The 72089-nt window shown below is 37.2% G+C and overlaps 1 protein-coding gene across 1 annotated transcript; it reads right to left on the reverse strand.

Annotated features, from left to right (window-relative positions):
• Positions 1–33511: 33511 nt before the first annotated feature.
• On the reverse strand, positions 33512–43391 carry SOX11 (SRY-box transcription factor 11). The gene has a single exon (XM_007476174.2). It carries the CDS (start codon positions 42978–42980, stop codon positions 41619–41621), a length of 1362 nt encoding a protein of 453 aa, XP_007476236.1. The 5' UTR covers positions 42981–43391; the 3' UTR covers positions 33512–41618.
• Between the last annotated feature and the right edge of the window lie 28698 nt (positions 43392–72089).

Here is a 72089-nt window from a genome sequence, read left to right on the forward strand (position 1 = left end):
CTCTATGAGATCAGAGAAGGGTATGGTCCCTTCTACCTGAGTAGTCAAGACAAACTTCACTGAATATTTGAGCAAAGTTTTAAAGAAATTATTATGAGGAAATCATCGTAGTAAAGAAGTGACTTGTGCCAGGGAAGTGAGGGCCATTCTACTCAGAATGAGGTAAGTGCCTATTAAGAAAACAAGTATGAAATAAGGTTTAAAAGGTACAGAAGCTCCAGGTCATGCAGACTAAGTCCAGTGATTTTTTTATATAGGACCTTAAATCCCAGGCTATGGAATCTGGATATTATTAAGATGATGAGGTATCCCTGGATGCTTTTGAGAGAGGAGGAGCGTGATCATTTGTTTCAGTGGGAAACATGGATTTGGAATCAGAAGATTGGGGCTCATATATTGTCTGTTTGTGACCTTGGACAGGGCCTAGGATTCTTCATCTATAAAACAACTGGACCAAGTGACCTCTAATATGCTTATCAACAACTATGATTCAAATATATATATATATATATATATATATATATATATATATATATATATATATATATATATATAATGTGACTGCTCTGGCATTCTTGTGAAAGGTCCTGGCTCTGACTTTTACCTTAGACAAGATCCTTTACCAACCTGAGCCTTAGTTTATCTATCTGTAAATTTAGGAAGTTGAACTAAATGGTCTTTGAGATCCCTTCCAACTTTAGGTCTCTGATCCTGTGAATGATAGCAGGGGAAGGATAAATGATCAGTTAGGAAGAAAAGAAGTTTTGCTGGAATGTAGCTTGGGTACCATAGGGCACAATGAGAGGGGTTTTAAGTACTATTACTTTATTTATTCAATATATCTGTGAATTCACTGGCAACATATCTCCTGAAACAATGCAGAGCTCAGTCCCTTTGTGGATCAGTAGATAGTCTTAATGAGTTGTCACAAAAAAAGTAAAAACTAAATGCCATTACCTGGTGGCAAGAATCTAAAAAACAAAACAAAAAAAAAACACCCTTACCTTCAATCAATCTGTGTATTGGTTCCAAGGCATAAGAGTGGTAAAAGCTAGGCAATGGGGGTCAAGTGACTTGCCCAGAGTCACACAGATAGGAAGTGGCTGAGGCCAGATTTGAACCTAGGACCTCCTGTCTCTAGGCCTGGTTCTCAATCCACTGAGCTACCCAGCTGCCCCCCTAGTGACCAGAGTCTTGTGGAAAGCCTCTCCCATCTCTGCTAGCTTTATTTTTGGTAAAAAAAAAAAACAAAACAAAACATGGTGCATCATGAGGCCCAGATTTTAAGCTTTCTCAGCCTGTAGTTGTACCATACAGAACCTGTGTTCCATTGGCATAAACTTATATTATCCATCACTAGTTCTGTTCCATAATTTAGTAGAGATAATTCTCATTAATTAGAATTATTATCAATGATTATTCACTGATTATTGAATATTCATTATTTATAATGATTATAATTTCCTCTACTACTAACAGTGCAAGTAATACCATTTCTCTGATAATGGTTGTAGTTTTCACCCTCAGAAATTTACTATGAAACTAATATTCACTTCTCAGGGAATTTCTATATTTAACAAATGGTGATAACAGTTCCTTTTTTCACTTTGTGACTAGAGAAATCAGTTAGAAAATCTAGATTTGAAGTCTGGATCCAATACTAAATGGGGGATGTAGGTAGTAAATTGAATAGACCTCTGGGTCTGGAATCAAGAACATTCATCTTCCTGAGTTCAAATCTAGTCTCAGATACTAGATATGTGATCCTGAGCAAGTTACTTAAGCCTATTTGCCTCAGTTTCCCCATCTGTAAAATGAGTTGGAGAAGGAAATGGAAAACTCTCCAGTGTCTGCCAACAAAACCCTAAATGGGGTCACACTCAACTATGACTGAAATGACTGAACAACAACTACCAATACTTAATAATTATATTAACTTGGTGAAATCACATCATTTTTTCTGAGCTTCAGTCTTCTCATCTGTGAAATGGAGATCATGAAACCTATTCTTACCTACTTTGGAAAGCTATCATTTTGAAATATTAGCCATAATTAAGTTAATATACCTATTTTGGAGCTAACTTGAAAGAAGGAGCCCAGCTGCATTCATCTACCACAGAAACTACTTTATACTATAGGTTTGCTGGTGCTAACAACAACAGAAAGTTGACAGGATATGAATTTTCTTTGCTCACTTTTCAATATGTTTTCACCTAATATCTTGGGGGAGAGGGAGAGGCAAACATCCAGAAGAAGAATTATAAACATGAAAACTATATTCATATGATGTCATAAATCCCACGGCAAAATATCTGTCAACACTGATTGAGGTTCTAAGACAAGTTAATACATCATAAGGGATATGATTCCAGCTGTTCTTGCTACCAGTTCCTTATATTGTTGAATGATTTATTTATGGTGAAAATCCAATCTCTCCTGTAGATGATGTCAGCTTTCTGTGTATGTTCCTTTCCTGGGGAGAAGGCAGTAATGCCTGCCTTGCATTCAGCCCCCTTTGCCACACTTCAATCTATCCTTTCATCTCTACCCTGTATACAAATTGTTCTTTCAAACATTTCAGTTGTCACTCTGGATAGACATCATCTTTGAAAAAATGCACATGAGATGAGGCAGGAATAGGAGTTATCTGACACTGGTTTTAAGTTGCCCTTCAGTCAGTCTATCCTTTGCCATTTCATGGATACGACAAGCTAAACCGTGTGATAGCCCTCAGAGCTAGACTCTGCTCAGCAAATTTCCAGGGCATTTCCAAAATCTTGAAACAATTTGCTGGAAGATGTTGGTTTGTCAGCAGCTGATTGGTGAGATAGCATCTAATCATAACTAGAAGACACTTGCATAATGCATTTGAGATGAAAGTCAGGAAGACAAAACCCCTCAATTGTATCCAAGACCAAGCATAAAAAAAGTGGAAACGACTTGCACATAGCAGAACATTTCAATTTCTATAGTTTTTAGTTTCTTGTCTATACATGCATCCTTTTGCCATTCCTATGATGAACTTAAATTAGCATCCCCAGGAAAAAATGATAGCTATGAAAGGCATATGGATGCTTAGTCTGAGGTCTTCTGATAATCTTTTTTTCTTTTCTTTCCCATCCATAGTGCTTACATTGACCCATTTAGGCATGCTAAACTTTAATACTTTCATTGAGTGCTAGAGTCAGGGAATACTTTTGCCCAAGTAAAAGGGAAATACTTTGAGGGTGTTATATAAGGTTTAGCATAAAAAAACCCATGAATGATTAGCTGGGAGATGACTGCTATATGTACAACCACTAAAACTGGGCTTTGCACTTTGTGGTTGTTGCTTGTGTCTGACTCTTCATAATCTCATGAATCACAGCATGCCAATATTGTCCATGAGAATTTTTTGGCAAATGATACTGGAATGGTTTGCTATTTCTTTGTCCAGTGGACTAAGGCAAACAGAGCTTAAGACTGACTTGTCTAAGGTCACACAGCTAACAAGTGCCTGAGGCTAAATTTGAGCTCAGCTCTTCCTAACTTCAAGCTGTGAGTCTTAAAAATTCTCAGACCCTACTTCATAAGATTTGGTTAAGACCATTCCCCATTTAAACAATGAAGGTACTTGATCAGGACTGTGAGAACTCTACTACACCCATACTTAAGCATACTTTAGGGGAAGATAAAAGTTGTAAACTCTTTACTGAACAATGAAAAGTACTTAACCCATACTTAAAGTAAAACTACAAAACCTTAAGCTAAGTCTATTTTTAGATCTAATACAAAAAGGTGCTAAGTACCTATGAAGGTAAATTTAATCACTAAAAGTTCAAGCAATTTGCAAACTTGCAAGGGGAAAAGAGGTGTGAACTTACTCAAAAAGTTTAGTCTACTCAGGTGTGAATTAAGAATGGTCTGTCCTTTGGAAACTGTCTACTGTAATTGGTAGATGTGAGAACTTAGGGGAGGTGACATATGAGAAAATTCTCTTTAAAAGGAGATAAAAAAAGGCCTCTGGGAGATTCAGCTTGCCAAAGCTGAATTAGAGAGAGGCAACTTGCCAGAGCTGCCTTGAAGGGCTTGGTGGCTGAACTTAGTTCAGCTTGCTGAAGCTGAACTGGTGGGTCTCTGAACACTAGAGTCTTGCTTGGACAAATCTTGTGGTGAGTTGATAAAAGACTGACTGATCTCTCTCTTAAGGCTTAAGCCTTATGGCTGGCCTAAACTGGTCTAGCCCTTTTCCTACTATTCCCTCTTACTCTTACTCTCTCCCTTTCTTTAATTCCTTATTTGTATTAATTAAAATCTCCACAAAAACCCAGCTGACTTGGGTATATTTCATATATGGGAATTTTTCCCATGGCGACCACCTTATTTTTGATTTAACTCAAGACACTGTCTTGAAACCATATTTTCGTGGTCACAATTTAAGGCAAACATTCTTTTATTTGTAACAAAGCCCAACAATATCCCCCACTTTGCACATAGTAAGAGCTTAATCCATATTCACGGAAGAGAAGGCAATGACTTGTATACTAGAGTTAGTGCAGTTGATTATTAACTTTGAAAATTTGGATATCTCTATGGGTGAATATAACTGGGTAATTTTTCCTCAAGTATATTTACTTAGACCTTTCTTTCCCTCCCTTACTCAAGCAATTGCTTCTTCCTGTTTTCTCCTTCTCAGAAGATGATTTGGAAAGAATAATCATCTATGTTCCTATAGTGCATCACAGTTATAATGTTCATTTATAAATATGTTATCTCACTTGGTCCTCACAACAAAATGCAATAGAAATGTGTGACTACTGCCATTTTCCTTCTTGACATTTCTGAAATATTTGACTACACTCCTCTGTGTGTTATTGTTGTTGTTGTTGTTGTTTCGTCAAAGTTCTGTATTGATTCTCCTTCTACTTGACCATCATTTCTCAGTCTCAGGGTCTTCTGCTGTATTATCATCCATATCATGCTCATGTGGGTGTACCCCTAAGTTCTGTCCCAAGTCATCTTCTCTTTTTCTCTGTCTTTGTGACCTTATCATTAATGTAGATTAAATTATAATATATATATTGTAGACTCTCCTATCTATAAATCTATCCCTAAATTAGGCTTCCTGATCTCTAATACCCTATCACCAATTGCTTATTAGACATTTGGAACTGCATGTCCCACTGCCATATGAAGGTCATTATTTCTAAAATAGCACTCATTAACTTCCCAGTTCTCTTCTGAATTTAACTATTCATGACAAAAACATTATCATCTTTCTTACAACCTATATTCACAATTATACTGCTAGCCTCACTTCTCATATTGACTCATTAATGATATCCAAACAGTTTTCAAATTTTGTCATTTCTACCCATACAACATCTTCTGCTTCCATTCTCTCTTCTCCATTCATATGGTTACCCCCTAATTCAGGGCCTCACCTCTTCTTCCCTGGACTATTACAAAAGCTTTCTAATTGGTCTCCTTTTCATACTCCACTCAACTACGGAAATGATTTTCCTAAAGTGTAGGTCTGACCATGTCATTGACTTACTTAGTAAATTCCAGTGACTCCCTATTACCTCTAAGACCAAATATAAACTCATTTGGGCAACCAGAATCCCTCACAGTTTGGTCCCAACCTACCATCTGTGCCTTTTTATTTATTTTCCCCCATGTATACACGTTCAGTCAAAGTCATTTCCTTCCAGTGCTTACACCGAACACTCCAATTCCTATCTCAGTGCCCTCATTCTGGCTGTCCCTGAGGTCTGAAATGCTTGTTCTCCTCCTCCCTACCTTGTAGAACCCAAGTTACTTCAAGACTGGGACTGTTCCACTTTTGCCTTTGTACCCACACTTAGACAAGTGCCTGGTACATAACAGGCATTTGATAAATGTTAACTGATTGATTGGTGGTTGATGGGGTGTATGGGGTGTTCAGAGAGTATTAACATGTCTAGTGTGAGGACTTGCTGAACCCTTTTCAGGACTGCTTATCCTCCTTTGGTGTCTATTTTTTATTCAGCTCTCACCTATGGCTCAAAGAAACTGTAGCATGGACACTAGCTACACCTTGGTAAAACTGTCCCAGCAGACAGGCTAAACCAAGTAGAAAGTAATCACTAGATGTCAAACCCATCAATAAGAGGAAAGTCTACCCTGAGCAGATGAAGACTTTCCCTCGTGGAAGAGGTGGATAAGAACAATTTGTTCTAACAGCTATGAAGACAGTTGACGCAGGTATTATGGAGTTTGATCAGACATCCAGGAAGCCAAGTACTTCCCTGGCCATAGCCAGACATTCTAAATTTGTCTTTTCAATGGATATAAATGACTGGACAAAAGAATGAGGATGAAGACTTTGTGCAATTCTCTCAATTAAATACAAGTAATGCACAAGTCAAGATGTTACCCATATTGGGATGTCAGTGGTCCTCTTAGAAAAAGGACTTAAAAACCATAACAACTAATTGAATAAAGAACTGTTTAAACAAATAATCTGAGATTCTTAGAGGTGTATATATAATATATACCTATTATGTATGTTTCCTTTTACATTAGAATAGAAAATCCTTGAGACAGGGGATTTTTCCCTTTTTTTTTCTTTGTATCCCCAACTCTTACTATGCTGCCTAACCCTCAGTTGTTTATCAATAAATGTTTATTGATTCAAAGATTAAGTGATTTTCTCAAGTTCACAGGGCTGATAAGTGCCAAAGATAGCATTCAAATCCAATGCTATTTATGTTATATTAAAAAAAAAAACCTCTCACGTGATCTGAAGTGGAGTGGTCCTACTGTTACTTTAAAATATTATTCCACTATTATCCAAAAGCATAATCTGTCTTTCAGCTTCTGCAGCTTATGAAAGAATGGTTGAATTGGAATTTTTATAAAGGCACAAGAGGAAGATCCAATCTTGTGTATTTAAAAGCAATACATTTAGGATTTTGAGCTGGGAGGGACTTTATAGATCATTTTATAGATAAGGAAACTGAGTTTCAGAGACAAAAGGTGAGATGCCCACTGTTATTCAAGTAATTGGTAATAGAACTGATTCTTCTTATGATCTCACATTTCAATAATACTTAAAGGCTTACAAAGTGCTTTCCTCAAAGCAATCTTAGGAGGTAGATAGTAAATATTCCTATTTCCGTTTTATAGTGGAGGAAACAGGCTCATCAGAGAGATTGTTTTACCTGGAGTCAAAACACTAGCTTTAAGTGTCAGATTTTTAATTCAGATCTCAAAGGTTGTGTTAGTTTGGGGTTTAGTTGCAAATGTTGTTCATGCCCTATGGAATCAGACCTTCTCAGATGGTGACCCTTTATCATAATGGGCTTAAAGGTCAACTGGAGGAGGTAAAAAAAAAATTTGTGGAAAGAAATCAAGCATGGGCTAACCATTGAATACTCATTGCAAAAGAAAAAGAATCATTAAATTTATGCATTTATCCTATTGAAGTAAAAAAAAAAACCTCCCCTAAAGTTACTAAAGAGACCCAAACATTATCTCATCACATTTTCAATATTATCCTTTAATGTGAAAACCAGTGAAGTTATGAATATCCTGATGAAGGTATACTACATTATAATTCATGCTTTGACCTTGATTTTTACACTGGAATGTGTTTGAGAAAATTGTAAATACACACTATACATGAAAATTGCTTGTTTAGGCTTTAAATAATTGTATAACTTTCTGTTTGGGAAGCCTGGATCCATTATAGAACTCAGCTAATAGGTCAAGAAAAGTAATAGCCAATAAATATTTTATTAGTATTCTTAAAATCTAACTAATGGGGAAGACAACTCAACATAAACTAGTAAAAGTCTGAGAGCATTTTCAGATAATTTCTCTCTGGATACTGTCTCTTCCTTCAAAAATAACTTTTTCAGTAATAATTAGAAGTTACTTAGTCACCATGAATATTTTGAATTTACTCCTCTGAAAGGTCATTTTGGTTTTTGCTTTGTATCAGCTTGATGACCTAAATTATTTATATAATCTATACTAACTTCCCCAAAAACAGTCATTCATGGCTATGTTCCTATTAATATTTCTCCAACTTACAAATGAAATGAATGATTTTTACAAATTTTGTTTGAAAACTATTAACATGAAAGACATCAGATATAATAAAATTTACTAGAGAGTATCCTTCATCTGAAACATTATTAAAGAGCTGTAGAAACTTTTAAAAAAGACTATACTAATAAAAAATTCATAATCTGACACCACATATAATGGTTTTACTTGCACTCCTTTGGAAATTTTACCTCTAGTATGGGAAATAATTATAGAGTATGTAGATAAATTATGGGGGAAAGTGTAGATAACATGAGGCTTTTAAATTTTATCATCTTCTTTGTTATTGTTCAGTCATGTCTGATTCTTCATGACCCCATCTGGTGTTTTCTTGGCATACAATGGAGTGGTTTGCAATTTCCTTCTCCAGCTTATTTCACAGATGTGGAAATTAAGGTAAAAATAGAATTAAGTGACTTGTCCAGGGTCACTCAGCTAGTAAGTGCTTGGGGTTGGATCTGAACTTAGAGAAAGGAGTCTTCCTGATTCTAGACCCAATTCTCTATACCCTTTGCCACCTAGCTGCCCATTTTGTTTCTTTACCAATGTGCTTTGAACCAATTGTGATAATCAAGTGTGTGACTCAGAGAGAATAGGGCAAGCAGCCATCATGATTGCATTTCCCAGTTGGGAAGAAGAGGTTATATTCCTGTTTATATTCTCAAAACTTTATCACTGTATACGGTCTTAAAGATAGATCAAGCATAAACTCCTCATTTTATTAATCAGTCCCACCAAGAAAAATGAAGGGAAATTAATGAAAAGGTCTTAAACTCTTGTGGCTCATAGAAATGGAATTTTAATCTGGAGTGGCCTCACAGAAAGAGTGTCAGGTTTAGAGTTGAAGGACCTGGATTATTCCAGTTCTGCTACTAACTATCTATATGTTGCTGAGCAAATCATTTCATTTAGGAGTTGGGGTGTGGCAATGATAGGTGAGTGCTCAGATACCTTATTTGAAAAATCACGAGGTTGGATTAAATAATCTCTTAGGTTCCTTAGAACTCAAGCTCTGATTTTATGACATTTTAATTCTAAGTCCAATGCTCTTTTTAGGACACCACACTTAAGCTTGAGAATTTTGAAAAGCTTTTTGTCTAATGAAATAAGAGATTGTAAAACAATGCAATTACAGTAATAACATCAGATAAAGATAAGTTCTTTTTCTATTTTCTTACATAGTGTGTTTCAAAGCACAGATCATTGTCCTTCACGTGGGTATCCATTTCTGTCTCTGTGCCTTTGCCCAGACTGTCCCACATATCTAGAATGCTCTCTTTCCTCATCCTCTCCTCTTAGAAAATCCAATGTCATTCAAAGCTCAGACTGAGCACTAACTACCTTATTCATTGGGCATTTTCTGAAGCCCAAGTTATTATTGCCTTTCCATGAAAATGCCTTGCAATTACTTTGCATATGTTTGCATTGTGTATACTTTTAGGCATACATGTTGTCTCTCTGGATAAAGTAAGTTATATGAAGACCAGGACACTAATTTTTGTCTTTGAACCCACAGCACCTAAACAGCATTGAACAAAGAGTAAGAATTTAAATGTTTGTAGTTTGAAAGTATGGCATAGCATCGATTAAGACATTTTTGTTTTAGTTTTTCTAATAAAAGAGGGAAAAGGAGGGCAATTTGGAACTATGCCCAAAGGGCGACAAAAGAATATCTACCCTTTGATCTAGCCATAGCACTGCTGGGTCTGGCATTTGGAGTAAGAGGGCTTTGTCTTAAATCTCAACTCTATTGCTTAGTGTCTTAGTGATGTTGGACAAGTCACATTCATCCCTGTGGACCTCAGGAAGTTGGACTCAGTGGCCTCTGAGAGCTCTTCCGGCTCTGAATTTATGTTTCCATCTGAAAAGTAATCTTCTACTTCAAAGAATCATATAGAAATTTAGATCTGGAAGAGTCTTTAGGCATAACTTAATACAAGCCCAAACATTTTGTGACTGAAGATATTGAGATCCAAAAAGATTAAAAAAAACTTATCTAAGATTATGTAGGTGGCAAGTAGCCAAATCAGGATGGAGAAAAATACTCTTTCATTCATTTCCTTAACATAATAAAGGTCCCTCTCAGGCTATGAAAGGATTATTTTACAGCTAAATTTGTTTAAAAAGAAAAATGCTAGAGATGGAAATTTATTTGGGCAGTATAAAAGATCTCTCACATTCAATATTGAAGCTTCTGAGCTACTTCAAGGTGCTCTAAAGATGCTACAGTAGTAGATATCTGAGTATCAGATCCCTTGGTGCTAATCCAGGATGAATCTTCTACATTTTGAAGAATGCTTCAGCATCTCAAAGATGGAAGAGACCCATTGATCATTTAGTCCAACTACCACCTGACAGTATCCCTTCTATAACATCCCTGACAAATTATCATCTAGCTTCTGTTCTAAGATGAAATTCATTCTACCATTCAAATTTTATTTTTCTCCAAGCTGAACTCAACTTTGGACTTTCCCTACTGTGCCTCTTTACTATGAAAATCTCTTAGACTGTGAACTTCTTAAGAGCAGCTTTTGTTTCTTCCAATCCATGATATTGTTTCTTATGCTCCCTTTGTTCTTCGTCTTCTCTTGCAGAACATCTCTATCTTCTATTTCTATCTTTTATTTATATTAAAATATATTAAAGATATTACAATATATAAAGCACTTACTGGATTAAACAGAACTTCCCTTTTCTTCCCTTTTTGTTACCAATCAGTTTTGTCTTTCTTTGTATTCTCAGTACCTGGCCCATTTTTGTTGCTTTACAATTGTTTCAGTGGTGTCTGATTCTTTGTGACCCCATTTGGGGTTTTCTGGACAATGATCCTGAAGTGCTTTGCCATTTCCTTCTCCAGTTCATTTTACAGGTGAGGAAACTGAGTCACACACAATTAAGTGACCCAAAGTCACTCAGCTAGGAAGTGTCTGATGTCAGATTTGAACTCAGGAAGATGAGTTGTCATGCCTCCAGACCTGACATTCTTATCAATACACTGTGCCACCTAGCTGCCAGTTTGGCAGAGAATAGTTCCTTAATAAATGTTTATTGACTGACTGACCCATATTTTTAAATTTGTTTATTTAAGTACTTTTCCATGTTTCCATGATTCATGTTTTTCCCTCTCCCTTTTCTCCCCTCCCAGAGCTGACAAGCAATTCCACTGAGTTATACATTATTATTACTCAATATCTATTTCCATATTATTTGTTTTTAAAATAATCTTTTAAAAACCAAAACCCCACATCCTATACCCATATAAACAAGTGAAAAATCAAATGTTTTCCTTCTGCATTTCTACTCCCACCATTCTTTCTCTTGATGTGGATAGGATTCTTTATCATAAGTCCTTTGTGATTTTCCTGGATCATTGCATTGCTATCAGTAGCAAAGCTGATTACATATGATCATCCCACAATGTTTTTAACTGATCCATATTTAATCTGAAGCAATAATCTGACTTTGGATAGGTTTCATAACCTCTTTGGGCTTTCTTTATTTATAAAATGAAGTGACTATATGAGATATGATTTAAATCTATGATCCCCTGATCTCATTTTCACTTTGCTTTGGTTTAAGGAGATGGGTAGGAGGCTTTCTTTCATTGAAATTTCTCCTTGGTTTTTCATTCCTCTTTTTTGTCTGAAAGTATTTTATTGCTGGTCTTCACAGTCAAATTTACTGTAAATAATTTTGTGTACAAGATTATCTTCTAACTTAAAATTCAGATCTGATCTTTTCCTTCTTGTCTCTTTTATGTATCTTTATTGATACTCCACTTCTGAGAAGTCTTCCATCAAAAATGTTATATCCAGAAAGTGATGATTTCCCCAGTTTATATGGTGGCTAGGTCTTTCCTTTGGTTTCTTCCAGTCCTTGGTGTTATCTATTATGCTCCTTTGGTATTCTTCCTTGTTTTCTCTTGTAGAACATCTCTATTTTCCATTTTGTTTATATGTTAAAATATATAATACATTGCCTGGATGAAATAGAAACTCCTTTTCTCTCCCTTTCCATTACCAACCATTTTGAAGGCTTTATATCATGCTCTGCCAGTTTTAATACCAGTTAATTTAAATCAGTAGGTCTCAAAAAGCTTTACAAATGTTAATTAATTAGGCATTAGAACACTCTTATAAAGCAAGGATTATTATCCCAGTTTTACAGGTGGGTTTTAAAAAAAATTCAGAATGACTAAGTGTTATTGTTGTTAGGTTTTTTAATTTGAAAACTACAGTTAGGCTTTTGTTTTGTTTTGTTTTTTTATTGACTGTCTATGCCTTACTACATAGTTCAGTGACATGACAATGTCAGTATTATCCTTCCATTTTTCAGATGGGGAAATGTACCCAACAGCGCTGAGATTTATTTTTTCAGCCCTTCAAAACACATATAATTTCATTAGTAGAAACACTCCTTCGAATGAAACAGGACTTCCGGTTAAGATGGCGGCTTAGAGAAAGCTGAAGTTCAGATCTCCGGAAAACCCTTCCCGACCGATCTCAAACTAGAAGCTCCTAAGGCGCCGAAATTCAAAACGATCAACAGCACAGACCCTGGGAACCCTCCTCCTGGACCTGGACCCGGTTCAAAAGGTACGGCTCCCCTTAAAAGCCAGAACCCGAGATCCCTCGGACCTCAGGGGTAGGAGCGCAGAGTCCAAGGCTCCCGGAAGCAGCAGCCGCGCCGGGCTCAGAGAGCAGGGTCTGAGGAACAACAACCCTCAGGGTCTTCTACCCAAGTCCCAGTCTGGGTGAAAGTTACTGCCTGGGGCTTCCGCTGCAGAGAGCCGGTAGGTCCGGGTGAAAGTTACTGCCTGGGGCCTCCGCTGCAAAGAGCTGGTCGGTCCGGGTGAAAGTTACTGCCTGGGGCCTCCGCTGCAGAGAGCTGGTCAAAACAACAGCAACCCTCAGGGCAGGCAAGACAGCCTCACGGGCTGGATCCTGCTATCCAAGTCTCAGTGAAAGTCTGTGCTCTCCGAGCTTGGGGAAGCGGCAGCCCATCCCCCCGCAGGCCGACGAAACAGCCTCACGGCCAGGGATTCTGAAGGCAACTTCCGGAAATCGAGCCAGGGGAAGAGTGTGGCCTCGTGGTCCGACCCTTCCATTCCAGTTCCAGTGAGGCATATTCAGTTTAACCCAGGGAACGCTCATAGAACCAACATCTGCCCAGGACTAAAGCCACTGATCACCAGACAAAGACAAGAAAAGCCAATCCTCCACGTTCAGAGATGACAAATTCCACAGAAGCACAGAAGCCCCAAAATACCAAGAAAAATAAGAAGAAAGGGGCGACTCTGGACACATTCTATGGAGCCAAAATACAAAATACAGAGCAGATAGAAGAAGATATACAAGAAAATTCTCCAAAATCTTCCAAAGGAAATAGAAACTCTCCACAAACCCATGAAGAATTTGAATCAGAAAGGACCAAAAAGATGGAAGCCCTCTGGGAGGAAAAGTGGGAAATGATGCAAAAGAAATTCACGCATCTACAAAACCAGTTTGACCAAACTGTAAAAGAAAACCAGGCTTTAAAGCAAGAACTAATAAAGCAAAGCCAAAACACCAAGAAATTAGAAGAGAACATAAAATATCTCACCGACAAGGTGATAGATCTGGAAAACAGGGGGAGAAGAGAAAATTTAAGAATAATTGGACTCCCAGAAAAGCCAGAAATAAACACCAAACTGGACATGGTGATACAAGATATAATCAAAGAAAATTGCCCAGAGATTCTAGAACAAGGGGGCAATACATCCACTGACAGAGCTCACAGAACACCTTCTACACTAAACCCCCAAAAGACAACTCCCAGGAATGTAATTGCCAAATTCCAAAGCTATCAAACAAAAGAAAAAATCCTACAGGAAGCCAGAAAAAGACAATTTAGATATAAAGGAATGCCAATCAGGGTCACCCAAGACCTTGCAAGTTCTACTCTGAATGATCGTAAGGCATGGAACATGATCTTCAGAAAGGCAAGAGAGCTGGGTCTCCAACCAAGAATCAGCTACCCAGCAAAACTGACTATATACTTCCAAGGGAGAGTATGGGCATTCAACAAAATAGAAGACTTCCAACTTTTTGCAAAGAAAAGACCAGAGCTCTGTGGAAAGTTTGATACCGAAAATCAAAGAGCAAGGAATACCTGAAAAGGTAAATATTAAGGAAAGGGGAAAAATGTTATCTTCTTTTACTCAAACTCTCTTCTATAAGGACTACATTTATATCAACCTATGTATACTAATATGTGGGGAAAATGTAATGTATAAATAGGGGGTAAAGAAAGACCAAATAGAATAATGGTTCTCACACAAAGATTCACAGGGGAAGGGGAGGGGAAGAAAACTCCTATAAGAAGGAGAGGAAGAGAGGGGGGGGGGGTTACTTAAACCTCAATCTCAGGGAAATCAACTCTGAGAGGGAAAAACATCCAGATCCATTGGGATCTTGAATTCTATCTTACCCAACAAGGGTAAGGAGAAGGGAAAACCAAGGGGGGGAGGGGGAGAGGGAGAACAAAAAGGGAGGGAAAGAGAGGGGGGAGGGGGAGGGAACAAAAAGGGAGGGACTAAAAAGGGAAACATCAAGGGAGGGGACAAGGGGGACTGATTCAAAGTAAATCACTGGACTAAAAGGTAGAGCCGAAGAAGAAAAGGTTAGAATTAGGGAAGGCAATCAAAATGCCAGGGAGTCCACAAATGACAATCATAACTTTGAACGTGAATGGGATGAACTCACCCATAAAACGTAGACGAATAGCTGAATGGATTAGAATCCAAAACCCTACCATATGTTGTCTTCAAGAAACACACATGAGGCGGGTTGACACCCACAAGGTCAGAATTAAAGGATGGAGTAAGACCTTCTGGGCCTCAACTGATAGAAAGAAGGCAGGAGTGGTAATCATGATATCTGATAAAGCCAATGCAAAAATAGACCTGATCAAAAGGGATAGGGAAGGTAATTATATTTTGTTAAAAGGGACTCTAGACAATGAGGAAATATCATTAATCAACATGTATGCACCAAATAATATAGCACCCAAATTTCTAATGGAGAAACTAGGAGAATTGAAGGAAGAAATAGACAATAAAACCATACTAGTGGGAGACTTAAACCAACCATTATCAAATTTAGATAAATCAAATCAAAAAATAAATAAGAAAGAGGTAAAAGAAGTGAATGAAATCTTAGAAAAATTAGAATTAATAGACATATGGAGAAAAATAAATAGGGATAAAAAGGAATACACCTTCTTCTCAGCACCACATGGCACATTCACAAAAATTGACCATACATTAGGTCACAGAAACATAGCACACAAATGCAAAAAAGCAGAAATAATGAATGCAGCCTTCTCAGATCACAAGGCAATAAAAATAATGATTAGTAATGGTACATGGAAAACCAAATCTAAAACCAATTGGAAATTAAACAATATGATACTCCAAAACCGTTTAGCTAAAGAAGAAATCATAGAAACAATTAATAATTTCATCAAGGAAAATGACAATGGCGAAACATCCTTTCAAACCTTTTGGGATGCAGCCAAAGCGGTAATCAGAGGCAAATTCATATCCCTGAAAGCTCATATTAACAAACAAGGGAGAGCAGAGATCAATCAATTGGAAATGCAATTGAAAAAACTCGAAAGCGATCAAATTAAAAACCCCCAGCAGAAAACCAAATTAGAAATCCTAAAAATTAAGGGAGAAATTAATAAAATCGAAAGTGATAGAACTATTGATTTAATAAATAAGACAAGAAGCTGGTACTTTGAAAAAACAAACAAAATAGACAAAGTACTGGTCAATCTAATTAAAAAAAGGAAGGAAGAAAAGCAAATTCACAGCATTAAAGATGAAAAGGGGGACAGCACCTCCAATGAGGAGGAAATTAAGGCAATCATTAGAAATTACTTTGCCCAATTATATGGCAATAAATACACCAATTTAGGAGAAATGGATGAATATATACAAAAATACAAACTGCCTAGACTAACAGAAGAGGAAATAGAATTCTTAAATAATCCCATATCAGAAATTGAAATCCATCAAGCCATCAAAGAACTTCCTAAGAAAAAATCCCCAGGGCCTGATGGATTCACCTGTGAATTCTATCAAACATTCAGAGAACAATTAACCCCAATACTATACAAACTATTTGACATAATAAGCAAAGAGGGAGTTCTACCAAACTCCTTTTACGACACAAACATGGTACTGATTCCAAAACCAGGCAGGTTAAAAACAGAGAAAGAAAACTATAGACCAATCTCCCTAATGAATATAGATGAATATAGAAATTTTAAATAGGATACTAGCAAAAAGACTCCAGCAAGTGATCAGAAGGATCATTCACCATGATCAAGTAGGATTCATACCAGGGATGCAGGGCTGGTTCAATATTAGGAAAACCATCCACATAATTGACCACATCAACAAGCAAACTAGCAAGAACCACATGATTATCTCAATAGATGCAGAAAAAGCCTTTGATAAAATACAACACCCATTCCTATTAAAAACACTAGAAAGCATAGGAATAGAAGGGTCATTCCTAAAAATAATAAACAGTATATATCTAAAACCAACAGCTAATATCATCTGCAATGGGGATAAACTAGATGCATTCCCAATAAGATCAGGAGTGAAACAAGGATGCCCATTATCACCTCTACTATTTGACATTGTACTAGAAACACTAGCAGTAGCAATTAGAGAAGATAAAGAAATTGAAGGCATCAGAATAGGCAAGGAGGAGACCAAGTTATCACTCTTTGCGGATGACATGATGGTCTACTTAAAGAATCCTAGAGATTCAACCAAAAAGCTAATTGAAATAATCAACAACTTTAGCAAAGTTGCAGGATACAAAATAAACCCACATAAATCATCAGCTTTTCTATATATCTCCAACACAGCTCAGCAGCAAGAACTAGAAAGAGAAATCCCATTCAAAATCACCTTAGACAAAATAAAATACCTAGGAATCTATCTCCGGAGACAAACACAGGAACTATATGAACACAACTACAAAACACTCGCCACACAACTAAAACTAGACTTGAACAATTGGAAAAACATTAACTGCTCATGGATAGGACGAGCCAATATAATAAAAATGACCATCCTACCCAAACTTATTTATCTATTTAGTGCCATACCCATTGAACTACCAAAATACTTCTTCACTGATTTAGAAAAAACCATAACAAAGTTCATTTGGAAGAACAAAAGATCAAGGATATCCAGGGAAATAATGAAAAAAAACACATATGATGGGGGCCTTGCAGTCCCAGACCTCAAACTATATTACAAAGCAGCAGTCATCAAAACAATTTGGTACTGGCTAAGAAACAGAAAGGAAGATCAGTGGAATAGACTGGGGGAAAACGACCTCAGCAAGACAGTATACGATAAACCCAAAGATCCCAGCTTTTGGGACAAAAATCCACTATTCGATAAAAACTGCTGGGAAAATTGGAAGACAGTGTGGGAGAGACTAGGAATAGATCAACACCTCACACCCTACACCAAGATAAATTCAAAATGGGTGAGTGACTTAAACATAAAGAAGGAAACCATAAGTAAATTGGGTAAACACAGAATAGTATACATGTCAGACCTTTGGGAGGGGAAAGGCTTTAAAACCAAGCAAGATATAGAAAGAATCACAAAATGTAAAATAAATAATTTTGACTACATCAAACTAAAAAGCTTTTGTACAAACAAAACCAATATAACTAAAATCAGAAGGGAAACAACAAATTGGGAAAAAATCTTCATAGAAACCTCTGACAAAGGTTTAATTACTCATATTTATAATGAGCTAAATCAATTGTACAAAAAATCAAGCCATTCTCCAATTGATAAATGGGCAAGGGAAATGGATAGGCAGTTCTCAGATAAAGAAATCAAAACTATTAACAAGCACATGAAGAAGTGTTCCACATCTCTTATAATCAGAGAGATGCAAATCAAAACAACTCTGAGGTATCACCTCACACCTAGCAGATTGGCTAACATAACAGCAGAGGAAAGTAATGAATGCTGGAGGGGATGTGGCAAAGTAGGGACATTAATTCATTGCTGGTGGAGTTGTGAATTGATCCAACCATTCTGGAGGGCAATTTGGAACTATGCCCAAAGGGCGACAAAAGAATATCTACCCTTTGACCCAGCCATAGCACTGCTGGGTCTGTATCCCAAAGAGATAATGGACACAAAGACTTGTACAAAAATATTCATAGCTGCGCTCTTTGTGGTGGCCCAAAACTGGAAAATGAGGGGATGCCCATCAATTGGGGAATGGCTGAACAAACTGTGGTATATGTTGGTGATGGAATACTATTGTGCTCAAAGGAATAATAAAGTGGAGAAGTTCCATGGAGACTGGAACAACCTCCAGGAAGTGATGCAGAGCGAGAGGAGCAGAACCAGGAGAACATTGTACACAGAGACTAATACACTGTGGTATAATCGAACGTAATGGACTTCTCCATTAGGGGCGGTGTAATGTCCCTGAACAACTTTCAGGGATCCAGGAGAAAAAAAAAAACACCATTCATAAGCAAAGGATAAACTATGGGAGTGGAAACACCGAGAAAAAGCAACTGCCTGAATACAGAGGTTGAGGGGACATGACAGAGGATAGACTTTAAATGAACACTCTAATGCAAATACTATCAACAAAGCAATGGGTTCAAATCAAGAAAACATCTAATGCCCAGTGGACTTACGCGTCGGCTATGGGGGGTGGGGGGGAGGAAAAGAAAATGATCTATGTCTTTAACGAATAATGCTTGGAAATGATCAAATAAAATATATTTAAAAAAAAAAAAAAAGAAACACTCCTTCAAGTGATATAGATCATAGTCCCTTCTTTCCTTAAGTGATGGGCTTAATGACTTTCTGTCGCCATAAAACTTCATTACCTGGTGGTTTACCTTCTAGTGATGAACTGCTCCAAATTTAGCTACGTTGGCTCTCAGAAGAAATCTTTCCTTCTTGGTTAGCATCTACCACAGCATTCTGAGTTCAAATTTGGCCTCAGACATTTACAAGCTGTGTGGCCCTGGGCAAGTCACTTCACCTTCTTTGCCTCAGTTTTCTTATCTGTTAAATGATTTGGAGAAGAAATGGCAAACCACTCTAGAATCTTTGCCAAGAAAACACCGAATAATGTCATAAAGAGTCAGATATAGCTTAAATAAGTGGACCACAGAATGAAAGGTTGATAAGATCATAGATGTAAAGGTAAAAAAGGACCTTGGAGATCATCCGTCCTAATGCCTTCATTGTACAGATGAAGAAATTGAGGCTCAGGAAAATTAGGTGACTTCATTTTATTTCCAGTCTTAACTTACCCTCTATACTAAACCACCTTGCAATAACCTTGCCTCTCTGGATACCTTCACCACTTCCAGTTCCCCTTTATGTGTTATATTCCCCTATTAAAATATCAACTCCTTAAGACTAAGGAACATCTTTTTTTCTTTTATTTCTTTCCCTACAGCTTAGTACAATACCTGTACATAAGTATTTAATCAATATTCTGTCTGTCTATCTATCTATCTATCTATCTATCTATCTATCTATCTATCTATCTATCTATCATTGATTTCAGAGAAAAAGGATGGATTGTAATCCAGGTGCTCTGACTTTTCTCATGTTAAAAAAGATCTGGGTCAAATAAGCCAAATGAATCTCAGATTCAGAATGTAAAAAAGTTGAATTAAAGTCTAAGAGTTGTAATATGGAAACAAAGTCAGGACTGGAGTCACAAGGAAGTAAGAAACATGACATTCAGTCTTAGAGATAGAATCAAAGTAGTCTGGACTAGATAAAAGCCACAGGAAGGGACCAATTCTTTTTTTTCTTTCCATTTGCAACGCCATACATTTCTATACTTTTGTTTTCTTGTGATTCCCACTCAAATGCAAAAGATTTTTAGTTTTAAGGTCATATGTATTTGCAGCAGGATTTCCCATAGATTCTTAGGTATGTGACTAACCCCAATTTGTGCTCATGTGATCATATTACTTACAATTTTTCAGTAGTCCAAAATGCAATTTTGCAAAGCATGGTAGATTGTAAAACTAAAAATTAGTTCACCAAATCGTTTTAAAACAATACATCAGTATGACTATAATAAAGATGAATAGCTCATTCATATATAGTTTTTTAATATTTGCAAAGTATTTTAAATACTATCTCATTTGAATCTCACACTAAAACTGTGAGGTAAGTACTATCAGGAATAGTAATATAACTCATTATTTTCTCCCCAAACCTTGCCCTTTTCCAAATTTCCATATTACTGTTGAGGGCATCCAGTCCTCTCATCCACCTATGCTCTCAAACTCAGTGACTTCTTCAGTTCCTCACTCTCATTCAAACCAAATGTCTATTCCATTGTTAATCTTGTCATGACTTCCACCATCTCTCTTAAGTTTTTTCCCTTAAAGTTCTCCCTTTATGTGGCCACCATGCTAGTTCGGGTTCTTATCACTTTCTCTCCTGGAATATTGAACCTGTCTTCCTGTTTTGTCTTTCACCTCTTCAATTTATTCTCATCACAGCTGCCATATTGAAATTCTTAAATGTATATTTAATCTTGCCACTCTCTTAATTCAAAGTCTTCTGTGTCTCCCTGTCACCTCTAAAATAAAATAGAAAATACTCAGTTTGGCATTGACATCCCTCTATGAACTATCTTTCACATTTTTTCTAGTCTTATTTCTTATTACCTCTCTTCTTGTCTTCTTCTGCACTCAAACAGGCCTACTGGCTTCCCCCTACTAGGACCATCATATTTCCTGTCTTTTTGTTTCACTCCTCTTATAAAATATACTTTTTCTTCACCTCAGATTCAAAGAATACCAAGATGATTTCAAAGCACAATTTTGGTGTCACTCTCTGAGGCCATAACCCATACCTCTCAGTTGTTAGGACTTATTATTTCTTGAAACTATTTTGTATAACTATGTCTATAATTTGTATTTACTTATCTATTTGTATATGTTATATCCTCTCCTGTTGAGTTAAAACTTCTTCAGAAGATCATTTCATTTTTTCTTTTTATCCTTAATATCCAGTATAAAACCTTGCTTATATTTAATAAATGCTTGTTAAAAGCCATTGAATTTTATAGATGAGGAAATTGAGGCTCACAACAGTTATATCACTTGCACAAGACCACATTGCTAGCAAGCATGAGAAATGGGATTCAAATTCAGATGATTCCTTATTAATCAACTTCAAAAGGATGTAGGTTTTGTTTTCATTCCCTCTCCAAACCTTCCTGAAAATTAATGTCCATTACATTCAATTAGATTAAAATAGCTAAAATTGTAGTCAGACTATTCACAAAGAAGCCCATACAATCTTAAAATTTAAGTAGAAATTAAAGGCAGCATGATATAGTGGAAAGAATATTATATCTTTAAGAGAGACCTGGCTTTTAATTTCTACCTCTGACATTTAATAGCTATTTGACTACACACAAGAGACAAGGCAAACTATTCTAGGAGCTGGGACCAAATATTAAAAAAAAAAGAAGTCAGTTTTCAAGGAGGTCATTTCTATTGGATGAAAATAACATGTACAAAGATTAAGTAAAAATTATACAAGAACTTCAGCTAGATGCGATAGTGGATAGAGCACCAGGTCTAAAAGCAGGAAGACTCATCTTTGTACATTTCAAATTCAGTTTCAGACCATTTAGTAGCTGTGTGATCTTGGGCAAGTCACTTTACTCTGCATAGTTTCTTCATCTATAAAATGAGCAGGAGAAGGAAATGACAGACCAGTCTAATATCTTTGCTAAGAAAAACCCAAGTCAGGTTACAAAGAGTTAGACATGACTGAAACAACTGTACAGTAAATCACCAGTTGCCTCTTAATCATTTCAGATCTTCAGGGCAGCTAGGTGGCATAGTACAAGATCTGGAGTAAGGAAAACAGGAATTCAAATCCAGCCTTAGACATTTACTAGCTGTATGATCCTGGGCAAGCCATTTAATTCTATTTGCCTCAGTTTTCTCATATGTAAGATTAATTGAGGCAAACTACTCCAGTATTCTGCTGAGAAAATTCCAAATGGGATTTTTCAGTTTGGACATGACTATAAACAAAAGCAACAAGAAACAGAGGGAGTAGTTGCCGAGAAAATTTGAAGGGTGCAGTAATAGCAACTGAGGGATCAGACTAGACTTCCTATAGGAAGTAGCACCTCAGCCTACCCTTGAAGGAAAACAAGGATTCTGTGAAGTAGGAGTGAACAAGGCATGTACTCCAGGCATGGGGAAGACAGGAGAGGGTTTGCTTATCTCTGGATTTAATTTGTTTTCTTGCCTTCTTCAGCCTGTGGAATCTGTCTTCTTATCTAGCTAAATTCTTAGGCCTGTCTCATGCAAGGATTTGGCACCTCTCAATTCTCTTATATATGTTTTTTTCTCCACGCAGAGTCTACAACAGGAATTCTTAAACTTTATTGTCTCATGAACATTCCTTTGGCAAGTCTAGTAAAATCTGTGGACCAAGCCTTCTTGGAATACATTTTTGGAAGCATAAATACATATAGGATTACAAAGGAAACCAATTATATTAAGATAGTGTCACATACACAACATACATACAGATATATATATATTTAATATGAACATATAATTCTGTAAATCTTGAAATTTCTCAGACTTGTGAATGTTAAAATTTTTCCACATTGAGGAATCCTCCATTGGAAAAAATCCCCTACTGGGAAACATTCCCCATTTTGATGTGAGAACTCACCAGGATCAGAAATGGGAGGACCTCTACTCCACCCATACTTAAGACTGCTTTAGGGGAGAAAACTCCTTGCTAAACAATGAAAGTACTTGGACCCATGCTTATAATAAGGCAAGGAGTTCTTTGAGCCATGCCTGTTTTTTAGAATTGATACAATGAGATGCTAGGCACCTAAAAGAGTTGGGCAAATTTTCTCTTGATGAGATTAGTTGACTCAGCTGTGTTTTCTCTCTTTCAGACTTACTGAGGAGATTAGTCGACACAGCAGCATTTTTTTTCTGGTTCAGACTTACTGAGGAGATTAGTCGACTTAGCAGGAATTCAGATGGGCAGTCCTTTGGAAAACGTCTACAGTGATTGGTAGATGTAAGGACTTAGGGGAGGTGACATAGGAGAAAAACCCCTATATAAGAAAAAGCAGAATCTCTTGAGAAAAAAAAAATCCTTTTGGGGGATCTCTGATGAGGATCGCTTGGGAAGAATCTCTTGAGAGAGGCTCTGGAGAAGGAAAGCTCTTGGAGGACAATCTCTAAGGAGGTCTTGCTGGAGCTCCTGTGAGGGGACTCTGTCCCTCTGGAGGCTCTGGAGAGAGGCCCTTTGGAACAGTCTCTGGCTGGAAGGCTCTTTAAGGAGGACTCTGGCTGGAACTCTCTCTGGTGAAGTCAGCTGAGATGGAGCTGGCCTGGTGTCACTAGAATCCTTGCTTAGACAGACCTTGTGGTGAGTGTTAAAAGACTGACTGACTGATCTCTCTCTCTTAAGACTCAGGTCTAGGCCATGTTGGCTTAAGGCCATGACTCTTTTCCTTTTTCTCTCTTTCTCTCTTTTCTTTAATTCCACATTTGTATTAATTAAAATCTCTATAAAACCCAGTTGACTTGGGTATCTGAATAATTGGGAATATTTCTCTGGCGACCACCTTATATTTGATTTAAAAACCAAAATATTGTAGTGAAACATTTTCTGCTGTCACAATTTACTCACCCTCTCTTATATCTAGCATAATTTGCATCTTCCACCATTTTAACTCACTACAGTTTACAACATCAACCATTTTAATTATTACAGTTTATGGCCTTCAACTACAGTTTAAGGCTCTCACCCATTTTAAATATAACAATTCACAGAACTTCTGTGTTACAATGTTCTTTCTCATATTGTTTTTTTATCATGTCCTTCTCTGCTCAACAGCTCAACTTCTTAAGCTTGTGATTTTTCTTCATCTTGCTACTGTAGCTATAACACTGATCAACTCAGAATTCATAGCATATGTCTCCACTTCCCTGAATATGCACATCCCATATAATCTACCTGGCAACACCTTCTCCTTTCCATCATTTTCTCTACCTCATCTCTTTTTACAATATGGCAAATGGAAAAACAACAACTTCCAGGAACATTTTTTTTAGGAAGCTTCCCCTAAACATTTTCCCTGACAGTTCACCCTTCTATTTGACAGTTACTTGACGCTCCATTGCTGTTTTCCTCTCGTGTCTTGTGACATAGTGTCACATTTTCTGATTTGTTACTATAAAAAGTGACCCATAGTTACTTCATGTAAAAGAGCTCCAGCCTCCCAACCTCTTCAGATATTTTTCACACTGCTCTTCTCCAGAGCTTCTGGGTTCCCTTACAACTAGCTTACTTGATCACCCCTAAACCTGCCATTCCATCTCCAATCTCCCTGCATTTACATGAGCCTGGAATGTATTTCTTACTCATCTCCACCTCTTAAGAGCCTTGATCTCTCTTGCTTTACTACCTCTTCAAATTGTCCAATCCATTTACCTACATTTTTATATCTTCAATAAAAAACAAATCAGAGCTGTTATCATGATGGCTCCTTAAAACAAGGTAAAATTTTCCTTCCTATTTTTTTTATGTATAACTAGGGCCTAGTACAGTTCTTGACACATAATAGATGCGTTATAAATGAATTTAAACATATTTAACTTCTTCCAACCACCCAACACCTATTAAAATGAGGGAGAATCACCATTTATTAAGTACCTACTATGTGCTAGGTACTTTACAAATATCTCATTTGAATCAACACCAATGGGAGGGAGGTGTTGTTATGATTCCCATTTTTATAGATTGAAGAAACTGAAGCAAAAAGAGGTTAAGTGACTTGCCCATGGCCATTCTGCTAGAAATTATCTCAGGGCATGTATGAATTCAGGTCTCCCTGATTCCAGGCCACAAAGGTCTCCGGACACTCTGTCTACTGTATCACCTCACTGACTTAGTAGAAACAATTCAACTCTCAGTCATTGCCAAGTGTGAGATTTAAAACAGTGAAGCCCATAAACTGTAGTGAGTTAAAATGGTGGAAGATATAAATTGTGATAGATATAAGAGAGGGTGAGTAAATTTGACCGCAGAAATATGTTTCACTACCGTGTCTTGGTTTTTAAATCAAATATAAGGTAAATATTCCCAGGGAAATATTCCCAATTATTCAAATACCCAAGTCAATTGGGTTTTATAGAGATTTTAATTAACAATACAATGAGTAATCAAAGAAAGAGAGAGAGAGTAAGAAAGGAATAAGTATGAAGGGCCTCAAGCCAATATGGCCTAGACCTGAGTCTTAAGAGAGAAATCAGTCAGTTTTTTAACACTCACCACAAGGTCTGTCTAAACAAGGATTCTAGTTGACACCAGGCCAGCTCCATGTCAGCTGACTTCACCAGAGAGCCTTCCTGCCAGAGACTGTTCCAAAGGGCCTTTCTCCAGAGCCTCTCTCAAGAGATTCTTCCCAAGTGATCCTCATCAGAGATCCTCCTAAAGGATTTCTCCAAAAGGATATATCCTCAAGAGAGTCTGCTTTTTCTTATATAGGGGTTTTTCTCCTATGTCACCTCCCCTAAGTCCTTACATCTACCAATCACTGTAGATGTTTTCCAAAGGACTGCCCATCTAAATTCCTGCTAAGTCAACCAATCTCCTCAGTAAGTCTAAATCAGAAAAAATGCTGCTGTGTTGACCAATCTCCTCAGTAAATCTGAAGGAGAGAAAACACAGCTGAGTCAACTAATCTCATCAAGAGAAAACTTGCCCGACCCTTTTAGGTACCTAGCATCCCATTGTATCAATTCTAAAAAAAAGGCCTGGCTCAAAGAACTCCTTGCTTTATTATAAGCATGGGTCCAAGTACTTTCATTGTTTAGCAAGGAGTTTTCTCCCCTAAAGCAGTCTTAAGTACAGTTGGAGTAGAGGTCCTCCCATTTCTGATCCTGGCAAGTTCTCACATCAAAATGGGGAATGTTTCTCAGTAGGGAATTTGTTCCAATTAAGAATTCCCGGATGGGGAAATTTTTAACATTCACAAGTCTGAGAGATTTCAAGATTTATACAAGTAATGAGCTGTCCTGAGTGGTTTTTCCAGATAACTGGAAAAATTACTTCTTTTCAAGCAACATACAGATAAAACGTAAATCTTTCCCTATCTTCTTTGACAAAACTCACTGAAGATTAATTTAATGTTTTCTTGATAACTAAGGTTGATCATTAAGAATATTTTTTTCTGTACTGAACAGTGATAACTTCAAAGCCTATTGAATCATTTAAGGTCATTTGCCTTTACCCTAAAAGATCCCAAACAAACGTGATTTTTGTTTTTAGTCTTGGGTCTACTTTTGTAGCTTCTATATGTCCTATTTTGTTGTTACACTGTCAGGGTTGTCAACTGACACTGCTTGCTACTGTCAATGTGCTTCCCTTTAACATCTTTTTTCTGTGACACTGATTTGAAACTCCTGATCTACTGTGGGTTGGGAAAGCAGATAACAGCATGGTTCAAATCCAATTCAATTCCATGAACACTTTTGACCACCTGACAATGGGGAAGATATTATGCTGCTGCTCTATATGCAAAGACAAAATCAAAATGGTTGCCTCATTACAGAAACTTAAATTCTACTGGAAGGATACAACACACACATGCACATAAGTTGATACCAGACAATATGAGAAGAATAGAGTCATACCTGGAGAGCATCCGGAAAGGCCTGATATAGGAGATGATCACTGAATTCATCTTTAATGGTAAATCATAATAGTTTATAGAGTAAATAGGTGATAAGTAAGAAAATAGAAGTTGTTCTAAGGAATTTCGGGGCATGCATCGTCTGTGATATCTACTTTGGCTGTTTGTAGTTTCCTCCTCTGTTCCCAGTTGGGTTCCAGGTAGTTGAGGCTGACACTGATTTCCAGATAAATAATGTAAGATACAGATAGAGACACAAATGAAGTTATAGATACATGTTTTAATAAGGGTTGCTTTTGTGTACAGGCCAAATTACATTGCTACTGTAGTCTTTTCCAACTTTAAATATACATTTTATATTATATGTCATGTTAAAAATGAAAATAAATAACATAATATTAATAGTTAGCATAATATTTATATTACACAAATCTAAATAAAATTAATATAAATAAGTAATAAATGATAAATTTAAATTTTAAAAATGTTTTAAATATTGTAGCAATGACATTTCTTTTTTTGAGGACTCATCTGGTCTTTTAAAGGATGGGAAGACCATTTGGTTTCCTTATTATGAGGGAAACTTTTAAATCTTATGAAATGTAACATTAATCTTAGTGAATTTTTTAGTCCACAAGTCCCTCATAGCATTCCTACTCTAAGTCTGAATTGCCAAATTGGTCCTAAGGAGGCTAGATTTGGTCCAGAATAAGTGAGAACTTTGTTATACTGATGGCTCAATTGACATAGAGACAAATGGGGATTGGAGTGGCAGGAAGTTGACTTTTTTTTTTTCTGAGGTTGCAGTGCCTTTTAAGGGTTTCATCCTCCGCACTCCAAACAGCCAGATTCTTCCTCTCTTTCCTTTTGACCCCACCCTCATGCTTTCCCTTTCTTGACACCTCCAGTTTGGCAACGGAGAAATAAAAAGGCCTAACTTTGGCAGAGGAATAGTTCTTAGAAGCATCATCCAAGCTTTTGATAGCTCTTGGGAATATTTTAGGAAAAGGGGAATAGTTTGTATTTTGGTGTTGTATAGTTCAAAATTGATTCTTTAATCTAGTACCAGAGCTTTTAAAAATCATATTCTATGATGCAGAAAATTTCTCTTAATACATTTTAACCAAGAATCTGAAATTACCATACTAGTTTAGGCTTATTCCAGAGCAAATGATGTTAGAAGGCAGTAGTATATTTGGAATTAGGAGATTATGGGTTCCAATCTTAGTTCTTAAATACACCTAGTTTCCTTATCTGGTAAAAAGAGGATATTTGCAGTGTCCTCCTCAAAGGATTACTTTGAGTCAAGTTCTGTGTAGAACTCTAAGTGTTAAGCTGAAAGGCAAGTCATTTTTAGAAAGACCAGAATTTAGGAACAGTTCAGAGGCCAAAGTTCATCCATTAACACAGTATATTTGCATAGCTGAGACAGCGTGAATATTTTTATTAATGTTGTTGTTGTTCAGTCATGAATGGGGTCACTTCTCATTCTGAGAAATTTGTATTTTAATTCATCATTATTGCTGTTTAATCATTTAAGTTGTGTCTGACTCTTCTTGAAGTCTTCTATTTTTTTTTTTAGGAAAGATGCTAAAATGATTTGCCATTTCCTTCTCCAGCTCATTTTACAGATGAAGAAATTGAGGCAAACAGGATCAAATGATTTGCTCAGGATCACATAGCTAGTAAGTCTCTGGGACTGGTCCGAACTCAGATACTCCTGATTCCTGGCTCAATGCTCTAACCACTTTACTGCCTTGCTGCCCGAAAATATATCTACTTTTTTTTTTTTTAATTTAAAGTGCATTTGCATGGATGGGAGAAATTATGGTAAAATCATTAAAAATTTTTTTGAATTGTCAATTGAAAGTCAGAAACCTTCTAGAAGTTAATGAAAGTAAGTTCTTTCTCCTCCATTTTGCTCTCCCACAATAGAAAAGTACCCTAGCTACTCTATCCTCTTTTTCCTATGGATATCATCAGGGTGGTGGGTTGAACATAAGGGGTTGTGGAACTCCAGAGGGGAACAATAGTTGAACGTTATTTTTACTATCTAAAGTATTTTAATTACTTAATTTGTTTTAAAAATATTTTTCCATGTTTACATGATTCATTTTCTTTCCCTCACTTCTTTCCTCCCCTCTCCCAGAGCCAACAAGCAATTCCAGTCGTTTGTACAAATGCTTTCACTTGATACCTACTTCCATTTTAGCTATAGAGCGAATTTTAAAAAGTCCAAACCCCAAATCACCTCCCCATATCTACATGCAATAAATGATGCCAAATGTTCTTCTTTTGTATTTCAGGGTCCCATAATTCTTTCTCTCAATGTGGTTCGCATTCTTTCCCATAAGTCCTTTAAGAGTGTCCTGGCTTGTTGCATTGCTACTAGAAGCAAAGTCCATTACATTTGACTGTTCCACAATGTTTTATTTTCTGTGTATAATGTTCTTCTGGTTCTGCTTATTTCACTCTGTATCAGTTCACTGAGGTTCTCCTAGTTCATATGGAAAGCCTTCAGATCATTGATCCTTACAGCATGGTAGTATTCCATAACCATCATATACCACAATTTGTTCAGCCATTTTCTAGTCAAGGAACACCCCTTCATTTTCCAATTTTTTGCTATCACAAAAAGTGTGGCTATGAGTATTTTTGTATGTCTTTTTCCTTATTATCTCTTTGGAATACAAACCCAGCAGTGGTATGACTGGATCAAAGGGTATGCATTCTTTTAAAAGCCCTTTGTGCATAATTCCAAATTGCCTTCTAGAATGGCTGGATTAATTCACAATTCTACAAGCAATGCAGTAGTGTCCTGACTTTGCCACATTCCCTCCAACATTTATTATTTTCCTTTACTGTCATATTGGTCAATCTGCTAGATGTGAGGTAGTACCTCAGTGTTTGTTTCAATTTGCATTTCTCTAATCATAAGAGATTCAGAACATTTTTTCAAGTGCTTATTAATAGTTTTGATTCTTTATATGAAAACTGCTTATTCATGTCCCTTGACCATTTGTCAATTAGGGAATGGCTTGATTTTTTGTACAGTTGATTTAGCTCCTTACAAATTTGAGAAATAAGAACTTTGTCAGAGGTTTTTGTTATGAATTTTTCCCCAGTTTGTTGCTTCCCTTCTAATTTTGGTTGCATTGTTTTTGTTTCTTTCTTTGTTTGTTTTAAAACAGCTATAAACCAAAGAATCACCATTGTTTACCTAGTGAAAACTTCAAGGGTCATCCTAGGGTATGCATTCTAGGGTAACTCAGCTTGCTGGCATACATAACTGTGGGAAGCTCTGTATCCAAAAGAATAGTAGAATCTCTTCCATATGGCAAAGGGCATTCTCAGAATGTCACCTAAGACACAGACAATGCTAATGCATCTTGGGCAAAAATCCTTTTCCAATTTTATTTCTTAATATTTAGTAGTAACATCTAATGTATTTTTATCTATCTAAACTCTTCCAAATGTACATTTTGGAGGCTACTCTAGAATGAATCTAAGAGCAACTTAAAAAAAGAAAACCAAAACTTTAATCTTTTCATTTCTGCTCAAGAATTATAAATGCTTTGAGTTACATAAACTTCTCCTTTCATACTCCCTTGATGTTCTCCTTTGTATAGTTCTTCTTTTTGGCACATTATAGGCTTAGAAATGAAGGCAAGTAAGCAACCCCACCATTCAAAACAGGGGAAAATGGCAGGGGTCTGGGATAGAAGGCTAGCCTGACCATTTGCTTATCCTCTCTCCCAAGTGAATTGTCAAGAGTGAACTGTTTTACAACTTTCTATGGCAATACAATTAGAGTTTTTGAACTGGCCAATTCTTACTAGAAACAAAATGAATAATTTTTCAATTATTTTCAAGTTCCATAGGTTATTTATTTTTATAAAACACCATATTTCTTTACATAGAACCATTTTCCTTTGACATATTAATTTGAAAGTCTAAAATGACAACAAAGGAAAGTAAAAAATGTTGGAGGGGATGTGGCAAAATTGGGATGTTAATGCATTGCTGGTGGAGTTGTGAATTGATCCAATCATTTTGGATGGCAATTTGGAACTATGCCCAATGGGCTTTAAGAGACTGACTGTCCTTTGATACAGCCATACTACTTCTGGGTTTATACTCCAAAGAGATAATATGGAAAAGACTTGTATAAAAATATTTATAGTTTCACTCTTTGTGGTGGCAAAAAAAGTGAAAATTAGAGGCTTCCTTTCAATTGGGGAATGGCTGAACAAGTTGTGATAAATGATGTTGATGGAATACTATTGTACTGAAAGGAATAATGAACTGGAGGAATTCCATGTGAACTGAAACAACTTCCAGAAATTGATGCAGAGTGAAAGGAGCAGAACCAGAACATTATATACACTGTGGTACAATCAAATGTAATGGACTTCTCTACTAGCTGCAAAGCAATGATCCAGAATAATTCTGAGGGACTTATGAGAAAGAACACTAACCACATTCAGAGGAAGAGCTGTGAGAGTAGAAACACAGAAGAAAAACAACTGCCTTATCACATGGGTCGATGGGGATATGTTTGGGGATGTAGACTCTAAATGATCACCCTAGTGCAAATATTAACAATATGGAAATAGATATTGATCAATGACACAGGAAAAACCCAGTGGAGTTGCGCCTTGGCTATGAGACGGGGGTGGGAGCCGGGGAGGGAAAGAACATGAACCATGTAACCATGGAAAAAAATATTCTTAATTAATTAATTAATATTTTCAAATTAAAAAAAAATAAAGTCTATAATCTTCATCAATATATTTCATGGCATTTGATGTGTTGTTATTAAATGGTAGAACAGGAGAAAAATTTCACTCAAATGCATGCTGTTCACTTAAAGATGCTTATGCAGTACCCTGTAGTAAACAAACGTTCCAATGAGGACACTAAAATACACTGTATAAGAAATTCCTTTTAAACTTGGAAAGATTATGATTCTTAGCACACTATTGTATAAATGGAATTTTTGTTGCAGTGTAACATGTCAGCTACTTTCATAGACTTAAATAGCAAATGATATATTGATATACATGTCTCATTTCATAACTTGTAGTCAAATGGCACCATAAGTAAAAAGAATTTTAATACATTAATGATATTTAAAGTCCTTTTATATATGCTAAATAAAATTAGTATGTTATTTAATACCATAATAAACAAAGGTTTACATTCTGAAAAGTCTATATAATACAGGGATGTAGTAGAACTAATATTGAATTTCAAATGTTTTTTCACTTCAAATGTTTTGAAGATTAAATAATGAAATTTCTCCATATATATCTTTAATGTCATATGCAAACAACCCTAGGGAGCAAGAATGTAGCTATTTCATTAATATAGCATTCATGTCTAAAATCCGAGCAGTCAGGACTCAACAATACTATTTGTTTGTGGAATTTGTGAGGTTTCTAAATTTTAATTTTATTTAATTTTGAAAAATCTATGTTTTAAAAGTGAAGATTCACATTAATGAGCTCAATGAAAATAGATTTACTTGGAAAACATCAAAATAAATATTTGCATTACACACATACAATGTATGTGCACATAAACAGGACTGTAAAGTGGTTTAATTTATTTATCCAACAAATATTTATTGACTCCTCTGTTTTCAAATGCATTTAACTAATGAATTTATACATTTCCTCCACCAAAATAGGGTATTTCTAAAAAGCAAATCCATTCATTAATGTGAGAACTGTCACTGTCAGTGCTGGGAATGGGGGGAGTGAAAGGAGAGATCAATATAAAGGCTTTTTGTCAGATGAAACCTGGAGCATAAAAAAGGGACTATTTAATTTTTTTCAAAAGCTTCATATACAAATCCTGTGGAGGTAAAATAGATCCTGAAATATTAAAGTGTAGAGCTGAAACTCTGAAGTCAAAGCATAATTAAGCAAGATTTAACTTAAAAGACAAGTATTAAATTTGTTCTTTGGTGTGTAAAGAAGCATTGCAAATGCTTGCCTCAGAGCCTAAAAGTGTTTCTGGGTGTTGTGTCAATGTGCACTTTGAGATTTGTGACAATACAACACAAACGTTTCTACAAAACCAAATTTAATATACAACAAACACTCACCATGTAAACACAGTTTTTTAAAAAATCTTATAATATTCCAAGAATCACTTACAGGCTTTCATAAAAGCATTTTATATCAAGAATCTTAATACAGAATGATTTCTATGTCAAAATACATTTACACTGTAAATTGTTTATAGAAAAAAGACACAGAGAAATGGAGTTTGCTGGCATTGAATTCAATAGCAGCAACTGCCCCTGATATTTTTTTCCTTCATTTTCTACGTTAAACACTCTGAAAAAAAAAATCTCCATCATTATCTACACTTCTCTCTTTTGCCTATGCGCTTGTTCATTAGGTTTTGCCAGTAAAACATATTGAGAAATTACCATGATTATTCCATTCATGATCTATCTATCACATATGCCCAGGATAGCATTCAGGACCTCACCTCAAGGTTGTCAGCCATGTTTGTTTTGAGAGACATAGCACTTATAATTATAAAGCCTGTCAGTAACATCAGTTTGGAGACAACTCTTGAGGAATTAAACAGTAGTTATCAAATGCAAAACTGGAAAAAATGCACATAAAAACCACAAGTGCAGATTGATCACACAATTTTATTAGAGTCTTTTGAACAAATGTATTCCTCTGTTTAAAAATTCTTGCCAAAGAGACATTGGAGTGTACGATTTTCAACCCTGAGCATTAACACTGCATACCAAGTACGGTAGGAAAGAAGCTGGTTAAAGATTGGAGCACTAGCACAAGCCACTGTGATATTCTCTATGTGATCAGATTTTTACAAAAAAATACATAGTTTTCAATAAATAATGCTTAATTTTACAACTTTGATACAGCAATGTCATACACTGTTTTAACACACACTAAACTCTGCATGCTATATAGTCTACTAGAAGACAAAACTTTGCCATGCATTATCTTTTTTTTTTCCCTAGTGCTATTAAACATTTCATCCTCCAGTGCATTGCCTTAGGCAGCTTTACCTTCTCTCTGTTTCACAGCAATAGGCCATGCACTGGCATGCAAAACCTAAAAAGGTTCCCCCCCCACAAACCACTCAGACTTCTAAACAAAAGTATTTTTCAGCTTTTCCGCTCCCAGACCTGGAGTGGCTATGAAAGTAAATTTCACGTGGCCTTGGAAATTACATTTTTTTTTAAAGTGTCATGCTGAAAAACTGCTTTAAAACATCAGGTGCTCCTGCCCAGTCATCACACAGCATTTCAGAATGCTGTAACCACTAGGAGTCCCACATAGGAAAAAAGAGGCCTCAGTTTTAAAACAGCCTATTAAAAAAAAGTGTCACAGATCTAATGTAGAGACTCCAAATCCACAATATATGTACAAGAGTAAACGTAGATAGAATCACAAACTAATTAATAATGGCATGTATTTTTTTCTCCCTGTGTGAAGCAAGGGATGAGGAAGGGTGTTTTTGGACATAAGCTTAATGAAAAACAAAACAAAACAAAACAAAATAAGTTGTGACAGAGGGTCCTATGTCAATATTTATTTGATCAGATTTCTTCCTGTGGTATATTATTCTTTTGTCTTTTGATGTTTTTATTGTGCATGTTGGAATAATGGAATAATCAAATGAGAAATCACTTAAAGATCCTGGATAATAATTTTATATATATACATATATAAATGTATATATATGTATATATATTTCCCTCTCCAAACACTCTAGCAGTTTTTGTCATATTGCTTTATTCTGTCAGTCTTCACAGCATGGAAAATCCAGGTTTAAGTGAGTATGAAAAAGAAATTTGATCAAACAATATGATTGGAGCCTCCACCTTTGCACTTCCAGGTTTGATAAAATTGATCCTTTTTTTTTCTCATTGAAAACCACTCATCCCAACCTGATCGTATTGCTTTAGTGGTTTGCCTTGCTTTATAGAGAAGCCATTCATTTGCAATTGCAGTCAATCAAAACTGTCTAAGAACATTTTAAAATATTCTTCTCTTTGCACTGGCAGAGGTATTGGATCTTTTCAGAGTATCTCTACCCAATATAATTATTACTTTTATACATGGAATATTATGAACTTTTGTTTCCCTTTTGTAAGTCATTTTACATTTTCTGCACCTTTGTGCTTCTATTGAATATAAAAATAGGTCTCCTTTAAAATTCTGTTTACTTTAGGTTCACTAAAAAACTACTTGCTTGTGAAATTCTCTTACAAACTCACTGCATCCACATAAAGTAGATAAAACTAATTAGGCAGCTAATTGATATAGGTAGTGTTAAAAAAAATCAGGCTACAATGGAGAAAAAAGGAAAAAGATGCTAGCATTCAAAGGAAAGGCCTGCAGTAAGTAAAATGGATGAGAGCCCAATCTAAAGAATCTCCTTTTGATCTTTATGATGATTGAAGACTAGGGCTGACTCTAGGAAAGAACTGAGTTGACATCAAATAGCAGAATCTGTCAGGTCATCAAATGTGAAGGGAATGTGGGTGGAAGAAACTAAATGACTTGTGAGGAATAATCAAGATTTTTTAAAAAAATGAACCAACTGTGAACTAAAGATTGAAATATTTTTTTTTCCATGAAGACAGTTGGTAAATTCCTGGTTAGGACCTATAAGGCTCAGTCTTATTTTTCTTGGCTCAGGCTGGACAAGGGACATTTGAAACTCAGATGCTTAATAGATATTTTCTAAAACTGGTGACTAAGAAGTATACTGGAAATCTCTGATGCTATACGAAAGAAAACTGCTCCTTTACAGATAAAATGATGAATCACTCAGTAAATTGCTTTCAACCACCTTTCTACTTTACGAAAAACCAACATATTTGCCATGGAGAGGCATTAATACCGAGACCTTTAAAATCAAGGGAACCAGTGGAAACAGGTTATAAAAGTACTATCAATGGGAGAGCAAAAATAAAATTAAATAAATAAATTGCTCTCTCCAAATAGTTAATAGTAATACATATACACAAAATCAAAACTTCAGAATATATACACATATATTTCATTAATCATATCAATGACCAGTGAATTAAAATGTTAAGATTGACTATAGAGTCAAGTTGAATGACAACTTTAAAATTGAGCAAATTATCTGTTTCAACCATCAGATTCCATGGACAAAAGAATAAGTAAATTCTAAAGTGGAGGGAAAATAGCCAACAGACTTTTTTGTTCTGTTCCAGATATAAAAATGTTCAGCATATGTGTATATATGTATATATACATACATAGTTTTCGTTTCCTCCCAAAAGCAAGAAAAAGGCAAACTCCAATATTTTGACAGTATTATTTCCTTTTACTGAAAAACAATGAAATTTTACCTGACTCTGCCATGCATGCATCTTTAAATCACTTCCCCTTGATTAACATTAAACAGAGCATCTCCTCCAAAATACAGTCATTTTTCTCCTAGTTAGACAAGAACCATACTAATAATAATTTCACCCTCTGACCATAGTTATTCATGTTACAAATTATTTACAAAGCACAGTCTTTATGTAAACTGCCTTTATTTGTTGATTGATTTTTTTTTTTAAATAAAGGGGATGCAATTCAGAGGGAAAGGACTGGAGTAATACTTCCACACATCCTCTAGGAATAGTTTAAAGAATCACTAAGAGAATTCTGGCTCAGTTTATGTTTTTGTTTTTTAAAGATGGAAACCTGGTCAAGCAATGCCATCATCATAATCTGTGAACTAGTTATAAACAGCAGGACACCCACTGGCTAGACTGCAGTGCACTGGAGTATACATGCCCCACCCACCCACTCACCCCATCAGGAGAGATATACCTTAAGATTTTAACCTACTTTGTCAATCTTGGGGAGAAAATGACTTAAAATGTATGAGACCAAAAAAATGAAAATACAAGAAACTTTTATTGAAAACTATCCAGTGCTAAGGATACCTTATTAGTCGTATTTGTTTTAGACATTTGGAAAAGAATTCATTAAGAATGATTTTTCACAATGCAATCATCAAAACAATATCATCTAATAGTTAATAGGGCTCACATGGCTCTGTCCTGAGCTCTAGCTGACCATGATTTGGATTTCCAATATTGTATTTCTAAGTTTACTAGAAAGAACTTAGAATAAAACAGCTTTTATTTAAAACCATGGGTATGCCCCCCCCCTTTTTGATGAGAGCAAATTATTTACCATCTCACTAATTTAGAGCAGATACTTCACCACAGAAAAAGCCTAGAGTCATCTTTGATTGAAACCTAAAATACATGCAAGGTATTTGTTCAAAATATTACATTTCATATGCTTTACAAATTTGGATGCAGGATTCCTGTTTTCAGCAAGAGTTTAAAATTGTAGCAGTGGGACTGCCACTAAAAATTACCAGCACAGTGAATTGTCTTTGTAAACCGCTGGCTCATTTACTTGTGGACTGACCAATGACTACATTAGTCTATCATTTGGCAAAAAAAAAAAAAAAAAATTATAATAATAATAATAAAAATAAAATAAAGTAAACATTTTAAGAAATACAGTTCTATCTTGAGAACCTTGTTCACACTATCAGCCTTTTCTTCTTCCGTGTACACTACTGAACTCTGACGGCTCATAGAAGGAAAATCTTACGGGAAAGAGGAATGGAGGGAATCTGTCCTTTTTTTTTTCCTCCCTGCTCCTCCCAGGGGAATGGAGGGTGGGGTGGAGGAGGGGCGCGAACGAGAGGCCAGCACACAGGCCTAACTGTAAAGAAGAATGGAGTGGGGGAGCCCCTTTGGTATAACAGCTCCTGGTTAAATTTGGACGCCTCTATTTAGTCTAGCCAAGTTTCAAGAAACCTGAAAGGGATGTTTTGGAATGATTTTTCAGGCAGTTAAAAATGTTTTTAAAAGAAAACCCCTCTCTTTACGATTAAGGTTGTAGCAGTGGGTTTCAAAAACTCGATCAAAATTCCCCTTTATTCAAATCATCAGAGCTTGAGGCACAGCCCTTGTAGGTTTAGCTATGCAAAGACCTAGATAGTCTCTGCTCATGCAGCCCTCCAGAAAACCTAGCCACCGAGAAAAAGCGGGAGAGGCAAGCAGCCCCTGATGGACCAAGTATTCCAATCAAGGCCCTGCCCCACAAGGGCTAAGAGGTGGTCAGTGAGGCTGCAGCACCAGAAGCAGAGACTAGGTATAAGAAAGAAAGAAAAAAATCATAGCTTAACCTTCCCGGCCCCTGTCCTTTGGCTGCAGTTTGCTGCTGAAAACAGAGCAGAGAGCTGGGCGGGCCATGCTGGTCCCCTTAACCAAAGCAAGGACAGAGCAAAGGTGATGGGGGAGGGAGGAGAAAGAAGGGGGGGGGGGGATCGCATCCAGATAGGTTGCAGCTCCTCCTGCCATCCTCCATTCTTTCCAGATACACCAATGCAAATATCCAGAGAAGAGAGGGTTTCCCCATGTTTTCAAGGAAATAAAGGAACCTGCCTACTTAAAAGAGAGAAAAGCCTTCAGCAAATCTCCTTCGTTACCCACCCGAGCCACGAAGGTCGGTTTCCTGGGGGTTAGGAGCCACCCGCAAGCTCCTTTCTCCTTCCAGAACCTCCACAGCCCCAGCATAGGTCTGGGGTGTTTATCTCCCCTTTTCCTATTTGTTTTTCTTCTCCCGTTACTCCACCTCAAAGCCAACACACAAATTGTCATCCCCAGCCCCACCCCTTGGAGCAAATGGTTAGCCCAGCTTATCCATCCCCGTGCAGCATTCTAAGTTTACTAGAAAGAACTATGCTCCAAAGGAAAGAAGGAAGGAGGCGGCCCAGCCTTACATCAGGAGACTTTTCCCTCCAGCCTTTTTTGAAAATGCAAAGCAAGGAGGGGAAGAGGAGGGAGGAGCTGGAGACTTGGTCTCTGACCCCAACTTTCCCCCTCCCCAGGCCAATAGCCACGAAAATTCCTAATCTGTCCTCTCCTTCCCTAAAAGCCTTATCTTCAAATCCAGAACACTAACTCTGTCCCTCTAACCCCAGAGAGAGAGCTGTATAGAGATTTTTGGTGGCTGGTTCTAAATAAACGGCGGCCGTTCTCTTCTTTAGGATTCCCATGCTTTTCGCATTCATCGTCCTTTCCTAATTGCTCTTTCCTCCTCTGCTTCACTCAACAGTGCCCAGCCTAACCCAGGCTCCAGCGAACGCTCTAAGACCCCAGGATGCGCGCCCCTTACGGGCCACCGCCACACCCCCTCCATCTCCCAAGAGCGCCTGGGCACATTCCACCTCCCCTCCATTTTAGGGGCCGAGCCTGGGATCAGTCTGCCTCCCCACTGCACCCCACCTCCCCCCACCCCCGCCCCAGCTCCATTCCCAGACTCCTTACTAACCCTGGCCCCTAGGAGACGATAAAACAATCCGACACCTAGAAAAAGCCTCCCCTTCCCTCCCCACCATCACCCGAAAAGCAAAGAACTGCAATAAGCGGATCCCGCCAGCATCCACGTCCCTTTGCAGGGGAAAAAAATAAACTGCAAACCGAGCGCCCCACCCTGGCGGGCAAACCTGCGGGAGGCAGCGCGAGCGGAGGGCAGGTAATTTGCTGCGCGCCCAGACTAAATCCCCTCAGTCAACCCCACCCCCCACCCCTCATTTAACAGCCCTAGGGAAGTCGTGGAACGCACCCCTCACTCCCTCCGGCCCCGAAGAAAAATACATACAACCTAATGCGCAGATAAGATCACAAGAACGTGCACAAATCGAGTCCGCTCAAAATCCGCCCCTCCCCCCGCCATTTTTCAGAGCCTCGGGTGCACTTGGGTTGGATGGGTCTGGGGAGGAGGGAGAAGAGGGTAGAAGGCGGGAGAGCGGGGAGAAAAAGGAGAATAGGAAAGAGGTGAGAAAAGGGAGGCGGGGAGAGGGAGATAAAGAATACTACTAGGTCATTTTCTAATAAGTAGCCAAAGGAAGAGGATAAAGAAACCCGGATATTATTCTCTCTCATCAATTTAGCACTTTAAAAGTCTGTACCGTCATCAAAAATGTATAGCCCTCGCCGCACCCTCCCCTTTCTTCTCCCTCCCCAGGGTTTTCTACAAGCACAGAGCCACCTCTCTCTAAAATATCTTTCTTCTCTTTGCGAGTTAGGGGCGGACAATACGTGACACTCCAGCTTCACTTTCATAGAGACTATTGGCGATACGAGTTTCTATCAGTTCCAGCTGATTTATTAAAATTGTCAAGATACAGACTTTCAGCATAAAAAAAACAGGCAAGGATGTTGACAGTGCATGAGTCTGCTTTGCCATCTTTTGCTACAAAATGTGCAGATGGTCTGTACTTTATTTAGATTATATTGCACAAAATGAGAAACTTTCTTTTACTATGTGCCTTTTTTTTTTGCTAAAAATCGAGAATCCAGTTTCATACCTTCCATCTGGGGCCCCATCCACATATCACAGCGTATGAGATACATAAAGACCTACTATAATACAGTACATATACAATCTTTAAACTAAGGTAACAGCTCTGAGGTCTATATCACCATTTTCAATAAATCTTTACCTACAAATATTGAACAAATCTGAACTATAGCTGTACAAAAAAGTTTTTTTTTAAAACCACAAGGCCTTTAGATGCAAGGATTATTTAAAAATTTTAATCCTTTTAAAACCAGGACATAACGTACCAACATACTTGCATGCTAAAAACAGAGGAAAAAAAAGAAATCAAAAGGGAAGAAGTGCCTGAAAGTCTTACTGAAAAAACACAGCAAGAATGTTCCCTTTTCACTGTACAAAAATACGCCTGAAAATATATTAATTTTTAAAAAAGACTGAGGTCTGTTATGTATCAAAAATGTTTCAATACCTTTTGTACTGAGGTCTAGGCTGTCTGGTATTCAATCAAGGAGGTATAAGGGAACAAGTTACAAAAAAAAGGTTGGCAAGTAGAAATCACATTTGTAAAACCATAAACAATTTGATCTGAAAAGTAAACTCTGATCTTAAGTCAGTTCACAGTTTTTTTTTTTTTGTAAGCGTTTGTACAGTCTGTATTTTTTCAAGCTCCCTGCAGTTTTGTTAAGAATCGGATGCATAGAAGACATCAGTTTTCTCCCTCCAAAAAAATAATAATAATAATAAAAAGTTGCAATGGTCCCTTTTTTGTATTTTTTTGTTTTTGTTTTTTTTTTTAATCAACAGTTCTTTACGATCTCTCAGGAAAGAAAAAAAAAACAACCACAAACCCCCTTGAGTAACAGTTGCGCGGCCAAAAGGCTTCTTTGCAGACCATCTTCCAGACTTCAATCAAAGACCGACAAGCTTCAAACAGCGCCTTCCGGAGAGTTTCCCCCTCCCCCTACTCCCGCCCCCAGTCCCTTACGCCTTTGTTGCGATCACCAAATTCAGGGAAAAAAATAATTATAAAAAAAAAATACACATGGGGGAGGAAATCACAACTCCAGGCTAGGTTTAGAACTACCTTGAGACATGATAAGAGGGGAGGGGAAAAGAATTTAAAAATTAAAATAAAAAGACAGGAAAAAATAACCAAAAAACTACTCATTTCTCTTAAACTCCACCAATTTTTTATCATCTTTTCCAATTTCTTTGCGTCATCACATCAACATCATGAGCATCTTCTCTTTCCCCATCATTATCATCATCATCATCATCATTATCATCATCATCATCACGATTTCCTCGAGAACCCTGCTCCGCACTACTGGTCGAGGGAGAGACAGAAGTGCCCCCTCCCCCCTTTTCAATAGGTGAACACCAAATCGGAAAAGTTCGCCTCCAGCCAGTCCCCTGCGATCATCTCACTCAGCTCCGGGGTACAGTAGTCAGGGAACTCAAAGTGGGAACCCAGGCTGCCCTCGCTGAATGAATCCAAATCTTTATCCACCAGGGACAGGGATAGATTCCCCGCCGCTGAGCCGCCCCCCAGCTGCTGCTCGGTGGCCGAGTGGGGATTTTGGGAGAAATTCAAGCTCAGATCGAACATCAGGTCGTCAGCCTCCTCACTGCTGCTAGAACTGGAACTGGAGGAGGAGGAGGTGGAGACAGAGCGCGAGGAAGCTGGGGACAGACTGGGCTGCTGCAGCTGCTGGGCGCTTTGCTTAGTGATGTTTTTGAAGCTGTAGTAGAGGCGGCTGGCGCTACCGCCCCCGCCGTGGCCCCCGGCCGAGGTCGCGCCGGCCCGCACCTCCTCGTACAAGCTGGCCCCCTCGGTGGATTCCGCAGAGCTGCTCAGCGTGGGGCTGGCGGGCACTTTGGCGACACTGTAGCGCCTGAGCAGCTGCTGGGCTTGCTGCTGCTGCTGCTGCTGCCGCCCTGGATGCTCCTCGTCTTCTTCCTCTGGCTCCTGTTTGATCCGCAGCTGAAGGTCGTCCTCATCCTCCTCATCCTCCTCTTCATCGTCCATGAAGACGCATTTGACTGTCTTGCTGCAGCCGCCACCGCCACTGGAGCCGTTCACTTTAAGGGTGCCAAACACCAAGTCCTCGCCTGTGTAGTCCCCATGATGAGCTGCTTTACCGGCTACCGGCTTGGAGCAGGATGTGGACGAGGACGAGGTCGAAGAGGAGGATGAAGAGGTCTTCAGTTTGCTACATTTCTTGCTGGAGCTCTTGGAGTTCTTGCTGTTGCCGCCGCCGCCACCCCCACTGCCGCTTCCCCCGCCACCGTTGCCCCCATTGGCACTTTTCTCGGGGCTTTGGCTAGCGTTAGGTTTGGACGAAGGGTCCATTTTGGGCTTTTTCCTGGGCCTGTACTTGTAGTCAGGGTAATCGGCCATGTGCTTGAGCCGCAGCCTCTCCGCTTCCCGAATAAAGGGGATCTTCTCGCTGTCTTTCAGCATTTTCCACCGCTTCCCCAGCCTCTTGGAAATCTCCGCGTTGTGCATGTCTGGAGACTGCTCCATTATTTTTCTCCTCTCGATCTTAGACCACACCATGAAAGCGTTCATCGGCCTCTTAATATGGCCCGATGCCGTTTTGCACCAGTCTGGGTCGCTTTCATCCAGGGCCACTGGGCTGCAAGCCATGAATTCACCCTCCTCTGTGTCCATCGCCTCCCGGGGCAGGTTGACCTCACTTTCCAGGCTATCTGCCTGCTGCACCATGGTCGGGCGTTGTGAGTTGCGTTAAAACCCAAAGCAACTTTCTCTTGTGCGGCAAGCCCCCTCCCCCTCCCTCCCACCCACCCCCCCACCTCCCCTGGCAAGTTGCAAAGTCCTCCGTACCCCCTTTTTCTTCTTCCCCCCTCCCCCCCACCCCTTCCCCCTCCAGCTGCACACAACGGCTGCGGCGGCTTAGGTGGCTGCTACCCGCTGCGGTATCGGTGGCAGTGGCGGAGGCGGTGGCGGTGGCGGTGGCAGCAGCAGTGAGATTTCTGGCTGAGGCAGGCGGCGGCGGCGGCGGCGGCGGCGGCGGCGGCGGCGCAGGACCCCTCTTGCTCGGGCTTGAATGCGCTCCCTGCCGCAACCGCCGGACCCCAAGTACTCCCAGGCGCGCGCGCGCTCCTTCTGCAAAAAGTTGAGGGCTCTCTCCCAACTAGTTATCAGGGTGTCATATGGGTGACATCACTCCCTGGGCCAGCCAATCGCTGCCTGTCAACTCCGCCCAGCTCCCTTTATTAACTCCCTTTCTCCTCCCCCTTTGCCCCGCCTGCGGGTCTTCATTGGAAAGCTGGAGGTGGGGAAAAAGCATGTCTAGAAATGTGTTATTTTAAAATATATGCATCTGTTAGGCATCTATGCGTTCTCTCTCCGGCCACTGAGGCGTATGTCTCCATTCTCTATGGGCTCTGTGAGGAGATGGATACACTAAGACTATTACGCCCAGAGATATTGCCCCTCATGCTAGAACCATCTCTGCTATTGTGCCTAGGACGCTGAAAGATTTCTGACCTCCTTCTGTGTCTCCCCTTTTTTGGCTTCTTGTCCTTTAACACCTTCTCCTCCAGTATGCATTCTGTTAAAGGAGGGAAGTGCGAGGAAGGACGGGGGAGTGGGGGAGGTGTTGAGATGGTGGGTGTAAAATCGTTGAGACTAGAGTCTTTGATTTCCATTTGCCTAGTCGCATCAGGCTGGGTGATTTAGCTTTCCCAAAGGCATTGCTGTATTCTGGTGGACATCAGCTTTCTCTACTTTTAGACAACTGAAGGTGGCGCTTTAACTCTACAAGCCTTTCTAAGACACGTGGGGTTCTCCCCCATCCCCCTTTTTTTCTCAAGGCAAAAAAAAAAATCAATTCAAAGCCCAAGAGGCTGCATTTTCCTTCCTCCGTTTGCATATTATCTGTTTGGTCCTATTTCGCTTCGTTTTTATCCTAGATCGTGTTTGGTGGCATTTTTTTTTTTTGCTTTGTTTTGCTTTACCCCTGAAATCAGAGGTTTGAGTAACGGATAGATGGTTTTTCTGCAGATCAGTCACTCCCATCCAATCTGGCTGGAGAGGAGATGCTGCTTCTCACCCAGATGGGGGCTGTTGTGTCATGACAGCAGCGAATCGTAGCCCCCACACCCCTTCTCTCTCTCTCTCTCTCTCTCTCTCTCTCTCTCTCTCTCTCTCTCTCTCTCTCTCTCTCTCTCTCTCTCTCTCTCTCTCTCTCTCTCCTCTCTCTCTCTCTCTCTCTCTCTCTCTCTCTCTCTCTCTCTCTCTCTCTCTCTCTCTCTCTCTCTCGTTAATTTACAAAAAAAGGTACTCTGTCTCTTGGTAACTCTCTTTTTAAGAAGCTGAATAATATAAACCCGAGACGAATGAGTATTCCCACCCGTCCTCCAATTGAGTAGGTTTTATTGTGGGTTGTTTGTGTGTGATGAGGGGGTTGGGCAGTGTCTATCAAATCAAAGGAATAGGACCTACAGATTATGAAGCAGGCCATTGAAATCAGTTTTGTCCATCACTTTGAAAGGCAGACCATACCAGAATGTTTTTCTGTTCTTTAAATTTGATTTTTTTTCTATTTTAGATTTCTCGAACATTATACCATTGAATTCTTCTCCTGTCCAATTGTAGCAGGGAGGCGACACTAGATTCCCAAGGGCTATGCCAGTAACATCAGCTCTGACAGGTCCTAAAGCTGAGAAGAAGGGTGTTGATCAGTAGTGGACAAAATGTCTGTGGACCCAGGAACTAATGCAATAGAGAACAAAAAATCTTATTATAAAATGGATGATAACCTTTTTGACATAACGTGAAAAAATTTGGAGGGATTATCTTCATATCTATAGATCCTTGAAAAATTATTGTGAAACTCAAAGGAAATAATTTATTTAAGGTTTGCAAATTATTTAAGCCATCTGGTGTACTGGCCTTGGAATCATAGGAGAATAGATCATAGTTCTATACAGACATGGGACATTGGTAGTTGGTAGTTCATTTCCTATTTTTTTTTTTTGCAGAGAAGGAAACTGAAGTCTTAGAGATGATAAGGTAATGGGGTCCTACATCAAACAGGCAGAATCAGAGGAAATTTGAACTGATTAGGATTCTAGAACCAATCAGTCCTCTTTTCACTATTTAATTTTTTCTCCTTTTGGTTTAAAGATTGGCTCTGACAATTTACAAGATGTCACCATGGACAGCATTTCCATTTCTCTAAGTCTCAGTTTCTTTATTTCTAAAATGGGAAAGACAGTTGCAACTACAGCAAGTGGTTGTTCTAAAGAGTTAGCATATACAATACTTTACAATTCTTTTATATATAAATACCAGGTATTATAAATATTGGGATTCTACAGAACTATGTTATTAACAACAACAAGCAAAAAAACCATGGCTCTTCATTTACCTTACAAAGACTTCATGGACATAAGACCCCATCTCAATTCTCAAATCCTTCTGGCCTTAGGGAATGATACAGTTGAGGAGAGTAAGAATAAAGCCCTTGAGTACTGTTTCTAGCAGTAATCAAATGCATCTGGCTCAGTTCAAAACATACAAATGCATTTGCTGCCAGAAGTCACACTAAAAATCATGCTCTGTTAATTATATGATATTACTCAAGGTTTAATAATAATAATAACATACCATATCTCTCTTGCAGAATATTATTTGAAGGTACATTTTAAAGTGTGTATATTCTATTCCTTCTTAGAAAAAAAATCCCATTGAATTTAAGATTTTGTGATTTTCAACTCAATTTAAATCTTGATGTGACTATAAATATGTTTCCTTTCACAAGAGACAGCTTGACCAAAAAGGATTTATAGTAATTCATTCTGTATGACCTAGAGATTCAGGTTCTATAGAATCCAAGGCAGTGTGTGAAAATTCATCTTCACTCACTGGAGGATGCTGGGGTATCTTGTTTTTCTCTGCACCTCACAGATTTCCCAGTTATTGAGAGCTCCACAGGAGTGTGGAGAGGATGGTTAATCTAACTCCCTGTAGATCATGATAAATTCACACTCTAGTTAGAGGCTTTGAAACATTTTAGCTAAACTGTATTGTTTTCATGCAGAGTACTGGTCCACATAGCATTTGAGGTAGAAAGGAAAGCTCTGCTGAATTGTGGCAAAGTTAAATACTTATTTGTCTTCCTTAAGCTTTGGTAAAAATCTTTGCTAATTTACAAATGGGTATTCCTTAAGTATATTTACACCCCATACTTATTTAAATTATGAATCTTTTGAGGAAAGGTATGTTATTTTATTAGCTGGATAAAAAAAAGATGAAGGCAAGGAGCTATTTGGGAGTGTGGGTGTGAAAAAATAAGAAAGACTACTTAGTTGTGCTCCTTGATAAATCTTTGCTCTAAGTAAATACATATTGGGAGTTTGGTGGTGGTAAGCATGTATTGGTAGTATACTGAGGCATATGAAGAAGTCAAATGTTTTCCTATAATACAGGCCATATAAGATAATTCAAGGAAAAGATTCATTAGTGCCATATTTTGCAACAGATCTGAAACAAAGGGTTCAGATTAGTAGTCATAGAGAGCTAATCAACTGAAAAAAGAAAACTATAAGTATGAACATAAATACACATAACATATGTATATATGACATTCTTATGTGTGTCTATGCATGTATGTTTATATATTTATGCAAACATTCATGTGTAAGCTGATTTTTATTTGTGGTGGGTACATATATACATACCATACACATAAAACTTTGTAAGAGAAGAGAATCCAATATTTTTGGAAAAGAAATTGGAACATGATTGAGACCTCGAATATTTCATTCAGTCACAGTAGTTATCCATGAAAAACAGATGTCAGCAACAGAAGCAGAGACAAACTATTTGAAAGGAGTTTTGAAATAGCAAACCCCAAAATTATGTTTTCCAGAATAGTGGTCCATCTTGAAAAGCTAATTTTAATAGAATAAAAATGTGTCTATCATTGCTTTGCTCATGGGAAAATGGTTGGATTAGACCCATGGACATATTTTCATAACCACTTCACACTCCATTTGTAATTTTGAGAAAAATAAGGCATGCCTTTCCCCCTACAGTAAACATATTTGATATATTGACTAAATGAGATAATTAAAAGTACCATCCTTGAATTTCAGAGATTCAGCCTTGTAGACAATACTATCATGATACTTTATATTTATTTGTGTATATATGGGTTCATTTACTTATTTTGATTCACACCATTAAAAATCCTTGGGCAAGTCTCATAAACTCCCTGCATCTTAATTTTCTATTTGTAAAATAAGGGGTAGATAACTTTGAAGTCTCTCAATTCTCAATTCTTGGATCTTCTGAATGGCACCATAGATAATTATTGTGCTGATTTAAAATAAGCCTTTGTAAGGAATTAAATCAGATCCAACAATATGACTGATAGAGAGTATGTCTTAAATATGGGTTAGAGAGACAACCTTGAAACTAAGAGAATTCAGATTGAAGTCCTTATTGAAACATTGTAAGATTTTACTGGAGAGTCAATGTAAAGAAATGGATGGCATGTGACACTTGGAGTCCAGAAGACCTAAGTCTAGATTCCATCCCTAATGATTATTAAGATTTTTGACTGTAAATAAGTTAATTAGACTCTCAGATTCTTAGGCAATTTCTACCAAAGTACAAATAACTCGAGACATATTTACCTTCAGGTGTATGCTACGGTCAGATGAATCCTTGTGTATAAGAGCTTACTATTAATTTTCCAGTGCAGAAACTACAAAATCTGGATTTAATTTATTGTTTTATTGATTGCTAGATTTAAGAAAATAATGGAGAAAAATGTTAGTAATGTAGTTTAAATGTAAAGTGTGTCATGACTACGTTATTTATGTGTGTCTGTTTTTCTATTGGAGAGCTGATTGTTAAACATTTACCATTTTCACTCACCCTTTAACTATCCACCAAGTTACAGGGGTCTGAGAACTACCCTACCCACTCATTCCATGTCTTTGGTATATTCTATGTACTAAAAAGGACATGAAACTCCATTTCCCTCTTACTATATATATACATATGCTTACTTCAGACTAACCTTTCTATAGTTAGTTCACTAGTGAGGCAATATTGTAGCACATGAGTAAGTTAAACCATAGAAACAATCAAAGCATATTTTATTTATTTTTTTCCTTTTAAACATTATTTTATTGGTCATTTTCAAACATTATTCATTAGAAACAAAGATCATTTTCTTTTTCTCCCCCACCACCGCCACCCCTCCCAATGACAATACGTGATACCTCTGGACATATCACATATGTAGTCAGTCTGAACTCTTTTCCATGGTGGTATTTTCATTAAGGTATTCATTTAGAGTCTCTCCTCAGTCATTTTCCCTCAGCCCCTGTAGTCAAGCTGTTGCCTTTCCTTGGTGTTTTTACTCCCACCATTTATCCTCTGCTTGAGGGTAATGTTTTTTCTCCTTTCTCCCTGTGGATTGTTCAGGGACATTGCATTGCCACTAGTGGAGAAATCCATTATGTTCGATTGTACCACAGTGTATCAGTCTCTGTGTACAATGTTCTCCTGGCTCTGCTCCTTTCACTCTGCATCACTTCCTGGAGGTTGTTCCAGTCTCCATGGAATTCCTCCACTTTATTATTCCTTTTAGCACAATAGTATTCCATCACCAACATATACCACAATTTGTTCAGCCATTCCTCAATTGAAGGGCATTCCCTCATTTTCCAATTTTTGGCCACCACAAAGAGCCCAGCTATAAATATTCTTGTACATATCTTTTTCCTTATTATCTCTTTGGGGTACAAACCCAGCAGTGGCTGGATCAAAGGGCAGACAGTCTTTTATTGTCCTTTGGGCATAGTTCCAAATTGCCCTCCAGAATGGTTGGATCAATTCACAACTCCATCAGGAATTAATAAATGTCCCAACTTTGCCACATCCCCTCCAACATTCATTACTTTCTGTAGCTGTCATGTTAGCCAATCTGCTAGGTGTGAGGTGATACCTCAAAGTTGTTTTGATTTGCATCTCTCTGATTATCAGAGATTTAGAACACTTTTTCATGTGCTTATTAATAGTTTTGATTTCTTTGGCTGAAAACTGCCTATTCATGTCCCTTGCCCATTTACCAATTGGAGAAGGAGTTGATTTTTTGTACAATTGATTTAGCTCTTTATTAATCTGAGTAATTAGACTTTTGTCAGAAGTTTTTGTTATGAAGATTGTTTCCCAGTTTCTTCCTTCCCTTCTAATTTTGGTTACATTGCTTTTGTTTACACAAAACCTTTTTAATTTGATGTAATCAAAATTGTTTATTTTACATTTTGTGACTCTTTCTATGTCTTGCTTGGTTTTAAAGTCTTTCCCTTCCCACAGGACTGACATGTATACTATTCTGTGTTCACCTAATTTACTTATAGTTTCCTTCTTTATGTTCAAGTCATTCACCCATTCTGAGTTTATCCTGGTGTAGTGTGGGAGGTGTTGATCCAAACCTAATTTCTCCCACACTGTCTTCCAGTTTTCCTGGCAGTTTTTGTCAAATAGTGGATTTTTGTCCCAAAATCTGGGGTCTATGGGATCGTCATAGACTGTCTTGCTGAGGTCACTTAAACCAAGTCTATTCCACTGATACTCCTTTCTGTCTCTTAGCCAGTATCAAATTGTTTTGATGACCACTGCTTTATAATATAGTATTTTTTCCCCATTATTTCCCTGGATATCCTTGATCCTTTGTTCTTCTAAATGAACTTTGTGATTTTTTTTTCTAATTCAGTAAAAAAAAAATTTGGAAGTTCAATGGGTATGGCACTAAATAGATTAGATAAGTTTTTGTAGGAATTTCATTTTTATTTTATTGGCTCATCCTACCCATGACCAGTTAATGTTTTTCCAATTGTTCAAGTCTAGTTTTAGTTGTGTGGAGAGTTTTGTAGCTGTGTTCATGTAGTTCCTGTGTTTGTCTTGGGAGATAGATTCCTAAGTATTTTATTTTGTCTAAGGTGATTTTGAAAGGGATTTCTCTTTCTAATTCTTGCTGCTGAGCTGTGTTGGAAATATATAGAAATGCTGATGACTTATGCGGGTTTATTTTGTATCCTGCAACTTTGCTAAAGTTGTTGATTATTTCAACTAGCTTTTTGGTTGATTCTCTAGGATTCTTTAAGTAGACAATCATATCATCTGCAAAGAGTAATAACTTGGTCTCCTCCTTGCCTATTTTAATGCCTTCAATTTCTTTTTCTTCTCTAATTGCTACTGCTAGTGTTTCTAGTACAATGTTAAACAATAGAGGTGATAATGGGCATCCTTGTTTCATTCCTGATCTTATTGGAAATGCATCTAGTTTATCCCCATTGGAGATGATGTTAGCTAATTGGTTTTAGATATATACCGTTTAGTATTTTTAGAAAAGACCTTTCTATTCCTATGCTTTCTAGTGTTTTCAATAGGAATGGGTGTTATATTTTATCAAAGGCTTTTTTCTTCATCTATTGAGATAATCATGTGATTTTTGTTGGTTTGCTTGTTGATATGGTCAATTATGTGGATGGTTTTCCTAATATTGAACCAGCCTTGCATTCCTGGTATAAATACTACTTGATCATAGTGAATGACTCTCCTTATCACTTGCTGAAGTCTTTTTGCTAGTATCCTGTTTAAGATTTTTGCATCTATGTTCATTAGGGAGATTGGTCTATAGTTTTCTTTCTCCGTTTTTGACTTGCCTGGTTTTGGAATCAGTACCATGTTTGTGTCATAAAAGGAATTGGTAGAACTCCCTCATTGCTTATTATGTCAAATAGTTTGTATAGTATTGGGATTAGCTGTTCTTTGAATGTTTGATAGAATTCATTTCTGAATCCATCTGGCCTTAGGGATTTTTTCTTAGGGAGTTCTTTGATGGCCTGTTTGATTTCTTTTTCTGAAATGGGATTATTTAAGAATTCTATTTCTTCTTCTGTTAGTCTAGGCAATTTGTATTTTTGGAAGTATTCATCCATATCACCTAGATTGGCATATTTATTGCCTTATAATCGGGCAAAGAAGTTTTTAATGATTGCCTTAATTTCCTCTTCATTGGAGGTAAGGTCCTTTTCATCTATGATACTGTTAATTTGCTTTTCTTCTCTCCTTTTTAAAATTAGATTGACCAGTACTTTGTCTATTTTGTTTGTTTTTTCAAGGTACCAGCTTCTTGTCTTATTTATTAGTTTAATAGTTCTATCACTTTCAACTTTGTTAATTTTTGCCTTAATTTTTAGGATTTCTAATTTGGTTTTCTTCTGGGGGGTTTTTAATTTGGTCACTTTCAAGTTTTTTGATTTGCATGTGCAATTCATTGATCTCTGCCCTTCCTAATTTGTTAATATATGCACTCTGGGATATGAATTTTCCTCTGAGTACTGTTTGGCTGCATCCCATAAGATTGGACAGGATGTCTCACCATTGTCATTTTCTTCAATGAACTTATTAATTGTTTCTATGATTTGTTCTCTAACTGATTTTGGAGCATCATATTATTTAATTTCCAATTGATTTTTTATTTTGCTCTCCATGTACCCTTACTGATTATTATTTTTATTGCCTTATGATCTGAAAAGGTTGCATTAATTATTTCTGCTTTTCTGCATTTGTATGCCATGTTTTTATGACCTAGTTTATGGTCAATCTTTGTGAATGTGCCATGTGCTGCTGAAAAGAAGGTGTATTCTTTTTTTGTCCATATTTATTTTTCATCATATATATATTAACTCTAATTTTTCTAGGATTTCATTCACCTCTTTTATCTCTTTTTTATTTATTTTTTTATTTGATTTGTCTAAATTTGATAGTGGTTGGTTAAGATCTCCCACTAGTATAGTTTTATTATCTATTTCCTCCTTCAGTTCTCCTCATTTCTCCATTAGAAATTTGGGTGCTGTACCATTTGGTGCATACATGTTGATTAGTGATATTTCCTCATCTATACTCCCTTTATCAGGATGTATGTACCTTCTCTATCCCTTTTAATCAAGTCTATTTTTGCTTTGGCTTTGTCAGATATCATGATTGCTACTCCTGCTTTCTTTCTGTCAGTTGAGGCCCAATAGATCTTACTCCAACCTTTAAATTTGACCTTGTGAGTATCTACCTACCTCATGTGTGTTTCTTGAAGACAACATATGTTAGGGTTTTGGATTCTAATCCGCTCTGCTATTCATCTATATTTTATGGGTGAGTTCATCCCATTCACATTCAATGTTATTATTGTCATTTGTGAATTACCCAGAATTTTGATATCCTCCCCTAATTCTGACCTTTCTTCTTTTGCTATAACCTTTTAAACCAGTGGTTTACTTTAAATCAGTCCCCCTATTCCCCTCCCTTGTTATGCTTCCCTTTCTGGCCCCTCTGTTTTTGTTCCCTTCCCCTCCCCCTCTCCTTCCCTCCCTTTTTGTACTCCCTCCCCGCTACCTTCCCTTAGTTTTCCCTTCTCCCTTACCCTGTTGGATAAGATAGAATTCAAGATCCCAATGAATCTAGATGCTCTTCCCTCTCAGAGTTGATTTCACTGAGAGTAAGGTTTAAGTAATACCAATTAGCACTCTTTTCCTCTCCTTCTTATAAGAGAATTCTTCCCCTCCCCTTCCCATGTGTATTTTTGACAAAAAATATTCTATTTAATTTATTTCTATGTCTTCAAGTATATCTTAGTACCATCATTGATCCCCGATCCCTTTTTCTTTCTTTTCCCCCCTCCAAATCATGTTAATGCCCAGATCTTTCCCTATGGGTGATTCTTCTGATAACTGTATTAATGCATACAATTTTTGAAAGTTACAGATAACATTTCCCCCATATGTTAGTATATATGATTTGATCTAATTGTAGCCTGTATAGAAGAGTTTGAATAGAAGAAAAAAACACTTTTCTCCTTTTCCCTTTCTTTCACATTTACCTTTTCATGTTTCTCTTGTTCTTTGTATTTGGCTGTCAAACTTTCCACTGAATTCTGGTCTTTTCTTTGCAAATACTTGGAAATCTTCTTTTTTGTTGAATGCCTATATTTCCCCCTGGAAGTATATAGTCAGTTTTGATAGGTTGCTGATGCTTGGTTCAAGACCCAGTTCTCTTGCCTTACTGAATATCGTGTTCCAGGCTTTGTGGTCTCTTAGTGTGTTCGCTTCTAGTTCTTGTGTAATCCTTATTGTCACTCCTCTGTATCTGAAGTTTTCTTTCTTAGCTTCTTGTTACATTTTCTCCTTAGCTTGGAAGCTCTTGAATTTGGTAGTTACATTCTTGGGGATTGTCTTTTGGGGATTTAGTACAGAGGGTGTTCTATGAACCCTTTATATTGACCCCTTGCTTGAGAACATCAGGGTTTTCTTCGATGATTTTCTTCGATGATTTCTTGTAGTATGGCATCGAGATTTTTGTTTATCTCTGGTTTTTCAGGTAGACCAATGATTCTCAAGTTGTCTCTCCTTCCTCTGTTTTCCTGGTCTGTCACCTTGTCAGTGAGATATTTTATGTTTTCTTCTAATTCATTAATTTTTTGACTTTGCTTTATTAATTCTTGCTATTTTGCAAGATCATTGTCTTCCAGTTGCTTAATTCTGATCTTTAAGGACTGATTTTGCTTTTCAGTTTGGTCTGCTTTTCTGTTTGAGGCTTCCAGTTCTTTCTCCAATTGGGAGTTCTTGTCTGTCAGGCTGTAGACCTCTTTCTGAATTTTTTCCCATTTTTCTTGCCAAAAGGTTTCCATCTTTTGGATAAGCTCCATTTTGAGTTCTTCCAGAGCTTGTGGATAATTTCTTTGGGGGGGGGGGAGGCATGTTTTGATTTTGTTTGAATTTCATCCTCTGAGTTTTCCTCCATAAAGGATTTCAATAGTCACTTTTTTCCCTTTCTTCTTGAAGGGTTGATCTTGGGCAATGTGCGCCATCCCTTTGGTGGTTTTCCCTTTCCTTTTTGGTCTGAGGTCTGGGTGATATGGGTGGGTTTTCTGTGGATTTAAGTGGCTGTGTTTTTGTCTCGGACTACTTCTTCCCTGCCTCCACAGTTTGTTAGCGTGCCCACCCCCGTGCTCTGTGGTCTCTTCTTTCCAGTGCACAGGAGTCTCCTGTAATACCACTCTAATGGGTTAGTTCCCTGGTAGCCGTTGTCAGCTCCCAATGACCCTGGCATGCCCCCCCCACTACAGCAATAAGCAGAGCTTTTGCCTCAGGCAGTTTCTACAGTTTCTCGAGTCTCCACAGTGTTCGCAGTTTGCAAGAGCCCCCGTGGTCTGTGCGCTCTCTGGGCGCAGGGGTCTCCAGTGAAACTGTTCTGAGGGGTAGTTTCCTGGCAGTCCTCATTAGGTCCCAAGGGCCCTGGTGTGCCCCCCCCCCCAGACAGAGACGTTTCTCACTCACTTGCTGTCTCTGGTGAGCTCGCTGGCCCCTACTCTGGTTCCATAGGTGAGGTAGGGGAGGGTAGCTCAGTTCATGTTTTTGTGCAAGCTTTTCCTCCTTCTTATAGTGTGGAAATGTTCAAACCCCACATACCTTCATTGCTGTGGCATACTGGAGAGTCCCTCCGTTCTTCCAAGGATGATTTTTATGCTCTTTTGAGGTAGTCTATTTCGTTCAGTGCCAGGGAGAGGGAGTGATTCATGTCTAGATTGCAGCCATGTTTACCCAGAAGTTCCTCAAAGCATATTTTATTAAATGTATCATCATTACAAAAACTCATTGTCTAGGAATCATAGCTTGAGTTATATGAACTTTAATATACATATACATCTATTATATATCCATATATATCTAATAACTAAATGTCAATATAATTTCTTTCAGCTGTGTTCTCGTGTTTTAGTTTTAGTTTAGTTTTAGTTTTAAAACAAATCTAGGAAAGGGTCTATAGGTTTCACCATAAAGACAAAGGTGTTCATCACACACACACACACACACACACACACACACACAGAGTCCTTGTAGGATGGAGAACTTGAACTGGGAATCAGAAAACCTCAGTTCTAATCCATTTACTTCTATTGTTTGTATCAACTTGGAAAATTCATTTTCCTTTTCAAGACCTTCATTTCTGCATCTATAAAATGAGCTACCTTGTAAAGTATCTTCTGAATATATCTTCTATTCTTAATGAATGTTCCTACAAAGTTTTTATTAGTGTTTCCTTCAATTTGATTGGAATTTGGGCTTAGGGCTTCTGGACTCCATTTGCCACTGCCTTTCAGGTACAAGTTTAGTTTATGTCAGTAAGGACTTGAGATCAAGTTGTCTTGATTTGAAGGCCAGTTCTCTTTCTCTTATGACATACTCTCAGTCATGTCATTGTTGAATCCAATTTAATTCCTTGCAAAACTTCACCTTGATTCAAGGTGTTTCACTAGTATGGCCCACTGGCTTAAACTACTCCGTAGGATCCCCAAAGAATTTTAGGATCCAGCCTGTCTTCAAGCAGAAAGCTGGCCTGACTTCTAGCTCTGATATCTGGAGTTTCCTGCCTGAATTAATATCCTGTATCACTTTTTGGAGTTGATCCTTTTAACTAGATAACCAACATGTAATCCAACATGTAAAACAAATGTTTTCCCCTTTTACATCTTGCTTCTTAATAGCAGTTTCTTGATAATTGTGTTTTGGGAGAAATCTGGTCATTAAAATGTTTCATTTTAAATTTGGAAAGTTTTGAAGGGCAGTCAGGAGGTAGCCAGGTTCATGTTCTTTCTGCAACACTTAGTTGCTTTGTATTAAATACCCCTGTTCAAGGCATTTAGCCTCTTCTACATGGCTCAGATAGCTTCAGTAGGACTTAACTACAGAGCCACAGTCAAAGATCTATTGCAAGTTGGTGGAGAGTTCCCATAAAGAAATTCTCTAGGTTGACAAGATGACAGACATTTCAGTGTTTGATTAATTTACCCTGAAGTCCAATCTCTTTATTTCCTTAGTTAATAGTTTTCAAAGGCTAACAGTCCAAAGGCAAGAGAGTCTGGAAAACAATTACTTGCAGGCAACTCCTGATATTTTTAAAAGAAATATCAACAAAAAGGACAAATATAAAAATTGCAACAACAGCAACAACAAATAATCCATAGCAAACAATGGGGCAGTGAAAGAGGTCAAATATCTTTTTTTTTTTTTCACTATTGACCTTGCAGTTGGAAAAAGACCCTCAGTTTTGAAACATTGTATCTTTTTTATGTTAACTTCTCTGTCCTCTTAGTAGGGAAAAAAAGCAGCATTTGTGTGTGGAGGTTGGGGGACTTGTTTTTATATATATATGTGTATCTGTGACTCTAAACAAGAGGAAAACCTTGAAGTAGATTAATATATAATCCATATTTATTTAACTATCTTTTACATAGAATACTGAATATTTATAACATACATAATTTATATAAATATTCAGACATATTCATATACATACATACAAAAGAGTTAATTTGAGAGGAGATAGCATTGTGTTTATTACATGTTGCATTCATGTCTGACTTTTTGTGACCCTATTGATCATAGCACACTAGGCCCTTCTGCTATCTCCCAAAGTCTATCTAAAGCTCATGTTCTCTTCATAGTTTCTATGACACTATCTAGCTCATGCTCTGCCACCCCCTTCTTCTTTTGCCTTCAATCTTTCCTCACATCAAAGTCTTTTCCAGAGAGTCCTGTCTTCTCATTATGGGACCAAAGAATTTAAGCTTCAGTTTCATTTAGTATTTGACCTTCCACTGAATACTCTGAATTAATTTCTCTAAGTATTGACTAATTTGATTTTCTTGCTGAAAAGGGACTCTCAAAAGTTGAACAGGTTAATTTTGGAAAAACATGGAGGGATCTAAAGGAAATTCTGAAGAGTGAAATGAACAGAATCAAGAGAACATTACATGTAGCAACAGAAATAATTTGAGAAATTACTTGTCTATGTTCATCTCCCAAGAAAGAACTAATGAATAGAAATAAGTAAGATATAACTTTAAATATACAGAAATCTTTTTTTTTTCTTGTCAGATGATGCCTTTTCTAATGGAAGGAAAGGGGAAGGAGGGAGTTAACTGGATGCTTTAATGTAACAAACAAAACAAATTAAGAAAAAAAGGGAAAAAAAGACTTTTCAAGCATCACAATTAGAAAGCATCAATTTTGCAGTGATGTTTTGCTCATAGTGCAGCTCTCACAGCCACACTGCTATTGGGAAAAAGGAAATAGAGCTTTGACTATACAGACCTTTGCTGGCAAAGTGATGTCTCTGCTTTTTAGTGTGCTGTCTAGATTTGCCATAACTTACCTTCCAAGGAGTAAACATCTTTTAATGTTATGACTGCAGTTGCTGTCTGCAATGATCTTTGAGCCCAAGAATATAAAATCTGAAACTGTTACTTCTCCCACTATTTGCCAGGAAGTGATGGGACAAATTGATAAAATCTTAGTTTTCATGTGTTTGTTTTTAAGTTAAACTTCAAGCCATTTTTTTACAATCTCTCCTATTACCCTCATCCAGAGACTGCTTAATTCTTCTTCATTTTCTGTCATCAGAGTGGCAATGTTTGCATATCTAAGATTGGTGATGTTTTTCTCCAGAAACCTGAATTGCAACATTTGATTTATCCAGCTTGGCATTTCTCTGTAAATTAGTTAAATAAATAAAGTGACAATAAACAGACTTTTAATACACTTTTCCCAATTTTAAACCAATAGATTTTTCCACATTCAATTCTAATTTTTGCTTTTTGACTAGAAAAAGGGTTCTTCAGAAAACAAGTAAGATGATGTGGTATTCCTATCTTTTTGGGGACTTGCTATGTTTTGTCAACATATATGGTTGTTTATTTTTCTGGAACTCTTGCTTTCTCCATAATTCAGCAAATGTTGGCAATTTGGTCTCTAGTTCCTCTGCCTCTTTGATAATCAGCTTGCTCTTCTGGTAATTCTTGGTTCACATATTGCTGAAACCTAGCTTCAACATAACCTTTTGGTCATTTGAACATTTTTTGACATTGCCTTTCTTACTAATTAGAATGTAAACTGATCTTTTCTAATCCATTAGCCATTATTGAGTGTTTCTCCCCCAAAATTTCTAGCATAATAAGTGTAGCTCTTTAACAGCATCGTTTTTTAGGATTTTAACAGCATCCTTCCCCTTTCTTCCCATTAAAACTAAAATTCTATGACTTCCACTAGCCTTGTTATTAGCAATGCTTCCTAGGGCCTACTTAACTTCATTCTCCAAGATATATGACTTTAGATCAATGACTACACCATCATGATTATAGGTGATATTAAGGTCTTTCTTGTAGAGGTCTGCATATTCTTGCCACTTCTTTAATTTCTTTCTGCTAAGTCTCGATTATTTTTTCTTTTATTAGACTCATTTTTGCATTGGATCTTCCCTTACAAGCTCTATTTTTTCTAAAGAGAATGCATGTTTTTCCCCATTTTATTTTTTCTTCTATTTCTTTTTATTGGTTATTTAAGAAAATCTTCTTTCTCTTTGCTAATCTTTGGAATTCTGTATTCATTTGGATATATCTTTGCCTTTCTCCTTTCCTTTTCCCTTTCCTTCTTTCCTTAGCTATTTATAAAGTCTCTTCAGACATCCATTTTGATTTCTAGATCTTTTCCTTTGGAAAGTCTTTATTGATGCTACCTATACAATATTTCAAATCCCTATGCATAGTCCTTCAGATACTTTATCTTACAGCTCTTAATTCCTTAAACCACTTTATAACTTCCACTTCATAACCATCAGGGGTATTATTTAGGTCATACCATACTGTCTGTTGGTTTTCCCTACTTTTTTTCAATTTAAATCTGAATTTTCCAGTAGGACGCTAATGATCTGAGCCACCATCATCTCCAGGTATTGTTTTAACTTACTATATAAGAGATTTCCCACCTTTAGCTGCAAAATATAGAATTAATCTGATTTTGATATTGATCATCTGGTGATGGCCATGTGTCGAGTTGTCTTTTGTGTTTTGGAAAAATAGTATTTGCTATGACCAGTGAGTTATCTTGACAAAACTCTATTAGTATCTGCCCTATTTCATTTTGTACTCCAAAACCAAAACTTTCCTGTTATTGGAAACCTTTCTAGGGTTCTAGAAGGAGGCACTGAATATTGGTGGATGGAAGACATATTAAGGGGGAATAGAAGGTTCCAGGAGAAAAAGCAACTGCAAATTCAGAAATGAAATTGAAAAGTTATAACCAGACTTCACAGGGTCACTCTTAGCATCAACAACAGTATCCATCAGAGTTGGTAGCAGCATCTTTGGAGCAACAGAGGCTAAAAACAGTGGCTCTAGAAATTTCTATGAGGAGCCAAGAGATTCACTGAGGATTAGATAGAATGAGGAAAGCAGCTTCAAAATTCTTAAATGATACCATCCCACAGAGCCTAGCAGAGAGTTATACAGAAGAGAACATCATGAAGATTCTGTGAGGAGAAAAACATTTTTTCCATGATTCACAACTGTTAGTTATATTTTTGACACAGAAGTTCCATAAATGTGTGCCTCAATATAACTTTGAGTAAACTCTCCCTTGTGATTTTGTATGTACAAAGGGGGAGTGGAACTCTAGTTAGTAAAAATATTTTTCCCCTTCTCTTCCCTTCACCCTTTCTTTTCTCTTTCTTTCCCTTCCTGCCCCCCCTTCTTCCTTTTTTCCTTTTTTTTTTTTAACTTCAAACAGGTTCTTCTTGACTTGTCCAGCCTGGACATTCAATGACAATTCAAGGGCCCAATTCCACTGCTGATTGACACAGAAATCTCAATCAAGTCTAATCAACCTGTTCTGACTTATTCTTTTTCAGAGAGCCTGGTAGTGCTGGTATCCCACCCATTCTTTCTCCCAGGGCATTATAATGGTACCAGGCATAATATGGGCACTGATTTGACTTTAGCTCTGTTGGAACTCAGAACTCCAACTCAAGCAACTAGCCTCAGCCTCCTTTCATATGCAGGGATTACAGGTGTGTGCCTCTGTGGCAGGCTTTGGGTTTATTTCTTTACCAACTGCCTTTGCCATACCTGCTCAGTGAATACCCTTTTATAAAACTAATTAAGTCTGACTAATAATTGCGGCGCTCCATTCCAGTGAAGATTTGTGAGCAGTAGTATTTGAAAATCCAATCCCATCAGTATTACTCTTGTAACTCTAAGGAAAGTAGTGGTCTGCCACTCTCAGGGTAATGTGCCAACTAATTGAAATGTAAGTTGGTGAAGTAGCCCAAGAAGGAGTGCTAAAGATGTGACATAATTGTATGTTTCCTGATATTTCCATATGTATATTTATATATCTGAGCCTGTATGGTGTTGTCTTTTAGTGGCTGAGGCTGGAATCAGGAATATGCATGCTCTAGCCTTATCTTTGGAGGGCAGGTAGGTGATACAGAGGGTAGAGTTCTGGTCCTGGAGGCAAGAAGATTCATCTTCCTCAGTTCAAATTTGACCTCAGACACTCAGACACTGTGTGACCCTGTGCAAATCACTTAATCCTGTTTGCCTCGAGTTCCTTATATGTAAAAGGAACTGGAGAAGGAAATGACAAACCACTCTAATATCTTTGCCAAGCAAACACCAAATGGGGTCCTACATAGATATGAGAACCTCATATATGTACATGTATTTATCCATGAACACAGCAAAGCACACACACTTATGCAAGGTACTGTACCTCTTCACATAAATATGCGACTCCTCTTTGTTCATTTTAATTTCTTTTTCACCTAATACTTCAACGTGTGTGTGTGTGTGTGTGTGTGTGTGTGTGTGTGTGTGTGTGTGTGTGTGTGTGTGTAATTCCTGTCCTGGGGGTGATGAGGTCTGAGAAACAGTATGAGAGCTAAGAGCTATCAAGCAAATGAGTGTCCTGTAGATTTCAGGAATCCGGTTAATGCAGTTGCATGAGGTAGCAGCCTATTAATAGCTCTGACTGGGAAAATGAACTCATTGGTTATGCCCAAAGCAGTTCCTATTGCCTTTTTTTTCCTGTTAGTGGGATGAGGTAAAATTCTAGCTATCATGTTTTATGACTAAGTGGTTAGGCTGCCTCCCCCCCTCCCCCAAATGAGCCCAATAACCAACTAAATCTTCTTTTAATTGATTCTTTTGAAGCTCAGGTGTTTAATTGCTGTTTTCTTTCTTGGCCCTTTTGCTTAACCAGTTCTCTCTTCCTTTCTCATTTCATGATCTTGGCAGTTAAGAATTTTTTAAATGAAAAATTTACATTATTAGCCCCGTGGGAAAGAATAGTAACTACCTCCCTAGCCTGTGCAAAGTTGAATATGGTCTTAGAAATTATTAATTGTCAAATTAATCATAGCATTAGCACGAAATAGGATCACAGAGCTGAAAGAGGCCTTTGAGGTCATTCACTCCCACCACCTTATTTTATAGAGGAAGAAATGAGGCTTATTGAGAAGTGACTTGACTTAGGGCACCCAGGTTATCAGTTATAGAGCCAGAACTTCAATTCTTGTTTTCTGACTAGATGCAACACTCTTCGTTGTGACAGGCTGCCTCTTCAGTTTCTTAACCTTTTGTTTCTTAGTTATTCATTAGCAAAACAGGGTCACTAATAGCAGCTTCCCCCCCCCCCCAGCCCCAAACACTGATTATAAGTTAAACTATAAAGTACTTTGAGCTCCTTATAATAATTATTTTAAATGTAAGGCATTATTACTCGCACTTTCTTAGAAACAACATAGTAGCTGTGGTATTAGAAAAAAGGTTTTAATTGCACATTGGCTATGGGGGGGGAGGAAAAGAAAATGATATTTTTCTCCAATGAATAATGTTTGGAAATGACCAAATAAAATAATGTTTTTAAAAAAAAGAAATGAGAAAGAAATTATCAAAAAAAAAAGACTTTAAGATTTTTTTTTCTGTATAATTAGTTTTATGAAGGGTTATTTTATTTATTTATTTATTTATTGCAAAATGAGAGAAGGGAAGACTCAGCATCTGTTGGCTATCATACAAAGCTGTTTTAATCTAATGTACAGATATAGGTGATTAGTTTACTGCTGCTTACTTCCCTAATATTTTATATAATTATAAAAATATTTTTAAAAATTATTTCTACCCTCTCTTTCCATGGAAAGCATGTTCATGTTTAAGGATGACCTCAAATACCTCTGCTCCCTAAGAGCCTTCCAACAAGTTGTGATCTTTTAAAACATTAATTCTTTTATATGATTATCATATCATTTTGTAGTCTAGTTATTCTTGCATGAGTAGTATCTCCCATAATCATAATAATCACTGAAATTTGGGATAGCTAGGTGGTTCAGTGAATAAAATTTTAAGACTTAGAGTCAGGAGGATTTGAGTTCAAATCCAACCTCATTTACTAGCTTTGTGGCCCGTAATCTTGTTTCCCTCATCCATCACTCTTCAAATGAACTGGAGAAGGAAATGGCAAACCACTCCAGTATTTTTGCCAAGAAAACCCCAAATGGGGTCACAAAGAGTCATTAGTGCTTGAAAAAAATCTGAAAAACAGCTGATGTTTATGTAGCACTTTAAAAATTATTCCATTTATCTTCATAATAACCTTCTGAGGAAGGTAATCCAGATGTTATCCCCAGTTTAAAGAGTAAAATCTATAACCGAGGCTCAGGATGGTGGTTGTGACTATCATATGTTAAACTAGCTAATGAATTTCCAGAGCAGGACTTGAACCAAGGCAACGTGGTACAGATGGAAGAGCATGGAGTTAGGATTTGGGTTCAAAGACCAGTTCCATTTAATATTTATGTGACCATGGGCAATTTACTTAATCTCTGTAGTTATTATTTTTCTCACATTTAAATAAGGGGAGAGACAACCTCAGGAATTTTTTTAGCTGTAAGTCCATGATCTTGTGAACACCTCATGACTTCAAGTTGAACTTGCTCTCCATCGCAACCCAATGGACTACCCTATGAAATATCAACTTCTATAAGTAAAGTTTCATGGCACATTTCTTATTTTCCCCAATACCTGATTTAGCACTCTGCATATAGTGTATGCTTATCAAATGTTTATCTAATTGAATGAAATAGAACTCTAGACTTCTGGGACTCGGATGGGGTGGCATACATCTATCTATTGAAGTAATAACAAACAATAATAATTCACATTTATCTAGCACTTCAGGTTTGCTGAGTTCTTTGTGCTTTTGTATAGTCATTATGAAAAAGTAATATTTCCAATAGGTCTAAGGGGTACATTGGATGGGGGACACACATATTTTAATATTTGAATGAACCCATTATTTTATTTAAATGAATGATCTACCTACTAGTACAAATCACCACTGACCCACATATTCTCATCTTATGCTTTTTTAAGGGTGGTGTTGAATGAAGGTTACTCATACTTGTACCAGAGAAAGAATTGTTAAGTTTTCAGGGTGAGCATTTGCAACTTAGAAATCAACAAATTGTACAGAAAGGACATTATTTATTGCTTTGTTGGCTTTCTAGACTTAAGAAACTCATAGAGAAAATGTTAATTATTCAGATTAAACATAAAAAGTATGCCCTGCATACACTTTTTCAGAGTCAATGTGAAACATTTATTACAGCATCCTTATCTATTCTTGTTCCATTCTTCCAGAAATCCTCCATAGATAATCCACCCAATATGCTGAAGGCCCACCTCTGATTCTCTTAATATTTTGTTGACATCAGTATAATATTTGCATTATCTGTTACCCTTCACTCTCAGTAATACTCCATTTCTATTTCAAGTCATGAATGTCTTCCATGACATATTTTACATTGCTTCTCTTCATGTCTCTATTGATAACATGCTGCAGAAAGGAGGTGCATTTATTTTTATTAATCTGTAACTTTTGGTGAATGGGAGGGCATCTAGTTAAATGAAAGGACACTGTGCTGGGAGTAAAGAAACCCTGATTCTAGCCTAGTCCTGCATTGACCATTAACATGTGGTGAATGAAGACTTTGACAAATGTTTATCACTTCTGAACCACAGTCTTTCCTTCCAGCTTTAAAATTAAAAACTTGTTTTGGATTATATCAAATAAAAGTTTCTTCTATTTCTAAAATTCCAGGATTCCATAAATATGTAATACTTCTATAAATATATAATTATGTAGATCATATACATTTGCATAATATAGTTCTATAAATGTCAAATTTCTAGTTATATTCTTTATTCATTTATATAAATATATTATATGCAATATTATATATTTAATATCCACAATTTCAGAATTTAATGGTATAACGATTGTATATGAGTGCCATTGCAATACAAACATGTAGAATTTGCTTGGGGCACAGAGACATTTTGATTTTAACTATTAGCCCCAGGTCCTTAGTTCAGTCAATGTAGGTACAAACATAGCTGTTGGCACAGCCGACCATAATATTACCCTCATGTTTCGTATGTGTTTTCCATAGGCAGGGACTGATTCATTCTTAATATGCACTTGCTCACTCATCCATTCAAACATTAATGAATTCCTCCTACATACTAAGGCAGTCAATGAGAATGAAGAGAGGGAAAGTAAAGTAAAGAAGATAGTATGGAATAATAGATAGAGAAAGAAGGAACTGGCCTCTGAGTCAGGAAGATCCAGACTCAACTGCTCCCTCTCTAATAACTTTTTAAAGGTGAATATTGATAAACTGGAGTATGTCCAGAAGACATGATGAGGATGGTGAAGGGTCTGGAAAGTAATCAGTTGAAAATCTGTTAAAAGAACTCCATAGATTTTATTCAACTAAAGAAGAAAAACTTAAGAAGAAAATGACAACCATCATCACACATTTGAAGAGCTGTTATCTAGAAGAAAGTTTTGGCTTACTTTTTTTTTTCTGTTGTAGAAGGTAGAACTATAAACAATTGGATGAAATTACAGGGATGCCAATTTTGAGTCCATGACAGATTGACTTTCTAACAGTAAGAGGTGTCCAAAAATGGAATGGTGTACATAGTGAGTTAGTGAGCTCAGGAGATTTTCTAGAAGAGGATAAATATAGAAACTATTCCTATATTAGATAGGAGTTTGTGTGTGATGACCTTTTAGAATTTTTCAAACTCAAAAATTCTTTGATTCTTGTAAATTATGCTAAGTAAATACCTCTACATATGTTGTAGATATTAGGAAGTAGAATATAACCTCATAGTAATTCTTTTATTTTGCATAATGTTTTCCCCAGTAGAATGTGAACTTATTTAGAACAAGACCTATAAGTTTAACTTTCTTTTCATACCCTGTTCTAGCATAGACTTGGCATAAAATAACTAATTAATAAATGCTTATTGTCTAATTGAGTAATTTATTTTCATGTAGGTAATTCAATTCAATTCCATAAACATTTGCTAAGCTCCTACTATGTCCATGATGGCAAACCTATGACATGCATGTCAGTGCTGACATGTGTAGCCATTTTGATGACACATGGCCACATGCTAAGGACATGTTTTTTTTTTTTCTCGAAGTGATACATCACCCAAGTTATGCTTGTTTTTTTTTGGTGAATTTTGACACCCCAGGATCAAAAAGTTGCCCATCACTGTTATGTGTTTGGAACTGTATAGGCTTTTTTTAGTTAAAAAAAAATAATTAATTTGTCAAATTTAAATACTCCCATTAATTCCCTCCCTCTTTCTTCACTACCTTATACCATTGGACAAAAAAGATATATGTATCTATAAAACTATGCCTTACTTATTTCTATTTATCAATTCTCCTTCTGGAGGTAAAATATACAAGTCATTCTTCAAACAATATTTCTGTATAAAATGTTCTTTTGGTTCTACTTGTTTCACCCTTCATAATTTCATGTATTCTATATTTTTCCATAATTAACCTTACCATTATTTCTTATGGCACAGTAGTATTCCATCACAATCATATGCATTTTTAAAAATCATGCTTAAAATTAGAAAATTAAGACCAGGAGGAGGTCTTAGAGAAAAAAAAAACTGTCATAAGAAGGTGAGAAGGTATTCTAGGTTAGAGACAATACAGGCCACTTTGATAGTTTATGTCAGATCAAGTCAACAAGCATTTATTAATTACTATGTGGCAGGCATGTGCTAAGCCCTGGGAATACAAAAGAAGACACACATAGGCCTTCTCTAGGAGATAAGAGGTTTGGGGTTCAAATTTAGCCTCAGACACTTCCTGGCTGTGTATCTCTGGGCAAGTCATTTAATTCCAATTAGCTAGCCCTTAACACTCTTCTGCCTTAAACAAAACAGATTTATGTTCCTAATCATTCAATACTATAATCAGGAGGCACCTCTTAAAAGTTGAATGAGGAAATAGCACTAGATTAGCGATTAGGCAAAAGATCTGCAGTTGAATTTTATCTCTATTTACTATTATGTGATCAAGTCACTTCCCCACTGGACACCTTGGCTTCCTTATTTGTAAAAGGAAAGCAATAAGGAGAAATGAAAGCTTTTAATAGTTCCAAATCATACAGACTGAAAATGAAAAAGTTAAGGGCAAATTAAACAGAATGTTTCAAAATACAAAAACAAAACTACCACCACCAAAATACAAAACAAAACAAAAAATAATACGCTTCCTCCTGAAAGGCAGGGCAGAATGAAGATATAAGCAGAGTTAGAAATTGACTAAATATAGTTCTTGAAAAAAATGGTCTAGATTTATGATTTCTTTGGTATAAGAAAATTTAGGTATGAACGAATGAATGAATAAAAATATTAACTATGGCCAAGCACTGTATTAAACTTAAGAGAAAGAAACAGAAAATAGTCCCTACCATCAAGGAGCTCAACAAGGAAACCACTACACACACACACACACACACACACACACACACACACACACACACACACACACACACACACACACACACACACAGAGGTTCAGGAGCAGGTCAGATGGAGTATTAGTCCTTAAGGTACAACAGCAAATTAGATATCAGTATATCTTCTTTTGTCAATATATCATTTCAGTGGACAATATCATAGCCATTTCTGATGTTGAGCTATTTGACAATGCCAAGAACTTCAGCGTTTTGAACTTTCTTTTCCAAAATTTTATCAGCTATGGCTAATGAGTAGTTGGGGGTTGTAACACCTGGGGAGTCAGTTGCTGAATCAAGTCTCTGCAGAGGTTGCTTCTGTTGATGATGGTTACTGAGACACAGCTAGAATCTAGCAAGTGACCCAGAGGAAAGCGACTGAAAGTTAAAGGGACTGGAATTCAGTGTCTTTGGAGGTTTGGCTGTAGAAACTGATGATGGTGGCTTCTTAGACTCTAATTTCCCTTTTTTGGTTGTTGTTTCATCAGCTGATTGGTAACCTGGCTCCAAATCACTTATTTTTCCTGTTCTTTCTATTACATTAGTTCAACAATTTTGACCCCTCTCATTCTGTCACCAGCTCATTGTTCTCAGAGAGCGGTAACTTCCATGCAGAGCTCATACAAGCAGGCACTCTGAAGGACCAGCAGACTACTCAGAGCTCCCCTGAGGCAGATTCACAATTCTTCTTATGTATATAGATTTTGAGAATTTCCCTGGCACCAAGAAGTTGAGTGGCTTATTCATTTTCATATAATTTGTACAGATGGTACAGGGAAGAATCCTAGACCTGCCTTCTACCCACTATTCTAGGATGGATTAATAAGAGAAGCTGGGTATTTTTGTGGAATACCTTGAACCTCTGGGTGCAAGTCAGAGAAAGCAACCACCTTTCCCTATGACATTTGCTGACATCCGAAACAGAAAAGACTGGATCAAGCAGTGTGGAGAGGCCCAGGCTAACCACATCTTTGTTCTTTCGACTGCATTGATGAACCCTATCCACAGCACTTCATCAATCATGCCATAGAAACCTCATGGCCCTGGAATTTCTCTGCATCCCTAGCCTACTTCCCTCTACTCTTAACCAGTTTTCCTCTAGATCCTTTTTATGTCTTTTCCTACAGATGCTTGAGGGCATCTTTCTTTCTGCTTGTATTTATATATCAGTGTTTAACACACTCCTTAACACATAGTGAGTACATAAAAAGTATTGTCAGAATGATGTAGTAAAAAGAATCCATGTCCATGTCCCTCAGTTTGTTGCCTATTATGTGCCAGGCACTTGGTGAAGTGCTGTGGATGCCAAGAAAGACAAAACAAAGAAACTAATAGACCAAAAAAAGTTCTTACCCTCAAGGAATTCAGGATGGAATGAGGGAGACAAAATGAAAATACCCATGTACATATTAAACATATAATGGATAAATTTGGAGTAATCTCAGAAAGAAGGCAGTAAGATTAAGGAAATTTTTATTTAAAAAAAGGAATGCTTCACAAATTTGTGTTTCATCCTTTTGTTGGCTCTCAAGGAGCTGGTTCTGAACACTAATTCCCACCTGTGGGACTTCAGACAAATCTCAGCTATAAAATTAGAGAATTACACTAGATGACATTGAAGGTCTGTTCCTGATCTATATTTTGTGATTTTGGCCCAACGTAGGTGGACATTTCTCATATTATCTGAGAAGTGAGATAGCAAAGGGTCTCTGTTCTGTCTTGGTCTGATGATTAAAAAAAATCTCATACATGTACATAGTTATGCTTTTCCCCAACCCCTGGCTAGCCTAGCTTCAACCATGACATATTTTGTCCATAAGTTTTCAGCATTTATTACTGCTCAGTACTAAAGTTCTGGTCTTCTTAATGCCCCGTGACATGCCAATGCTTACTCTATGCAAGGCCTTTGTAGGGAGATGCTTTACAGTCTGCTGGATAAATAAATGACATGGCAAGTAAACGATTGGTGAGTGTATTTTTGTTTTGTAGCAGTGAAGAATAGGATATGAGATATGAAAGGGAGGTTATTTATAGTATTTCCTGGTCATACATATGCTGGATAAACAGCTTCAGCTGAAGTATGTTTATTGTGTTAATGCTAATCATAGTTACTCTGCTGGGCTATGTTATGCCCAGTAAAGAAATGGTTGGAAAGGCTGTTCTAAATTAGATATTCAAGGTCCTGCACATGGCCAATGTAAAAAAAAGTAAGTATAGATCTCTACATAGACATAAGTGCAGGTTATAGTCTAACCATATTTTCCAGAAGCACAGATATGAAAACCATGCAAGTGGCCCACACACAGAGTTTTCCTCTCCACAGACTGAAATCCCAAGGCAACTCAGGACACAATATCTCTTTTTCATACTTAGAAGGTATTGAAGGTATTGAAGTACTCACTATCCAAAGGAAATAAAATTTGTAGTGATTAGCACAGTGTCTGACACATAGTAGGTGATTCATAAAGATTTTATTCTTTTCCTCATTATATAAAGACATAGAGATAGGTAGGTAGATAGATAGAAAGATAGATTGATGGGTGGATGAATAGAGAGATGGAGATGGATGGATGAATAAATAAGTGGATAGATGGATAGAGAGATAGGTGGATGGATAGATAGATAGACACTCATAATGGGGAAGAGAATAAAACATCGATTAATTATATACATCTATATGCCTTATTGATTTGTGGACCAGACTCAAAAACATTGTATGTCTCTCAGGAATATTTTCAGATTATACAGGTTTTACTCAAAATTTTAATACAGTTTTAAGTTTATAGCATGAAATAAAATAACAAAAAATTAAAAACAAAAACAAAAATTGTATTTAAGTTAAAATTTAGGGTATGTGTTGAAATGCTTGGTAGCTGAAATGGGTATAACGTGTTCTCCTAAACTCCAAATCAATTTATTTTCCCAGTATAGGTGGATTAGGAAGACTTTTCATCCAGAAACTCTATTTTTTTTTACCTGAGGTATAGAGGTAGTATGGAATACCAGGCACTGGTGGGCTTCGATTCAAGAAGACTCCAGTGCAAAAGTTGCCTCTATTATTAACTTAAAATTATATTATGGACTTCCAGAATTATCTGGCTGTGATATTAATGAATAGAGTTCCTACAATAACAGTTCTCCAATTTGAAGAAATGATAACTACTTCTTTAACAAATGGCAAGAGGCCTTGTTGCAGTTATTTTCCTGACAGGTACTAAGAAGGAACAAGGGCAAAATTTGGATTTAATTTATAAAAATAGTTGTTATTTCCAAAGCAATTTCTTCACCATGGCTTTGAAAAGTGGGTTGTAAGAGAGGCAACAAGGTGTTGTGGGGGGCACCCTAGTTCAAATTGTGCTTCTGGGACTATCTGTGTGACCTTGGGCAAATCACTTCCTCACCAGGGCTCCCACTTTATCTCCTTGGTTCCCAATTCCACCTCCTTCTTCTCTTCCTTTTGTTCAAATAGAATTGTTAGTTTAGGATATTCAGTAGCTCCAAAGATTCATTTGACTTGAGATTTTCCTGGCACTAAATCATGCAGGGATGAGAACTTTACTACACCAGAGATCAAGTATTTCATTTTTACTTGCATTTGTGGGACTCTGTTGTAAGCTTTGATAACTGACTGGCGATGTCAGCATGGCTTAATTCCAAGTTTTCATGGAAAAGATGTAATTCATAATTATTTTTACAACTCAATTAAGATTCTAGCTTGTTTGGAATTCCTCAACTCTTCTTGAAGTGTTTCCAATCAGGAAAACTCTCAGTTCATGGGAAGTAATCCAGTTTTTACTATTACTTTGGAAAATATTTAGCAAGTCAGAAGCAAGGCATGAGATAACAATGTACAGTAGAAATAATTGGGCTATTTTTGGGAGGGGTACTATTATATTACTTCAAGCAGGATAGTTATAAATGATATCTTCCCCAAATGGTCTGTTTTCCTCTTTTTCATATGTAAGTAATTTGTTTATTAAGAATCACTATGAGATTTTCATTTTATTAAGGCAAAGGCAAGAATATCTTAGGGTTATAGATTTAGAGGTAGGGGGGACTGCAGAGATCATCTGGATAAACCCTTTCATTTTGCAGAGGGAGAAACTGAAGTCTAAAAAAATTGGAGGAGTTGCCCATGGTCACATAAAATTATCCTTGGTAGCATTTGAACACAGATCCACTTGTTCCTCTGACTCAAAATTCAATGCCTTGTTCACTGTATCAAGGTACCTGTCAGTAGGTGGCTTAACGAAACAAGAGTCAATTTACTATCTCTATGCTTTCTATGAAAGAAGAAACCACAAGTATGGGATGGGCCTGATTTTTTTTCTTTAAACCATACTTGAATACTTCCATTAAAAAGTATAATTATCTTTCAGTCAAGTTTGTGATGAGCTTCTCTAAATTATGACTAAGCTATTCTTTGGACAGAAACTGTATTAGGCTCCTCCTTGAAAGTTTTCTAACTTGGTTACCACCTGACAGAACTTAGATTTTACTGGTTGAGACTTTGAGAACTTGGAATGAAGCAATGGAAAAGGACATAGAAGTTAATAAATCTTGGAAACAGAAAACCCTCTGAGTGTTAACACCAATGACCACCAGTTCCCACTTTCCTTTGGACTGCTATATTGTGTAACAGAACACTGAGTCTATGCCAAATGTAAGGTTATTATTGACAAGACGTGCCAAGATGTGGGAGGCCATATAAAAAAAGGCTTCCTGACATCTGGTTCCTGAGGACTGTTCTACAGCCAGGGAAAAACTTCTGAATGAGTCCCAGAAAATGACTCCTGTAGGTTTCTTGGTACCCCTACACAGCTGGGGCTCAGTTTGAATGTCCCATTTCAACTTTCACTTGATACAGACAAGATTCTGTCAAGTAATGCTTTTTTTCTGCTTTAAAATATATTTTAGAAAACCAATTCTTTATTTTTCCTCCATATGAACTTACTGTAATTTTTTTTAATTAAAGGATAAATTGCAGTGTTTATATACATGGCTGGGAGGTGGAGCATAAATTCCAAGTTTTTATTTTAGGGTGCATTTTCTATAGGA

The sequence above is a fragment of the Monodelphis domestica genome, chromosome 1 (genome assembly GCF_027887165.1).
Source record: "Monodelphis domestica isolate mMonDom1 chromosome 1, mMonDom1.pri, whole genome shotgun sequence".
Lineage (NCBI taxonomy): Eukaryota > Metazoa > Chordata > Mammalia > Didelphimorphia > Didelphidae > Monodelphis > Monodelphis domestica.

Bases quoted from the DNA above. Each gene is read 5' to 3' on its own strand.
- SOX11 (XM_007476174.2), bottom strand. From the start codon at position 42,980: ATGGTGCAGCAGGCAGATAGCCTGGAAAGTGAGGTCAACCTGCCCCGG.